General features: G+C 41.7%; 1 protein-coding gene across 4 annotated transcripts; it reads right to left on the bottom strand.

Annotated features, from left to right (window-relative positions):
* Window positions 1–211: 211 nt before the first annotated feature.
* On the bottom strand, window positions 212–40,249 carry LOC100566860 (organic cation/carnitine transporter 2). Of its 4 annotated transcripts, XR_010003852.1 has the most exons (12): window positions 39,515–40,249; window positions 14,898–15,001; window positions 12,409–12,563; window positions 10,045–10,216; window positions 7,816–7,942; window positions 6,163–6,263; window positions 4,726–4,940; window positions 3,960–4,142; window positions 3,508–3,643; window positions 2,650–2,707; window positions 1,751–1,869; window positions 432–565 (listed from the first exon to the last, which is right to left on the bottom strand). XR_010003852.1 is itself a non-coding variant. In XM_062973889.1 (11 exons), the coding sequence occupies exons 1-11, from the start codon at window positions 40,043–40,045 to the stop codon at window positions 1,864–1,866; spliced, it is 1,788 nt and encodes a 595-aa protein (XP_062829959.1). In that variant the 5' UTR covers window positions 40,046–40,249; the 3' UTR covers window positions 212–1,863. The 4 variants fall into 4 exon arrangements, 2 of the variants coding, with proteins under 2 accessions (XP_062829959.1, XP_008102938.1); XM_062973889.1 differs by having other exon boundaries at window positions 212–1,869; XM_008104731.3 differs by lacking the exon at window positions 1,751–1,869 and having other exon boundaries at window positions 212–565; window positions 39,515–40,248.
* Between the last annotated feature and the right edge of the window lie 18,647 nt (window positions 40,250–58,896).

Raw genomic sequence — 58,896 nt, 5'->3', positions numbered from 1 at the left:
GATTTGAATACTGGAGGGGTTTGGGAAGAGACAAACTTTAACCACTGATGGGGTTTCAGGGGATTAACCTGGCATAATGTGAGTTGTAGTTCACCCACAACCTTAAGCGTTTTGTAAAATAAAAAGATGACTTTTTCAATGCCGGGTACCCAAGCTAGTATTTTATAATTAACACATGAATCAAAATGATTTTCAAAGGACTACTACATGATTTGTTGAAGGAACAATTTTGTTTATTTCAGATATCATATTCCATTAATCTGAAAATATTTAATGGATATGCTCTTTCAAAATGAACAGTGAAAATTGAAACAGAAATCTTTGATGAGAATACAACTTTTCATAAACAAGTGCTATAAGTCCAATACTACTTCTAGGCACACAACATGACACATGTGTCCTAGAAGCGATATTCTTGTCCTTGTTTTCTCTTTTTCTCTCCTTTTTCAACCAGGCTGCAAGAGATCACACTGTGACCCTCTTTTGAAGCTCCTCTAACTTTCCTGGCTGTGATGTCCGCGAACCAACTGTTGTACGACCTTGTAGAAACCTTTTTTAAAAAAATCTGAAAAAGTGGGGGAAAGTGGAAAGTTTTTGTTAACAGTACAGTAGGCTGTATAGTGAGCAGTTTGAGCACTGGACTATGACTCCTGAGACTAGTATTCAAATCCCTGCTCAGCCATGGAAGCCCACTGGGTGTCTTTGAATAACTCATGCTCTTTCAACCTTAAAGGAAGGCAAAGGCTATCTTGCTAAGAAAAACTGATGGCTTCACCAAAAGTAAAAAAAACAACTTGAAGGCACATAAATACGTTAAGGCCGAAATCTTAGACATAATTCACTAAAATTATGTCCAAGAGAAGTTGCTGGCATTTATTGCTGAATTGACATGTATAGGACTGCACTGTAAGGCATTTGAAATACTGCAGATAAGTGCAGTATCTTTGAGTTGGTAAGCCACTATCCCCAGCCAAGGGGTCCCTTTCATATTAGACAAACTATCATGACCCCAAAACTGGGAAATCTGCAGTTATGCTCGTAACCCATCATTTCCTCTCCAAATATTTATACTATTGCTTTCTACTAAAGGTAGTAACCAAAGTATTTACTGCTCTGACACTCTTTATCATCAAGTGGACAGCTCTACAGTAAAAGTCAATGAAACCCGGAAATTTCAGCAATCAGCAAGAAGTTGGGAAGAAGCACCAGAGGAACATGGTGTTGATTTCCATGTTAAATGTTATGAATAATATGATGGATTTCACATTGAACAGCATGATTTTAGAGTGGCTAAAGACAGCACTGTCTGCAGGAATGTCTGCTCGCTAGCGATTCTTGCTATAAAAATATTTATGCATTTAGTCTTTGAAGATCCCCAAAGGCATTACACAAGTTATAAGAACAAAAATGCAAGTGCATGTTGCTTTATGTTTATTATTTTTTTTAAAAAATGTCTTTTTGTAGACCATAAAGAAACTATTTTAACTGCTATCAAGTGCAAATCAGAGTTTTAAAGGAAACAAATAGATGCAGTCAGGATGGCTGCCAAGTTCAGTGGACAAAGTCTCTTAGTAGATTTGATACAATTGTTTAGGCATAAGACTTGTTTTTATAGTTTCATAATACTCATTTAAAATAATGAACTCTTTGCTTAGTCAAAAGGCAACCATATGGACTTGGGACAAAAGGCACCAGATTAACTTTTGGTTGACAGAGTAAATTCCATATTAAATAGACCTTTATTACATACCTAGTAAGTTATTCAAAACATTTCAGGCAGCGAGTGAAGAGGACTGACGGACAGACAAACACACATGGATTAATTGCAGTGCCTTTTAGAGTTAGAGGCCACTCGGGTAAAATTCAACTCTTAGAATATTAAAAGGGAAAAAAGAATTATAAATGCAATCTATTCTTAATAATAAAAAATAAATATATGCCTAAATAAGGCAAAACATCATTCCCAGATGTGAATTGTACTCAATGATTATTATTTAAAACTACATCTGGAAAATGTAAAGTAGTTTGCAAACAAAAACTAGACAGCTAATGTTTTGCATACAGAAACACGCACTCATTTTCAAACCATTCAGCACTCATTTCTTCTGATTGCAAAAATTATCAGTGTTGTATTTAAGTCATGTCTTCCAAACCTATTGCTTCCGTTCATTTCAAGCCTCGATTATCTCAACAAGGAGAAGCAGCATTCGAACTTGGATAATAATGTGTGACAATATTTACATTCTGGAATATGTTTACCATTAGACAATGTGCACTGGACAGTGAAGCCAGTTGATCAATCTCGATGTTTACAATTTCTTTTTTTTCTTTTTTCTTTTTTTTACAAAAAATCAACCTCATACGAAGATCATTTGTCAAAAGTCTTAAAAGCAAATATATTACCCCCCCCCCCCCACCCAGATATTTTTCCATGTAATGTGTACAATTTCAGATCCCATATTGGGATATACAACAAAGTTACATTCACAAAAATGAATGTATATTTAATAAATAAGTTTGTCACTATAGGAAAAAAGTGATTTCAATTAGTTCTTTCTGGAAGCAAATTAAAGGAAATATTTGGGTATTATTCAGTTCAAAATGCAAATACAGTGTAGTTCATCAGAAAGATGTAGTTTTTAGAATTACTGTATTTTCTTCTTCCTTTGTTTTCTTTTGGCTTTTGGGAGTATTTCTGTATTTAATTCTGTAAACAAATGAAAAAGAAGCCATGAAAATACAATTCTCCAAATGCTGTAGTTTATTCCACATTCAAGGAAGTGGCCAATCATCAATTCAACAATCTGACTTCTGACCTAATTTCAAAATACTGTATATAACCAAATGCTGGTTCTTATTAAATTGAAGAGCTAACAGTACAACCTTTTCAGAAGTGTACTTAAACTAAACCAAACACATTTAATTCTAAAGAAAAAGCAGCCATATGAACCATCAATCTAATCTGAATATGGGCAAGATCCCATAACTCCTGCTGCAATCCAAACAAGAAGCAGCGCTTGTTGGAAAACTGGTCTGGAGCTCTAATTTGGAGTAGGAATGTAACACTGTGTATTTGGCTTTTCCTTGAATTAAAAAGAATGTATTGTTTGCCCCTAAGAAGCCACAACATAGACATGTAATGGAGTCTAGCTGGTAAGACAACTTTTGTTCCTCAAGATTTAAGCCCTCTGTATTCCCTCTCACAGTACCACCACATTATGCCTGTCAGGACAGTGGGGCCTACAGAAAGCCTTTCTCTAAGCTTAGGCAAGCTTATGCATGAAGGTATACAGTCTTTAGAAATTCTGGACCAAAGCAAAGGCACACAGAGTTTTATACCTTGTGATCTGACAATTCAACCTATTATGGCTTGCCCATGAACATGGGAGTGCCCCTCCTCACAACTTTTCAAGAGTCCTCTCCTAATTAGTCCACAGACATCTACTGCAATCCACCATCACTTTATGAAACATATTTTTAAAATGTAACAAATGAATTAAAACGTACCCTTTAATCCTTAGCATTTGATCTATGGTATCTGGGAGTGGTGTCCCAAAACTCTCTGGAAGAAACAGAGTGAGGATTCCTGTAAGTACTGTCAAGCTTCCCATTAAAATGTAGGGAAGAAACCTGTCATAGGCCCCTGTCAGAAAGCACAAGAGGAAAACAAGAGTGTTAGTGTTAAGGTGGATTATAGAGACCCTTCATTTACAAACTGTGTTTTGAGGATCCCAGTAGCTGCTTGGAAGCTAATCAAGAACTACTCAGTAGCAAATTAACGAAGGATAGATCAGCTTCCTCACTTCTGTTAATCTTCTTGTCCCATAAAACTGCTAGGATTTGTCAAGAGCAATGCACTAAGAAAGCGGTTTTGATAAAGGCAAGAGTTCACTGTAATGCTAGAAAACACAGTACTTTGGTGCTTTGCCAAGCAAAAAATAACAAAGATACTAACTTACCAAGATATACAAAGTAAGGTGATAGGATGCTTCCAATTCTGGAGGCCATGGAACTGGCACCAACTCCCATGTTCCTCACCACGGTTGGGTACAGTTCAGCCGTATACACATAAACCATTGAGAAGGCAGCCGTGATCCCAAACTTTCCAGTCATTACCAGAACAATGGATAGTATGCCGAGGTCTACAAACAAGAGCCAAACTTGATGATACTAAATCTATCACCAAGCCATTCATCAGCCTCCTGCTTCTATTGCTGTTTTCACTTTTATCTAACATTTAACACCTTTCTGTTGAAAATTCAGGAGGCTAGTTGTGATAGTCCACTTCAGAAAAAAACAAAACAAAGAATCAGAGATGGAAGGAACTATAAGGCCAGCTCATTTACAGATAACATCCTTCTTCATTGGATGCCTGTGCCATTCAATTATGAACTTTTCAGGTCATTTTATGTCTTTATTTATATTTCATCTTAAAATAAATTGATGGACATGTTGCATGTTTGGCTACTGCAGTGAAGTCAGGTTAGTATAATAAAGACAAATATAAAATGGACATAACATCAGATTTAGAGCACCGAGCTTCCTTTCTGTAGACATAAAGAATTTAAATAGATCAGGTTTTTGTTTTCATGTTATAAATGGCATACAGCTTCACTAGCTCCCTCTACTGCTTATTACTTTTTATTCACTGAGGGGTCAAGCTTGTTCTTGTAGGGTTACAGCTATCAAAGGAGGAAAGGTTTATGTTAAGCAAGATGTTCTTACATGTAGGCACCAACTGAACGAAGAGCAGGACACAGCCTCCTAAAAACAAGACTGCTGCCATTGAATATCGCCGGGGAAAATATTGAAGGAGCAGCCAAGAGATGATATAAGCTGGGACTTCGATTACTGCCGAAAGGAAGCAATTGAGATAGATGTCTCCATGCAAGTTAGGAGTGTCCAAAGAGAGGCCAAAGTATCCTATGGCAATGACCATCCTGAAAAATAGATCTGTATTATTATAAATTTGCTGGGACCGCCAAGGAGTTCTGCACTGGGCTAGAACAGTATTTCATTTACCATGTGGCAATACAGATAAGCTGCATGGGTTCCTAAGCACCATGAACATCAGCTAATTCTGCTGTTACTGTTTACATTATCATCTGATTATTTGCGAGCTTGCCACCAATAATTAATTAGGGATTTTTTCAACCTACCATGGCTCCAAAGCCTCCTTGCTATCCCCACATTCCTCTTGAAGAGGAAATCTGGGCTGGGGTTAGGGAGGTCTAGAGATATCCACACCTGTTATACTAACCCTTCTGTGCAAAGCATACACCTCAATTGTTATTTCAGATGTATGGTGGCTAAAGGTTCATGTCAGAACCACTATCCATCATGTCCTTCATAAAATCAGATTAGCTCTGTAATAAAGCATTTAGCTAAGATTGTTTCTAGAGGTCAGACACAGTGAATGGCATTGCATAGAATAGATAACTATATGTGGGGATCTGCAATAATTGTACTGTGCAACTCTTGTGTAGAGTGGTAATAACCAGCAATGGGAGAAGTACTACTGCAAATTTTAGTACAGGCAGATGAATGCACATTGGATGAAAATGCGCATTTGCACATCTAATTTCACTTGTTCCATTTTAAACTTCATACAGATGTTGTATCTTGTACAAAATTGGCTAATTGTATCTGTAAGGGAACCAACAGGATTCCATTCACAATCAGAAACTTCAGGTATTACTGGGGGGGGGGGGGGATAAATGTTTATTCACTACTAACCTTTCTGTACATTGAAAATTAGCACGCTGAGAAGACAATTCCTGTAATGTGTCCCTGGAATACTAGCTGGTATAATAAATGGCTTTTTTGTAACTCAACCATAAAAGCAGTATTGTTTGGCAACAGACAAACTGCCTTGGGTGCTGATCCAGTAGCATCAAATTGTGAGAGACAAAAATTAGTGTACACATGCACACACTTTTCCCACCACATATTTAAGTGTGAGTACATCTTAGAAATGAATTCCTCAAAGACAATGCTTGTCTAAATAGTGACTGTTTGTGATTTAGAATGGGGGTAGAGATATTTGCATATGATACTCTGTTAAGTATATTCACCTTTCTATAAGTAAATACAATATTATGGAGCATTAAGTCTGCAGGTTCCAGCCATTAGAGTGCATTTTAAGATGCTTTTTATGCTTACCATAAAATTACACACATAATAGTGATACAGCGGATATTCTGACTCTTCACCAGGTCCAAAATGCTGTATGTTTGTTGGTCCCGGGTTGTCAAGTCTTGTAACTATGAGCGACAAATTACACAACATGTGAAAACTTGTTGTCATCTTCCCAAAATCATGTGATTACAACATAATGTTCTAAAAGGAGCACTCTCCAGTAGGTTTCCAGGTTATTTGTACAGCTTAATTTGAGTCAGCACATGAAATAATAATGGAATCGTATCTGGAAAGGATTAACATTTTTTCATAAGCAAAGTTAGTGTTGTGTATTTGCTGAACCAAGGAAGATATCTATAGCATATACCACCCCAAGAACCAACATGTGCAGATCTGTTGTTCTTATAAACAGCTAAACTGGAAAGACCTTAACATTTTATAGCAGCTAAATATAAGGAATAATGTAGATCAGTGGTTCTCAACCTGGGGTCCCCAGATGTTTTTGGCCTACAATTCCCAGAAATCCCAGACAGGTTACCAGCTGTTAGGATTTCTGGGAGTTGAAGGCCAAAAACATCTGGGAACCCCAGATTGAGAACCACTGATATAGAGCATGCCGAGTTTAAGGAAGCTGGGAAACAAATGCTGGCTGCTGTCTAATCTCAAGATACAGCACAGGGTGCCTTCCATGCAGGTGTAACATAGTTAAGGATAGAAGTACAGTAGAACCCTTGTTATCCAAGTTAAACAGATAACTCGGATAACCAGGCCCTGGTGCCCGCCAAAGGACTTCTCCCTTCGGCAGGCGTTTGGGCCTTTAGAGAAGCTTCAAGCTTCTCTAAAGGCCCAAACGCCCGCCGAAAGGAGAAGTTTCCTCCCCCTTCAGCGGGTGCTTGGACCCAGGGAAGCGGCACGCTTCGCGCTTCCCTGGGTCCAAGCGCCCGCCGAAGGGAGAGGAAACTTCTCCCTTCTGCGGGTGTTTGGGCCACCCAGCGAGCGGGTGAAGGGGGAGGGCCGCAAAGGCCCTCCCGGTTCACCCGCCTGCCTGTGCCTCGGCTCCTTCGTCATGCCGGGGGCCAGCAGCACCGGCGCTCGGCGTGGCGAAGGAGCCAGCCAGTGAGCGGGTGAACGGGGAGGGCCGCAAAGGCCCTCCCCGTTCACCCGCTCGCTGGCTAAGTGCCCCGTGTATGTTGCTAGGTAGATAGCAAGCTACCTAGCAACACGTACGGGGCGCTCGCCCCTTAGGTGCCCCATGCGTGTTGCTAGGTAGCTTGCTATCTATCTAGCAACATGCACAGGGCACCTAACCAGCCAGCCAGCGAGCCACAAAGGCCCTCCCCATTCACCTGCCCGCCTGTGTCTTGGCTCCTTCGTCACACCAGGGGCTGGGAGCACCGGCGCCTCGCGTGGCGAAGGAGTCAGCCAGTGAGCCGGTGAACGGGGAGGGCCTTTGTGGCCCTCCCCGTTCACCCGCTCAGATGGCACGGAGGCTCGGATCGGCAGGGCTCGGATCAGCGGGGTTTTACTGTAATTTGATAACCAGCAGCTTTGTGTAATGGAATGAGACTTGGTAGCATTGATTAAATGGAGCAGAAAGTTTTAACAGATGCTACCATATCAAAATGCAGGAGTCTTAGGGGGAAACTCTTACCAGATACAATACACATGCAAGTTTACCTCAGAGGGATCAAATATTACTTCTGGAGCTGTAACACCATTCTTTTGGGCAGCCTTCCGAATAATGTTTTCTGCTTCCTCAAGCCTTCCTTGAGAGAGCAGCCATCGAGGGGATTCAGGGATGAACCTGCAGGTTTTAAATGGGTTATAAAATCTTACTACCATAAATAACACTGTGATCATAAAAGCATTTAATGATAAGGTTACAGTTTGTTGTCTGGCATATAAGAAAGGGATGCCTATCAAAAAGCCAGTAATCAGTTAAATATGGTATTAATAAGGTAGAGCATAACATAAGATATAAAAAGAGTAATGAATGAATATCATGAAAGAACGCTACTAAAAGATACCATGCCATAGTACAGTAGTCCTCAAACTTTTAAATCAGAAGGCCAGTTTACGGTGACTCAGACTGTTGGGGGAGGGGGTGGAGTGTAGTTTGAGGACTGGGCCAATGTAGATTAACTGGTTTGAGTGTTGGATCAGGTGACATGGTTGTGAGTTCCCACTCAGTCACTGAAACCTACTGAGTGACCTTGAGCAAGTCACACTCCCTCAGCCTCAGAAGGAGGCAATCTCAAACTGCCTCTGAACAAATTTCCCATGCTCTGTACCCCTTAGAGTTGCCATACGTCTCCCAAAATGAAATTCAAGGCAGCTTGTGATAATTTTAAAAAGATCAAATTGAAACATTAATTTATAAAAGTTAAAAATAATTAAATATCAATATTATTAAAAACATTATTAAAGACATCTTTTGTTTACTACTACTACTACTATTACTACTAATAAAAACTTTATTTATATACTGCTCCATCTCCTTGAGAGGACTCCGGGCAGTTTCCAACATGTGTGCAAAAACAGTCAATTGTCAGAAACATCATACACAGCTTGAACATAGCAAACATAATAAAACAACATCATAAGACAAACACTAAAAACAGTTCATTTAAAATGGACATAGTTACAGTTACAGAGCCAATCAATATATTCCATCAAGGAGTCAAATATCAGTAATCAACATAGTTTAAACTATGTTTTAAATAATTTCAATAAATGATTAGAAATTTACAGAAAATTGCTTTACACACAACTTCAGAAATAAGATTGAAAGGCCAGCCTAAATAAAAACGTCTTCACCTTAACAGACGGGTCTGAGAGAAAATCCATACAATACAAATGGGCCTGAGAGGAAGCTGAGTCTGAACTCTTATTAAAAACTAGCTGTGCCCAGCCACGCGTTGCTGTGGCGATGTCTGGTGGTGTTGGTGAGAAATTGTTGAGGTAGTGGTGGTATTGAATGTCTGTTGTATGGTAGTCTTTATGTTTAGTATGCAAACTGAAGTGGATTATATGGCAGTGTGGAGTCAAGATAATCCAGTTCAAAGCAGATAATATAAGATTCTAAATGGGTTATATAGCTGTGTGGAAGGGCCTTGAGTCTACACTGCCATATAATCCAGTTCAAATCTGATAATCTGTGGAAGAGGCCTAAGTGAAGCCTAACTGTGCCTGTCCCCTGGGCTGAGTAGGTTGCTAGGAGACAAAGTGGGCGGAGCTTAGCCTTCAAACTGGCAGCAATTGGATAAAAACAATTATTCCTCTCCCTCTAATTAGGACTTTATTTTTCTTTTCTTTTTGTTGTATCAACCTAGAGCCGTGAATGATGGGTTGTGTTGTTAAATTTCGAGGTTGGGGGGCCTGTAGTTTTGTTGTTTTGTCCGCTGCCCTGATGCCATCACTCTTTTATATATATAGATGGCTAAAGTGAGGTAATCATACTTTATTTATATTAGATGACATGACACACTGCCAATAATAATAATAATAATAACTCAATAAAAAGAAAGGAAAGAGGAATAACACATTGCAGATGAGCTGCTTCAAAGATGAAGCCTCAGCTCTGGGTGTGTAAGATTTGAACAAGACTGCTGATGACTAAAGAAGCACCTTCACTGCAAAATTAATGCAATTTGAAACCACGTTAAGTACCACGTCTCAATGTTTTCACATCATGGGAGCTGTAGTTTTACAAGGTATTTAATCTGTCAAGGAGTGCTGATGCCTCATCAAATTACAATCCCAGGACTCCACATCACGGAACCATGGTATCAAATTGCATTAATTCTACAGCGTAGATATACCCTAAGATTCTCTGAGATCTCTGCTTCACGGGGTCCCCATAAGCCAAAGGTGACTTGATAGCAAACAACAATGACAAATACATACCACCACAGAGGAATGTACAGCAGCCCCGGCAAGGTAAGGGCCAAGAGCAGCATCCGCCAATCTCGGAGGAAGTAAGCAGTCAGTGGCAGCAACATGTAGCCCAAGGCATAAAACAGACAAACACCTAAAGTGCAGTATATAATACGGATTGAGCTGCCGAGAATTTCTGTGCCTGTTAAAACAAATGAATATCAATTATCACTTTAACTTTTTAAGAACTTATTTTATTTTATGTACAAATTTTCTTGAGATTAGAAAACAGCTATGCCACATTTTTATGACTTCTTAGATATAAGGGATAGACTTTAATTTTTATTTCTGTATTAAGTAAAAGATTTAAGGTTTTACTGATACATGAGGTAATAAATACCAAGATAGTGGTATTTTGAGTGCTAAATAAACACTGTTCTTACTAAGAATATGTAATAATTTGGGAATGGAAACTGTGATATATCATAGTCTTCAATATGACAAATTGATGAAATCTGTAATGTCCACTTGCTATGGAATAAAACGATTAGTCAATTAACAAAGAACTCACAGTCCAGTAATAGTAGATATTTTAGGCTAAGGGTGGACAAAAGACAACATTCTGAATGTTGCTCAGCTGCAACTTTCATTGGCTCTAAACAGCCTAATCAATAGCTAGGAGTGCTGGGAATGTCAGTCCAATACCACTTGAAGGAGTACGATTTGATCACCTTTGTTATAAACTAATTTCGTAGTTTGAAACAAATTCGACATTATTAAGGCTATTTGAATGTATCTCTAATATCTTTTCAGGAAAATCTATAATAATAAAAACAGATGTGTGTCTGTCACAGCCATAGCTCCAAAGCATGAACATTAGATATAGTTTGAGCATCTTTTATCTAAAATACTTGAAAGCAAAAGTGTTTTGGGTTATTTTGGAAAATCTGAATTTGCCTATATATTCATAGTGATACCCTACAGATGGGATCAAAGTCTAAACATGAAATGTTTCATACATAGAATTATTGTGCATGAAGCTTGAAGGCAATTTGATACAATATTTAAAAAGCTTTTGTATGAAATGAAGTCTATGTACATGAAACTACCAGAAAACAAAAGTGTCACTATCTCCGTTACCCACTGGGACAATTTTGGAATGTGGGGTAATTTTGGATTTTGATATTCCAGTTATTGCTCAACATATACAGTAGAGTCTCACTTATCCAACACTCACTTATCCAACGTTTGTATTTGAAATACTACTGATGTGCACCTGAGCATTCCTTGATTTTTAAAACATATTAGCTTGAATCTCACTGATTACTCTCAACTAGAGCAGATGTACTGAATCAACTGCTCACTGTTGAATTAGTGCATACTAGCTAAATCTTAGTAACTGGATAGATCTACTCTAGCAGATCTATCACTAGGTGGCAGGATTCCCTCAAACTGTGCATACTTTTGAAGTGGGTGCTGTTCAAATTCAGGGAGGAGAGTCCAAAAGGAGCTATTCCTCCTTCTCTCTCCTGTTGTGGCAGGTATTCTCCATGACATGGAGATGGTAGAACACTCCCTTACAAGGCTGTAAGGATGCACCATGCCACTGGACTATCCTAAAGATGTCAGTGGTGAGAACATGACTTCACTCAAATAAAGCATGTAACACTGATAGCTGCATAACCCTAACCAAACTAAGTCCCCCCCCCCCCACAAAATTGCAAGAGTTGTTAGAGATGTATTCACACATCTCTATGTTCTATTTAGTTTCCCATTAAAGTGGGTTAACTTTCAATCAGTTTAATTGAATTTAAGCAATCTATTTGAAGCCCACAGCCATGGGGTTAGTATGCATAGCTTATGACAATAAATTTCTTGGGGTCAATAATACCCCTGAACTGAATGGAAGGTTGCTGCATACCTTCTTCATTCTAATCCAAAACTTGTTTTGAGCCTAGCTTAGTGTACATCACATAAACTCAGACCTTGAGTGCCTTACATTGAACAAAAGTAAAGAGCAAAATTAGTCTACTGGAGATGCAATGAGACAAGCGAGGAGAAACTGGACTTCTATTAGGTCCTGTGACAATCCTAGTATGGGTTGGTGCCTTTTTCATTGGGAACCGCATGGTGACCTTAGTCTGTAAAGTACCAGTGGCAAATCATGCTGGCATGTTGTGTGTAAAATCTGCATGTTGGATACAGATTTGAGAATGGAATGCAGTAAGATATTAATGATCCATTTTAATTGTTATCGTAATTTTTTTTAAAAAAACTATGTACTGCTCAGCAATGTTTGTAATCCTGCTCTGGGGAAGAGCAAAAAGATGCTGTTCTTTAAGAAAGTAAGCAATGATGCTGAGACAATTTTTTCTGCTTAAAAGGGTTGCATACCTAGTACAAATGCTGCCACATAATTAGAGATCTGCCCCATTCCAACAATGACAAAGAGGACTGAAAACATCTCCCAACTTGTTGAGAAGACCTGGATGATGCCAAAGCCAGTCTGGACTCCCATGGTTGCAAACAGAACATTCTTCCTACCAAATCTATAATCAGATTTTTCAAAAACAGACAGTTATTAAACAGAATTTATAGATGCATTACATTATAGAGGCTATTTAATGCATGCAAGCCAGCATGGTGTAGTGATTGGACTTAGGCTATGATTCTGGAGACTAGTTTGAATCCCATTTCAGCCATGGAAACCCACTGGGTGACCTTGAGCAAGATAAAATCTTCGGCTTCAGCGGAATGCAAAGGCAAACCCTTTCTGAAAAAACCTTGTCAAGAAAACCCTGTGACAGGTTTACCTTAGGGTTGCCATAAGTCAGAAATGATTTGAAAGCATAGAAAAATAACAACAATTAATGCATGTGTATCTCCCTCACAAACAGAGTCCCACTTTATATGCATGAAGAGAGAATGTAGTAAAGGATCCCCACTTCTTAAATATAGATTAAATTAGTGGCCCTCATCACAATTGAAACATGCACCATAATGAATAGAGAAAACAAGGTTGAGAGAGGAATATGCCTGAAACTGGACCAAGACACAAGAGGAGTCCTATGAAAATTCAGACATTTAACGTTTAAAATCTCTCCTCTCTTTTGTTTTGGTTAAGTCTCTAGCATATTTATCTTGTTTCTCTCTTTAGTATTTTTTATCACACAAATACATTAATAATACTAGTACTAATATATGCCTGTAAGGATCTTGAAAGGGGCTAAAATGGTGAAGCTGAACAAAGAAAGATACCATTTTGTTAGGTTTCTTGGCTCATGAATAAAGAACTTCCATGACAGTCAAATGCTCTTGGGGCAGAACACTACTTTTCCTCAGAATTTCCTCCACTACTCTCTCTATTCAGCCATTAAAGGTGCATGGCTGGGGAATTTTTGTCTCTCTGGCCACTGCTGAATACCTCTTCTAAGCAAGAAGTCATATTGGTTAACATGGCCCGCGTGGTCTCTTCCAACTCTATTATTCTATGAGACATGACAGAACAGTTCATCAACAGTTTGAGAACTGAACTTTTCCCAAACCAGACTTAGGCAATGACTATATCAGGTTTCATTTGCCCCTTTACAGTGATTTAGCTAGTAGCACGGTTTTACTGGTTACTGCCCCCGGTGACGCAGTGGATTAAAGCCTTGTGACTTGAAGGTTGGGTTGCTGACCTGAAGGCTGCCAGGTTCAAATCCAACCCGGGGAGAGCACGGATGAGCTCCCTCTATCAGCTCCAGCTCCTTGCAGGGACATGAGAGAAGCCTCCCACAAGGATGGTAAAAACGTCAAAAAAACATCCGGGCGTCCCCTGGGCAACATCCTTGCAGACGGCCAATTCTCTCACACCAGAAGCGACTTGTAGTTTCTCAACTGGTTAAAGCAAAAGGAAGAAAGGGACTGATGGTCTGGAAGTCAAACACTATGACCAGTGGCTTAGAAAGCTGGTTATGTTTAGCTTGGAGAAGAAAATGTTGAAATGTTTAAATATTTGAAAGGATATTGATGAGGGGACAGGTTTGTTTTCTTCTGTTCTGGAGACGAGGACATGGAGCAATGGATTCAAATTGCAGGAAAAAATATTCCATCTAAACATTAGGTAGAACTTGCTGGAGGTATGGGCTATTTGACAGTGGTATAGGCTGCCTGAGAGCATTATTGAGTCCTTCTCCAGAGACCTTTAAACAGAGGCCAGGTGACCACCTGTCAGGACTACTTTGATTGTATATTTTTATATGGCAGGTTGGATTTGGACTAGATGACCCTTGTGGTCTCCTCCAACTTTATGATTCTAAACAAGCTTTTTCTCCTTTGTTGAGTTGTCTGGAAGCTAGCAGCTGACCCATATTCAAAGGAGACATGATGACACCAGAGATTAGTAAGATAAAGAGTAGTGAGTAAACAGACACACTATATGAGACTCTCATGTTTATACATTCCTAAATGTAATGGACTGATTTGTGTAAGTCACTGTCTCTCAGAATATCCTTTCTTATATTTCCCCCCCTCTGGATCCAACCCTTTGCCCCACTCCTTTAATCTATTTGAAACTGTATTTTAAAAGGTTTGCAAATTAGAAACAATATCAGATTTAACTGTTGCTATTCAGGTTGCTCTTTGGCATTCCTGAAAATATTTTGCTATGTCAGTTTGTTATCGCTGTAATACATATATCATTGTAGCAAATTTTAAAAAAGGGAACAAAAGGACACAAAAGCAAGAGAAACTCAACTTCTTAGCAGATTTAAGAACTAGATACATTAGTATGTGTAAAGGATGTGTCACACTTACTACTACAGTTATTTATGTTAGAATTGATACATGCTTTTATCTTTGTGTATAAATACAGACACAGAGCTTTAATATATGCATTTTACCTGTCTGACATCTGTCCAGATACAAAGGATCCAAACAGTACACCCACAAAAAACAAAGAGGTAGTTAGAGGTGTTTTCCAGTCGTTCTCACAGACAAGATCCCACTGCAAGTAAAGGAGAATGTTGAACTTGCATGTTACAGAAATTGCCCATTTTGTCAAACCACCAGGAAATACTCTTTGATATCAAAAAAGGATGCACAGTTTTCCACAAATCCATACATCAATGTTTTGATCTAAAAACAATTTCCCTAAATTTATGCTTAATTTCCTTTGACATCTTACATATTTACAAAACAGAACTCTAGAGAATTTTATTCAGAGGGCTCAATCAGAGTCAAATACTTCAGCACATAATCCAGCTTCTGTATTTTTGATATAGAGAATAGAATAACTTTATTGTCATTGTACATCATACAATGAAATTAAGTGCCATTCCCAATACACATTATGTACGTAGAATTACAAAAACAAAACATCCATCCTTTCTAATCACTATTACACAACCCGTAATGCAACATCAATGTGAAACCACAGAGTTCAATATAGTCACAGCTCTGGAATAAAAGTTACCTCTTAGCCTATTTGTCCTTGTTTTTATCATCCTTTGACATCTTAGTCATTTAAAGAAAATATTGCCTTTACAGGTGGTGTGTGGATTCCTAGTAATACCTTCAAAATGCTTTAAACCAGCTGAACCATTTCTTTTAAAATTTGAAAACTTTATAAATTGACATACTAGGAAAAAACAAACAAAAAGGCTCTACAAATTTGGAGTATCAGCTCTCAAAAGGGAATGTCTGTTTTAATAATGGGAATGTGAATTAAACAGACAATCAGTAGACTAGACCAGATATACTTTAAGTAGTAGGAGAGGGTAGCTTCTGTCAAAAATGAGTGATGCTTGTCAAAAGAATTGAAGCACCCCCATTAACCAGACATATCGGGGTAGGACATCTGGAAAGGATCATGTGGCCCCTCCTGGAACTTGATAGTTGATGAATAAGCCACATGATCCAAATAGATCAGTTGGCATTGATCTCTAACTGCAGTGGGTCATGTGTGCCATTTTGAAAGTCACTCCACCACCTTCAATCAAGAGGAACCCCACCCCGCACAGAGCCATGTGGTCAAAACTGGCTGATGAGGGTAAATTTTCAATTTGTGCCCTAATTGGTCTCAGAAGAGTAATGCAACCCCTCCAGAACTGTGGTCCTGATTGGTTCTGCTGGACTTCTCAGTAGCTTTTGATACTATTGACCATGACATTCTCCTGAGTTGCCTCTCTGGGATGGGACTTGGATGTACTGGTCTACAGTGGCTCAGTTCTTTCCTGGTGAGATACACTTTGAAGGTGCTGCTGGGTCTTGACATTTTGGTCTTTGGCCTGTAGAGTCTCTTAGGGCTTAGTCTTGTTATTTAATATCTGTTGCGCATAAGCAGATATCAGTCAGGTCCAATGCAAAAGACACACAAACAAGAGGAAAAGGAACAAAAATCTTTACTCTTGTCAGCAGAGATACAAAATCAAATAGCTCAATAAACTTACATAGTCCTTGTAAGTTGCACAGAGTAAGGCTTCTTCATCCAAAAGAATAGAACATAAAACAAATAGCTATTCCATCATAGCAAAGAGCATTGCTGGTCAGTCATTGTTCATTCAGCAACACCACCACCATCACCAACTGCATTTTAAAAACTCATACAGTTATACCCCACCTGGTGTGGTCCAAGTTTGCTTGCTGACCTACATCAGCAGTTGCTCATAATAATTAACACCATAAGGTTTGCTTTAACACACACATATATACCTGATCCTGTTACTACTTACTGTAACAATATCTACATGAAACTACTGGGAGATGTTGTTTGGAGTTTCAGTATGCTAATGATGACCAGCTCTATTATTTCATTTCACCCAATTCCGAGGAGATTGGAATTAGCTTTGAGCATGGAGATACAGGCTTCAGAAGTGACCAGAAGTGCATTTGTGCAGTTGAAATAAGTGTGCTGACTGTGCCTATTTCTGGAGAAGTCGGATATGCATGGTTATATGGTTAAATATGTTGGGTATATTCCATTTGGATCATTATAGTAATGTGGCTTGCATGAGGCTATCTTTGAAACGTGGTCACAAACTTCTGGTGTAATTGCAGTCAGATTGCTAACTGGGGTTGGCCATAGGAAACAAACAACTCTCTTGTTGCAACAGGTGCCAGAGCATTCCTAGGCACAATTCAAAATGCTAGTTTTGACCTATAAAGCCATATACAACTTGTATCCAGGTTATCTGAAGAATCTTATCTCCTTATATGAGCCCATTAAAATTCTAAGACCTTCTGGAGAGATCCTTTTCTGTATCATAGCACCTTCTTTGGCCCATTTCATGGGAGTAAAGGAAAGGATCTTCTTGGTGGCTTCTCTAAGGACGACTTTGGAACGTCCTTCTTAGAGAGGCCAGGATGGCCATATCCTTGCTCTCGTTCCATCAGTGAATTTTAAAAAAGTGTATCAATCAACTTTCACAAACCGACTAGGGTTGAAATTTTAATGTTGTGTGATTTGTGCACAACTTTGAATGCATTTTAATATATTTAATATTTAAGAATAAAGTTATCAGACTATCAGATATGATGTACCAAAGGTAGTCGTTGGACTGAGGAATTATACATTGTAATGAGAGGATCTATAGAATTTCCTACAAAGGTAATAGAAAAAAATTCTTTTTTTAGAGAAAAAAGCCTTCCAGTAGAACAAAAGGAAGTTGTTATTGTTACCAACATAGCTCTCTACACTACAGCATGTAAGTCATATGCATATATCTATATTCCTTATCAATGTCAATATTTTTAGAAGTTTTCATATAAAGATAAACAATTCCAAAATGTATAAATATGTGTAATGTCTGTCTTTGTTAGCTTGGTACCTGCCATCTATATATATAAAAGAGTGATGGAATCAGGGCACCGGACAAAACAACAAAAGTACAGGCCCCCCAACCTCGAAATTTGACAACACAACCCATCATCCACGCCTCTAGGCTGATACAACAAAAAGAAAAGAAAAATAAAGTCCTAATTAGAGGGAGAGCAATAATTGTTTTTATCCAATTGTTGCCAGGGCTAATCTCTGCCCACTTGCTCTCCTAGCAACCAAGGGACAGCCAGGGTTCAGTTAGGGGGCAGGCAGATTTAGGCCTCACTTAGGCTTCTTCCACAGATTATCTAATTTGCACTGGATTATATGGCAGTGTAGACTCAAGGCCCTTCTACACAGCTATATAACCCATTTAGAATCTTATATTATCTGCTTTGCACTGGATTATCTTGAGGCAACACTGCCATATAATCCACTTCAGTGTGCATTTTATACAACTGTGAAGAAGGGGCCTCATATAATCCAGTTCTAAGCAGATAATATAAGATTATCAATATACAGTAGAGTCTCACTTATCCAGCATAAACAGGCCACCAGGATAAGTGAATATGTTGGATAATAAGAAGGGATTCAGGAAAAGCCGATTAAACATCAAATTAGGTAATGATTATACAAATTAAGCACCAAAACATCATATTATACAACAAATTTGACAGAAAAAGTAGTTCCATGCGCAGTAATGCTATGTAGTAATTACAGTAGAGTCTCACTTATCCAACACTTGCTTATCCAACATTCTGGATCATCCAACGCATTTTTGGAGTCAATGTTTTCAAATTTTTTTTCCCCAAGATGGCGGCGTAGTAACAGGCCCTATGATCAGCGCTGCTGGTGAAGAATTTAAAACCATTATATATTTTATTGTGGGCCCCCTGTTTGCTGCTATTGCCAGAGGGGAGAGATTTTTGACCTACTCTCGGGGTCCTGGATGGTATGTGAGGGCTGCAGGTGTTGCTGACGGGAGCCTCAGAGGATCGGGAGGGAGAAGAGGAGAAGAAGCCCGGCCACCATTTTATCTGCTCGGCCCGAGAGCCTCCGAGAGCCGAGAGCCTTCAAAACCCAGAATACCGATGGTGGTGTATGCTGGGCAAACCAGGTGACTACTTCCAACTTCTTGTCTGGGGAAATTGAGGCCACGCCGAACAGGGTGGGCTCTCTCGGTCTCCTATGCGATCGTGGAGGCCGCGCCGAACCGGGCAGCCTCCAGTGGGCGTCCTGGGCGACCCCTGAGACCTTCCTCCACTCCCGCCGCTGTCTTTGGGTGGCTGCGCCGAACCGGGCGGCCACCCTTAGCCTCTTCCTCAGCTTCTCTTTGATGATGAAGGCCGCGCCGAACCGGGCAGCCTCTCTCGACTCCTGTCGGCCCTCCCCCAACTCCTGGTAGGCCCTCATAAAGAGAACTAGGCCGCGCCGAACCGGGTGGCCTCCTCCCCCCCTTTTTTTCCTCAGCCTCCTCCTGGGCCTTTAAAGTTAACTCAAGCCCTTGGAAGCTGCACCGATTCAGGCAGCCTCCTTGAGCCTTACCATCGGCTTGTGTAAAGAGAAGATATCCGGGCCTATGGTGGTTTGTGTCATCCCGAGTGGCCCTCTGAATGTCCTCGCCGGCCTGAGCTCCTCCTGCTTCTGCCTCTGCCTTTGCTGCCTCCAGCTCCCCTCCCAGCCTTCCTCATCGTGAGAATTCGGCCTTGGAAGCCGCGCCGGACCGGGCGGCCCTCCCAAGCCTTTCCATCAACTCTCAAAGAGAAGACAGCTGGGCCTCTTCATCGGCTTCTGTGATCTGGGTGGACTTTACGAAGCAGCGGTGCCAGGATCCTCAATGCTCTACTTTATTCTACTTATTTTATTTTATTTTACTTGATTTTACTTTATTATATTTTTAATTGTGTGTGTGTGTGTTTTTTTTTTGTTTTTTTCCCTCACCTTTGAGTGTTTATGTGTGTATATTATAGATAGGAGTGAGAAAACTTGATGCAGGGAGACAGATCTGATTGTTGATAGGAAGTGGGCTTGTGTATTTGATACTTAGACATAGGAAGTGATCACATAGGATTTGTGAGTTCCTTGAGGTTAATTGACTGGTATATTGATGGTATTAGAATGTGAATGATGGTGTGTGCATGTTGGTTGGTATTTGCTTGAGTGGAAAGAGACAGTAGAAATGGTATGTTAACTTTGAAAGTTTTGAGTGGTTACTATAGGAAGGTGTTTGAGAAAGTATTAGAAATGAGTTGGCAGGAATCTCCGAGGAAAAATGAACTTCTTCACTTATGTGATTTGTTGGGGAAATCGTTCAGCACTGTTTTGTATCAACTGGAGACACTGAACAAGAAAATTGATCATCTATTCAAGGGAATTTCCCTGATTGCGAAAAATCCTTCCCCTATAGACACTATAACAACTGTACCAATCAGTTCTACTAACATTAATGAGGAATTAAAAGCTCAGGAAGGCCATGGAAGAATAAAGCTAGAGGAGCAGAAGGTAGTGAATAGGTCAGATTTGGAAGTGGCCAAGGATGGGGATGGGTTGTTTTCTGGGAAAGAGGGTCAGGGGAGGGTTGCCTGGAAGGAGACTAATAGAGTCTCTCAGAGGACAAACAACACGCTGCCCCCGGAACTGTTTGGACAATCTCGGGATACTTCCTGCAATCTGTTGCGAACCAACAAGGTGGCAGTAGAAGTTTCGGACTCTTTATTGAATAGAGGCAGATGGACATCTAAGCGAGCGGTCCAGATATCTATCTCACAAATTCTTTCTCGAAGCCGGTCGGAAGTGAAGATCGAGACCATTGACTGGCTTCGCAGAGACTATCAATCCTGGAACCGTTCCTTATGTCTTCTCATTGGGCTGGAAGATACAATGTTATTGGAAGAACTGCTTTTGTACGGACCCAAACTTCAACAGTGGGGCATCATTCTTAAGAGGGTATTGGTAGACCCATTGATTCGCCCTCTAGTCATCGGGCTGAATCGCGATATACAAGAGTCCCCAACTTCAAGCCATGTCTGTTCTACCCCCCAGCCCCGTCATCAGTCATCAGTTGTATCGAGTCCCCCTCCCACGTTAGATGATGTTATCATATTAGATGACTCCTCTTCCCTCATACCAGCAGAGATAAGCCTCACCTTTAAACAATCAAGCACACTTGGAGGCCTTTCATGTCAGGACAGTTGACTATCCCCCTTAAATGGCAATTTCAATCAGCCAATCTCTCAGGAGGAAGAGGGTTCTCATGGGTGGGGCCCCATTGAGGTGGTGTGGGGGAGAAGGAAGAGCGGTCACCAACGACCCAGGGAGAAGCGCAACAGAGTTATTGCGACCCTGGAGAGGAATAGGTGTGGTAGTCTTCAGGACAGACCCCCCAGCCTTAAGGTCTTGCTTTTGAACGCCAGATCTGTAAACGGTAAAACAGCTGTCATCCAGGATTTGATCCTGGATGAGGGAGCGGATCTGGCTTGCATCACCGAGACGTGGTTGGACGAGCTGGGTGGTGTGAATCTCACCCAGCTATGCCCACCAGGCTTCGGGGTGCATCAGCAGGCCAGGGTTGGGGGGCGGGGAGGAGGAGTCGCGGTGATCTTTCGGCAGTCCATCGCCCTGATCAGATGCGCCGTTCCGCAGTCTTCGAGGTTTGAATGTGTCTTCCTGAAGGTGGGAGCCCGAGACAGCTTGGGGATTCTGCTGGTGTACCGTCCACCCCGCAACCCAGCAGTCTCTCTGTCCGAGCTAGCAGAAGTGGTCTCCAATTCAGCCCTGGTCTCCCAACAACTTATAGTTTTGGGGGACTTTAACATTCATGCCGAGACCACTTTGACAGGTGCAGCTCAGGATTTCATGGTTGCCATGACGACCATGGGGCTGACTCAAGTTATATCTGGGCCCACACATCAGGCGGGACATACGTTGGACCTGGTTTTTATTGTGGATGGTGGGACAGTCAGAGTGGAAGAGCAAAATATTCTTCCATTGTCATGGTCTGACCATCATCTGATCTGTTTAAGTTTCGCCGTGGCTTCTAACCTCCGCAGGGGTGGGGGACCCATTAAGATGGTCCGCCCCAGGAGGCTGACGGATCCGGATGGACTCCTGAGGTCTCTTGGGGATCTTCCTGTTCTGGAGACTGGCGATCCTGTCGATGTCCTGGCTGATCGTTATAACAGCGAGTTGGCAAGGGCACTGGACACGATCGCTCCCGAACGTCCCCTTTCGCTGCGTAGAGTCACGTCGACTCCTTGGTTCACTGAGGAGCTGGCTGTGATGAAGCGTGCGAGGAGGGGACTAGAGTGCATCTGGAGGAAATCTCAGGATGTGTCTGACCAAGCACGGGCTAAAGCCGCTATTAAGGCTTACTCCGTGGCTCTGCGAGCAGCCAGGAAAGCTTTCACGACTACCCGCATAGCGTCTGCAGCCAACAGGCCATCGGAGTTGTTCCGAGTTGTTGGGGAGCTCCTGCGGCCTCCTGAGACCCAGGGGCTTCCTGATGACTTGGCAACTCGGTGCAGCGATTTCGCGCACCATTTTGCAGGCAAAGTTGCTCAGATACGTCGTGAGTTGGACTCCAGCTTAACTGTGGTCCCAGCGGAGGTAACCGAGGTACCTGTCTGTTCGATCTTATGGGATTCTTTCCGGCTTGTCCTTCCTGATGACGTGGAGGGGCCAAGGATGGGTTGTTGGAGTGGTTTGTGGCTATAATAAATGCCTCCTTGGGTCAGGGGTCATTTCCATCTTGTTTTAAGCAAGCGGTGGTAAAACCGCTACTAAAAAAGACCTCATTAGACCCATCGGTTTGTAACAACTACAGACCAATCTCCAACCTCCCATTTCTGGGCAAGGTTCTGGAGCGGGTGGTTGCCACGCAGCTCCAGGGGTTTCTCGATGACACCAATTTTCTGGACTGCTCGCAGTCTGGCTTCAGGCCTGGGCACAGTACTGAGACGGCTTTGGTCGCCTTGGTGGATGACCTCCGCAGGGAACTGGACAGGGGGAGTGTGACCCTGTTGGTTCTCCTGGATATCTCAGCGGCTTTCGATACCATCGACCATGGTATCCTTCTGGGACGACTCTCTGGGATGGGGCTCGGTGGCACGGTTCTGCAGTGGCTCCGGTCCTTCCTGGAGGGTCGTTCCCAGATGGTGAAGCTGGGGGATACCTGCTCGGACCCCTGGCCATTGACCTGTGGGGTTCCGCAGGGGTCTATCTTATCCCCCATGCTTTTTAACATCTACATGAAACCACTGGGAGAGGTCATCCGGAGTTTTGGAGGGCGTTGCCATCTCTACGCAGATGACACAACTCAAACTTGTGCGCCAACTGCGACCATACCTCGTGAAGTCTGACTTGATCACAGTGGTGCATGCCTTAGTTACCTCTAGACTGGACTACTGTAATGCGCTCTACGTGGGGCTTCCCTTGAAGACGGCCCGGAAATTACAATTGGTCCAACGCTCGGCTGCCAGATTAATAACGGGGGCAAGTTACAGGGAGAGATCCACTCCCTTGTTTAAGGAGCTCCACTGGCTGCCGTTCATCTTCCGGTCCCAATTCAAGGTGCAGACCATCATCTATAAAGCCCTAAACGGTTTGGGACCCACCTACCTCCGTGACCGTCTCTCCCTCCATAAACCTGCCCGATCTTTACGATCATCCGGGGAGGCCCTTTTATCACCACTGTCGTTATCCCAGGCCCGCCTTGTGAGTACAAGGGAGAGGGCCTTTTCTGCTGTGGCCCCCCGACTATGGAACTCACTGCCTACTGAAATCAGGCAAGCTCCCACTTTGTTAGCTTTTAGGAAAGACCTGAAAACATGGCTCTTCCGCTGTGCTTTTGGTGAGTAACTTCTGTTATATATTTCTGTGTTACTCCCCCCAAACATCTATCCACTAAACTGCCCCACTCTCATATGTCCCTGTACACATTGGAGTACCCCTCTGTCCTTCACACTCCGGGTTTTATCTTTGTGTTCATGCGGCCTGCTCTTGTTTGACTGTTTCTTGATTTCTTGATGTGATGTTTATTATTATGTATTGTATTATTTTTAATTATGTTATGATATGCTGTTTTATATTTTATTATATTGTATTGCTTTGGGCATGGCCCCATGTTAGCCGCCCCGAGTCCCCGCTGGGGAGATGGTGGCGGGGTATAAATAAAGTATTATTATTATTATTATTATTATTATTATTATTATTATTATTATAACACCTCCTAGAAAGGATTCTTCCAGAAAGGAAGCTGAGAAGGGAGTGAAGCACTGTGTATTACCAAAGTCATTATTATTACTATCATTATTATTATTATTGTGTTGCGGTCAACTGTGAAAATGAATACAATCTGGCTCCAAGTATTCAAAAACACTAAAATCAGAATATATAAAAATTAATGTGGTATAATAAAACAGAACAATACAATCTCTAAAATCAGAACACTAAATAAAGAACAACACTCTGAAAACAGGGGAATTCCACACAGGAAACAATCAGGGCCAGCTAACACCTCCCAACAAAGTATTCCCATCATCAAAGTCTGGCAAATCCTCTGTTTTCTCAGGGCCACAGACAGTAGAAGCACATAAAATATCGCAAAGAACACCACTCTGAAAACAAGGTTATTCCAGACAGGAAACAATCAGGGCCAGCTAACACCTCCCAACAAAACATTCACTCAGGGAGGAAACAGCCAGGCTTTAAAGCTGCAAGGCCATTACATCCTAATCATTTTTCCTAATTGCAGCATTCATACTTGCCTCCAACAGACAAAAAAAAACCAATCAGAAATATTGTATATTCACAACCTTTAAGAAATAATATCCCCTGATGGCGCAGCGTGTTAAAGCACTGAGCTGCTGAACCGAAAGGCCGCAGGTTTGAATTGGGGGAGCGGAGAGAGCTCCCACTGTTAGCCCCAGCTTCTGCCAACCCAGAAGTTCAAAAACATGCAAATGTGAGTGCATTAATAGGTACTGCTCCGGTGGGAAGGTAACGCCGCTCCATGCAGTCATCCCACATGACCTTGGAGGAGTCTACGGACAACGCCGGCTCTTCGTCTTAGAAATGGAGATGAGCACCAATGAGTCAGACACGACTGGACTTAATGTCAGGGGAAAACCTTTACCCTTTACCTTAACTACCACCAATTCCTCAATACTTTATTTCCCATACCACCAGACTTCGCCACAGCAACGCGTGGCCAGGCACAGCTAGTATTTACTAAAGCGATTATGCTGCTGCTGCTGCTCAGTCGTTTAGTCGTCTCCGACTCTTCGTGACCTCATGGACCAGTCCACGCAAGAGCTCCCTGTCGGCCGTCACCGCCCCCAGTTCCTTCAAGGTCAAGCCAGTCACTTCAAGGATACCGTCTATCCATCTCGCCCTTGGTCGGCCTCTCTTCCTTTTTCCTTCCATTTTTCCCAGCATCGTAATCTTTTCCAAGCTTTCCTGTCTCCTCATGATGTGGCCAGCTTTTCCTCTAATATCCTTCCCTCCAGTGAGCAGCCGGGCATTATTTCCTGGAGGATGAACTGGTTGGATCTTCTTGCAGTCCAAGGCACTCTCAGGATTTTCCTCCAGCACCAGAGTTCAAAAGCGTCTATCTTCCTTCGCTCAGCCTTCCTTATGGTCCAGCTCTCGCATCCATAGGTTACTATGGCGAATACCATTGCTTTCACTATGCGGACCTTTGTTGCCAGTGTGATGTCTCTGCTCTTCACTATTTTGTCAAGGTTGGCCATTGCTCTCCTCCCAAGAAGTAAACGTCTTCTGACTTCCTGGCTATAGTCTGCATCTGCAGTGATCTTCGCGCCTAGAAATATAAAGTCTGTCACTGCCTTCACGTTTTCTCCCTCTATTTGCCAGTTATCAATAGGTGTAGTTGCCATGATCTTGGTTTTCTTGACATTTAACTGCAACCCAGCTTTTGCACTTTCTTGTTTCACCTTGGTGATAAGGCTCCTCAGCTCTTCCTCACTTTCGGCCATCAGAGTGGTATCATCTGCATACCTAAGGTTGTTAATGTTTCTTCCAGCAATTATAACTCCGGCCTTGGATTCCTCAAGCCCCGCATGTCGCATGATGTGTTCTGCATACAAGTTGAATAGGGAGGGTGAAAGTATGCAGCCCTGCCGCACTCCTTTCCCAATCTTGAACCAGTCTGTTGTTCCATGATCTGTTCTTACTGTGGCTACTTGGTCTTTATACAGATTTCCCAGGAGACAGACAAGGTGACTTGGTATCCCCATACCACCAAGAACATGCCATGGTTTATTATGATCCACACAGTTGAAGGCTTTAGAATAGTCAATAAAGCAGAAGTAGATGTTTTTCTGAAACTCCCTGGCTTCCTTCATTATCCAGCGGATATTGGCAATTTGGTCTCTGGTTCCTCTGCCTTTTCTAAACCCAACTTGGACATCTGGCAACTCTCGCTCCATGTATTGCTGGAGCCTGCCTTGTAGGATCTTGAGCATTACGTTACTGGCATGGGAAATAAGTACCACTGTACGGAAGTTTGAGCATTCTTTAGCGTTTCCCTTTTTTGGTATGGGGATATAAATTGAATTTTTCCAATCTGATGGCCAATCTTGTGTTTTCCATATTTGCTGGCATATGGCATGCATCACTTTGACAGCATCACCTTCCAAGATTTTAAACAGCTCAGCTGGGATCCCGTCGTCTCCTGCGATTATAAGGATCCATAACAAATGGTGCACTTCTGTGTACAAATATTCATATGCAAGTCCCACTGAATTAAAGAAGGCTTACTTTCAGAATAATGGGTATATGACTACAGTTTAAAATATGTATATGGTCTGCATAGCTGTTAGTATTCAAGTTGGCCATTGGTTGATCTTCCAATACCTAATCAGACTATGCTTTTTAAAAAGATAGCAAAATGGTGAAAAAGCCAAAATGTTTTTTCATGTATATAATCTTCATTTTTAGGGCTACTACCATTATTTCCTGTGTGAAAATCATCTCTGGAAAACCATGAGTTGTGAAACTAATTGAGATTCAACTTATAAACCAACTTCCTTTTAATATACATTGAATATCTAGAACATTTCTGTTAATTCATGTACAGCTTGTCATTTTTTAGTTAGACAGCCACAACTTTTCCCAGAGGCTATGTTCAAAATTATCTCCTGTATAAAATAACAGAGCTGCATGTGCTGTGTTTGGACTGGAAAATTACAAGAGCAATATGTCATATCAAAGGTCTAACCTACAGGGATTCTCATGGAGAAGACCTGTTTCTCATATTACAGAGCTGGCAAGTTCGGCATAAGATAACATGGTTTTGATGTCAACAATCTTGTCAAGGCTACACAAAGACAAATTTGTGCAAGTACCAAGGAAAGGTTGCCTCGGAGTTGGGGATCTCTGTCATATGTCTTTTTGTTGTTGTTGCCATGGGGTTTCCAAAAACCTTGCAATGGCCAAAAGGCACTTCTGTCTTTCAAAAGAAATGCAGGTTAAAAAAATACTTAGTACAGGGAAACCTTTAAAAACTTTTTAAAAAATGTAGATTGTTTCTGGAAGCTTTAAAAAAGGGCAAGTCGTTTTTATTTTGGTCAGAAGAGGGCCACTACCAGGAGTCTAGATGGGTGGAAGGCCAAAACAAAACCAAACAACTTGGGAGTCTTTGGACTGGCTAGTCAGAATCCACCTCAGAATTCACCTTCTAAGCAGTACAATCCTCATAACTATAGGGAATACATTACCAGACTTCACATGGATATGCAAAAATGTGAATAACAAATAACAAATGCTATTGAAAGGAAGGACTTCTGGCCCAAGAAAACCATACAGCAGGCTTGCACAACCTGCGGCTCTCCAGGTTTTGGGACTCCAACTCCCAAAAGCCCCAGCCAGTCTGTTTAATGGTCAGGAATTCTGGGAGCTGAAGTCTGGCAGGACATAGGTTATGCAGGTCTGCCATTGAGTCATGCCAGAGTACCTAGAAATGCCTAGATAATATATTTTATCAGATGTATCTAAATGAAACTGTGGACACTGGTACAGTACTTCAAATATGGCAGTGGTACTGAACTCACAATTTAAACTTTTAAAAATCATTCCAACCCAGTGGCACTCAATAAATATCTGCAAATAAACCACATGTGTTCTATGTTTCATGCTGAAGATGGTGGTTTCATCCTCATAATTTGGTCCAGTCTAGCTCTAAATGGCATCAAAGCAAGGCCCTGTGGTACAGTCATGGTAGGTCAAAAAAAAGTATACATTCAAGGAGAACTACTCAGATACTGGAGTTAGAAAACAGCCAGAAGCAATGTGAATGGCTACTACTTAGAGGCATAATGCGAATTACCACTGGTGATATTGGAGCACTAGATAACATGGCAAGATAAGGCTGGGGTAGCTAACATTCAGTTGTATGACTGATTCAATCTTGTTTCCCCTTAAACATATTTCTGTAGGCAAACCTGATGAAACATACTCTTCCCCCATTTTATTAAGTGTACAAACCCTTTTCCTAATTAAATATTGACTGTAGTGTAACTTTTTATTTGTTTCATTTGTTTTCTTGAGTAATTGAACAAGAAGGAATTGTGTTTGTTTATATCAGAAAGATCAGATAGGACCATATAACATTGCAGAGTATTGTGGACTATGGACTACAATGCGAAGAGTTGCTCAACTCCTCCCAGGAGTCTTTAGTAGCATAAGCCCTTTTGTACTCACAGAGAAATGTAGCCTGAGCCCTGACTCCTTTTCATTCAGTGCAACTACTCTCAGGAAAGAAGGCACAGAAATACAGTTTGTATATTTCAATATTCCCCCTGGCAGAGTAAAGGAGGGGGATTAATGATTCTGGATAATGGAAATGAATGTGTTTCAAAGCCAAACATTTTTTTCCCCTTAGAGATCACATGAGACTCAATTTCAGACAAAGGTCACCCTGACTGACTGGCAGAAGAAAGCAAGGTAGGCAGCCAAGCAGGCGACAAATTGGCACAACTGAGTCAAGAGATTATAGAGAGTTGAGCAAGGTATAAATTGAAAGTAGGTGAAAGGTTACAAATGTTATTCAACTGCAAAAGGTAAAAATACCACAATTAAAAGCTAAGAGATGCCAATTACATTGAGAGTGGAGGGAAATCAGCCACCCTGCTAAACTTGTCGTGTCTTTAACATAATGGGTTCTTAGGATTAAAAAATCATTGCATTTTCAATATAAGCTAGAATTGTAATGACTTTTGCTCAAGTCAGTGGGAAGGGACATACTGGATGGGTGAGGATGGACAGTTCTCCTTCCCTTTGTTCCACTTTCAGGCTCTCTAGTGCTTCTTTTAGAGAGGAAAATACTGTACATAAAGCAAGGTGAGGGCTACCCTCTGGCTCTTCTCCTATACTACATTGTATTAGTTAGCACTCTGAAATAAATTTGTATGTCTGCAGTGCTGTCCCTTAATTTTAGGTGTATGTAAATTAGTTAGCAGTGGGGGAAAGACTGATGTTTTCATCACATGCAAAGGCTTTCAACTTTCATCATATAACACTGTTTTGTTAGAAGTGAAAATAGATACTGGAACAAAGCTTTGCTGAAACCATGCATGAATTAAGATACAACTGCAGTATTCCCTCACTACTTCGCGTTTCACTTTTCGCGGATTTGTTGTTTTGCGGTTTTTCAATAAACTCGAAAAGATTATTATAAATCATAAAAAATTACAATATACAGCCTAAGGAAGGAGAAGCCAAAGGGAGAGAAAAGGAGCCCAAGTGGCAACGGGAGGAGAAGGAGGCGATTTATCAACACAGGATTTTGGTTGATTTATTTATTTCGTGTCAAAAGCATTGCATAATAAATAAATTTAAAAGTGATGAAGTAAAGGAAATCACAAGCAGCTAAATAGTTTTAGACCAAAAGTGGGCAACAGCAACCGCATTGTCCGTAGCTTTAAGCAACTCCTCCTCCACACATAAGGCAGGACTTTGTGGGCAAGCATACATATGCGGAGTTGTTTGTTCTGCTCCACAGTCACAAAAGGTGGAGAATTCCTCCAGGTATTGTCACCTTTCCAAGTTGTCTTTTGATCTGCCCACTCCACTTCTGAGTCTGTTTAGGGACTTCCAAGTTGCCCATTCTTGGTTTGCCCCTGGAGGAAGACCCTCATGGGGGGGGGGGGGCATCCAGTTAGAATTGCCTGGTTTAGCTGCCCAGAGAGACACTCGTGCTGTTGCTGGAGGAACATCAAGAGGAATGGTGGTTCTCATGAAGCCCTTTCTTGATTTCAGTCTGGTGAGAGGAGGCTGACAGTCATGCAGTGGGTGACTCTCACAATGTTCGACCTTATTTCTCTCACAGTTAGCAGCAACTTCCCGTCACACGTCAGGAGGGGCAATGCCAGCTAACTTGTAGAGTTTATCAACAGGTGTAGGTTTAAGGCATCCTGTGATTATTCTGCATGTTTCGTTCAGTGCTATGTCCGCCTGCTTCGCATGGGCAGACTTGTGCCAGACAGGACAGGCGTACTCAGCAGTTGAATAAGACAAGGCCAGGGCTGATGTCCTTATTAATTGTGGGTCTGCACCCCATGCACTGCCAGTAAAAAAGAGCCTCCTCAAAGACTGAGTGAATCAAGTTGGGCGTCCCGCAGGCAACGTTTCTTGTAAACAGCTAATCTTTCCAACTCAAAAGCATTGCTTTTAAACTTTTTTAGGATTGGTTGATAAAGACTTAAAATAGTGTACAACTACTAAAATAATGTATAAATATTAAAATAATTATAGCGTCCCTACTTTGCGGATTTTCACTTATTGCGGGTGGTCCTGGAACCTCACCCCAGTGATAAGTGAGGAAACACTGTATTTGTGATTGTCAGCCTCTTTCAAATGAGGGCTCTGTGCAGCTTGCTGAAACTACTTCTGTAGAAAAAGCATTTAACTCATAATGTTATTCAGTAGCAGCACCCATTTTGTTTTAATAGCACTTAGTTGCTGATAAGGCTGTACTGTATAGGATTTCAGATTTAGATATGCTGCCTGCCCTTATGAAAGCAATTGTTTTAGGCTCTGATCCTGTGAATACTTAGCAGGGACTAAATTTCACTAACCAGAATGGAATTTAGTTCTGATGAAACAGGCATAGGCTTCATCTGTTTACATTCCTTTAAGGTCTTACTTTAGTACTGCTTTAGATGTACAGATGTTCTTCTATGAATTCTTAGAGTAACTTACAAGATTAGGATTTAGATGCTGCCATTTTATCAAATATACCGTAATAGCTGTAAATATGAAGTGCTCAAAGGAGAAATTACACTGAATGCTGTTTAAAGATATGGGTGTCAGTTACCTTTAACACACTAGCGTTATCTTTATAAAGAACTGCCTCACCTGGTATACAGTTTGCCTTGAAGCGGTTTGCCCTTTATCCCAGTTTTTCAACAGTTTATTTTACAATTTAATTTCAAATGAAATGATAGTAATACAAGAAGTGACAAAATACAGTAAGATAGAAAAAACTCACTTTACAAAAACTGAGTTAATATAGATTAAAGGTAAAAAAAATAGCATTACAGTATATCAGCTTCTAAAAAGACATGTTAGGTAGAGCTGTATTTCATGAAAAGGTGATGAAGGCTCAAAGATTTTCAGAGATGACTGCTAGTGTTTTGCTTTGTTGGCTGCTTTGTTATGCCGCTTTCATGGGGCATCACCAACTTGTTCATATATCAAAATTTAATTACTTTATAACATAGCTTTATGTAATTAAAAAAATGTCAGGAATAGAATTCAAAATAACCTTAACAGATTAGAGCTTGGCCAAAATTAACAAAATGAATGTCAACAGGGAGAAATTTAAGGTACTAGGCAATAAAGAAATAAAAACGAAAACAAAAAAATGAAGAGCAGAGAAATAGGATGGGTAACACTTGGCTTGACAGCAGTACATATGAAAGGGATCTAGGAATCTTGGTAGACTAAAAGCTGAACATGAGTCACAGTGTGATGCGGCAGCTAAAAAAGCTAATGTGATTTTATGATGCATCAACAGGAGTATTGTGTCTAGACTTGAGGGAAGAAACAGTAGCACTCTCTTCTGCTTTGGCCAAATGCCACCTAGAATATTGTGTCCAGTTCTGAGCACCACAATATGAGAAGGACATTGACATGCGAAAACATGTCTAAGAAGAGTAGCCAAATTGATCAAAGACCTGGAAACCATGCCCTATGAGGCATACCTTATGAAAATGGGTATGTTTAGCTTGGAGAAGAGAAGGTTAAAAGGTGAAATGGTGGCCAGGTTTAAATATCTGAAAAAGACAATGTATTAAAGGCATTTGTTTTCTGCAGCTTTGGAGACTAAGACATGGACAAATGGATTCAAACTACAAGAAAGGGGGTTCCATTAAACATTATGGAAAACTTCCTGCTGGTAAGAGTTTTTCAACAGTGGAATATGCTGTCTCAGAGTGTGGTGGAGTACTCCAAACTACTTCTTTGTTCATTGAGCTTAGTAGATAAATCATTCAGGTATCTCAAAGAAATAGTTTCTGGGATTGGCCATTCAACTAAGAATGGAACCACCATAATGTAGTATTTTCAGGACCTATGCCAGACAGCTATACAAAAAACAACAACATTATTATTGATGGAATCAAGCATTTGCAAAAGTTCAGAAAAAATCAAAGGGCCATGCCCTTCTGGCATTGGTGATCAACCATATTTTCTTCAGTGACGAAACTGTTTTGAAATGTATAGAGTTAATTTAAGAAGGCCATATGGTACTCACGCCTTCAATCAATTGGCTCAAGAAGAGAATATCTGTGGCAAGTGAACAAATACTGTCTTCACGGGCAACCTCATAATCTGATCTTCAAAGTCCTGTGGCTACTCACTTTTCCAAGGAGGCATTTGATTTTTGTGGACTAGGTCGCTCACTCCCTTCTTGCATAATGTTATGAATATAAAGAACAAGCAAACAAGTCACACTCCCTCAGTTTCTAGCAACTATAAAAAGGTACAAACAGGATGGTGTTTGATAACATGGGTTTGATATTTCATATTGTATTTAGCAATTGGGTCCTCATCCTGAAAAGGCCAAGGACTACAGTACTGTTAAATAGTTCAAGCTGGAATTCTTCAGAATTATATTTATAAAGCTGTAAATATTAGTGCTAAATAACTGATGTTTTCAGTTTGATTTACTTAAGAGATTATACAACTTAAAAATGTTTAAAGAACATGCTATGTTAGATTCTTGCGGCATATAGCATCTGAAGTATATCCAAGAAATCTCAGGCAAAAATAAAAACTATTTAGTATTAAAAATGCTGCTATATTCCTCCTCCCTTCCTATTTTTTAAAACAATATTTAGTAAACTTTTAAAAACACCCATGCTGACTTTGGATCAGAATTGTTTAGTTTGGATTTCATCTCATTAAAATTCTTAAGTATGAACTGTCCACATGACAGTGAATTACCAGAAAGTTTAGTTCACAAACATAAAAGATTCCAGCCAGGCAATTTTAGAACTTGCTATGCTCAGCATGACTATTGAACATACTTGCCTGAAACCGGAGGAGCAGGGGGATAGCAAGGTTCAGGGTTTTGACTATGTTGTTTATTTTTTTAAAAAACTTGCACACAATTCATAGATCACAGGCAGCAAAATAGGCTCCAAGAACCCTCAAGATTGTGAAGGCATCTCCACGGGACAGATGCACAGCAACATATCTTCCCCAAGAAATCAAACTTTTGGAATCTGAATTAATGCTGTTAATAAACAATAAACAGGTGGAAGTGGGAATAAAGAGATGAAAGAATCATGAATGGCAGGAAGTAGATTTTAAAGTGAAAACAGGATATGAAAAATGTCCAGCATAGGCCTCAACAATAAAAAAAAGTTCAAAGGAGTTTTTAGAGTAGGATATTGCATTTTAAGGAAAAGAAGGCTTCAAAAGGCAAAGCAGACTTCTTAAACAGATGAGTTTTAAATTATATTTGGGGGATTCTGGTTATCTTCTCGAAGGCCAATTTAGCAGGTTATGAAACTGATAAATGATAGTGTACTGTATTCCCAATGTTCCAGCAAATCTACATTAGTATGCTCAGGTTCATATACTCTTTTCTTGGCCTTTTGAAACACAATAATTATATATACAGTACCTATAGCCAGTCTATAACATGTAGCCTCAGTGTTCCTGCCAGCACTATATTCAAATCTCATTGTCCTTCCTCTCTTTATTATTACACATTTATTTATCCTATCATATGAAAAAATGATATACCTTCATGACGGGCTTTAACTCTCATTTGAATATTGTCCTGATTTGAATCTTCTCATTACTGTTCCCCATTCCCAACACTCACTTCAAGTAGCCCAGCAGTTACAAGGCTACTATGACCAAGTATCTGCCAAACAGAAAACGACTAATTATTTAAAACAGGGGTCCCCAAACTAAGGCCCGGGTGCCAGATGCGGCCCTCCAAGGCCATTTACCTGGCCCCCGCCCTCAGTTTTAGACTTAGGCTCGCTCAAAGTCTGAAATGACTTGAAGGCACACAATAACAACAATCCTACTTGATTATCTCAATGGCCAGAAGCAGGCCCACACTTCCCACTGAAATCTTGATAAGTTTACAATATGTTGGTTAAAATTATTTTTATTTTAAAATATTGTATCGTTCTTTCATTTACCAATATTGTAAATGAAATATTGTAAATGAATTATATGGTAATAATATAATATATTGTGTATACATATAATATTGATAATATTTTAATGTAATACAATATAATATTTATTTATTTATTTATTTGTTACAGCATTTCTACCCCGCCCTTCTCACCCAATACAGGACACAGGGCGTCTAATAATAATAATAATAATAATAATAATAATAATAATAATAACAACAACAACAACAACAATAATACAATATAATAATATTGTATAATATAATAATATTAATTATATATTAAATGTAATATTACTAATAATACAGTATAATGGTATAGTACAATATAGTAATATATAGTGCTAATATTGTGCTATGCTAATAATATAATATATTGTATACTAGCTGTGCCCGGCCACGCGTTGCTGTGACGAAGTATGGGCTTATGGGAAATAAAGTATTGAGGAATTGGTGGTAGTTAAGGTAAAGGGTAAAGGTTTTCCCCTGACATTAAGTCCAGTCGTGTCCGACTCTGGGGGTTGGTGCTCATCTCCATTTCTAAGACGAAGAGCCGGCGTTGTCCGTAGACTCCTCCAAGGTCATGTGGAATGACTGCATGGAGCGGTGTTACCTTCCTGCCGGAGCAGTACCTATTGATGCACTCACATTTGTATGTTTTCGAACTTCTGGGTTGGCAGAAGCTGGGGCTAACAGTGGGGGCTCTCTCCGCTCCCCCAATTCAAACTTGCGGCCTTTCGGTTCAGAAGTTCAGTAGCTCAGCGCTTTAACATGCTGCGCCATCAGGGGATATTATTTCCTAAAGGTTGTGAATATACAATATTTCTGATTGGTTTTTTTTTGTCTGTTGGAGGCAAGTATGAATGCTGCAATTAGGAAAAATGATTAGGATGTAATGGCCTTGCAGCTTTAAAGCCTGGCTGTTTCCTCCCCGAGTAAATTTTTTGTTGGGAGGTGTTAGCTGGCCCTGATTGTTTCCTGTCTGGAATAACCTTGTTTTCAGAGTGGTGTTCTTTGCGATATTTTTTGTGCTTCTACTGTCTGTGGCCCTGAGGAAACAGAGGATTTGCCAGACTTTGATGATGGGAATATTTTGTTGGGAGGTGTTAGCTGGCCCTGATTGTTTCCTGTCTGGAATTCCCCTGTTTTCAGAGTGTTGTTCTTTATTTAGTGTTCTGATTTTAGAGATTGTATTGTTCTGTTTTATTATACCACATTAATTTTTATATATTCTGATTTTAGTGTTATTGAATACTTGGAACCAGATTGTATTCATTTTCATGGTTGACTGCAACACAATAATAATAATAATAATAATAATAATAATAATAATAATAATAATGACTTTGGTAATACTCAGTGCTTCACTCCCTTCTCAGCTTCCTTTCTGGAAGAATCCTTTCTTGGGAGGTGTTAGCTGGCCCTGATTGTTTCCTTTGTGGAATTTCCAATTTTCCTGCTTTCAGACTGTTGGTCTTTGTTTACTGTCCTGGTTTTAGAGATTATATTGTTCTCCATTATTCTATCCCAGTAATTATTTTATATTAAAGTAGAATCTCACTTATCCAACATTCGCTTATACAATGTTCTGGATTATCCAACGCAGTCTGCCTTTTCATAATCAATGTTTTTGTAGTCAGTGTTTTAAATTCATTGTGATATTTTAGTGGTAAATTTGTAAATACGGTACAGTAGAGTCTCACTTATCCAACATAAATGGGCCGGCAGAATGTTGGATAAGCGAATATGTTGGATAATAAGGAGGCATTAAGGAAAAGCCTATTAAACATCAAATTAGGTTATGATTTTACAAATGAAGCACCAAAACATCATGTTAGACAACACATTTGGCAGAAAAAGTAGTTCAATACGCAGTAATGCTATGTAGTAATTACTGTATTTATGAATTTAGCACCAAAATATCACGATATATTGAAAACATTGACTACAAAAATGCGTTGGATAATCCAGAACATTGGATAAGCGAGTGTTGGATAAGTGAGACTCTACTGTAATTCCAACATAGCATTACTGCGCTTGGAACTACTTTTTCTGTCAAATTTGTTGTATAATATGATGTTTTGGTGCTTAATTTGTATAATCATTACCTAATTTTATGTTTAATCGGCTTTTCCTGAATCCCTTCTTATTATCCAACATATTCACTTATCCTGCCGGCCTGTTTATGTTGGATAAGTGAGACTCTACTGCATATTGATAATCTTATATTATCTGCTTAGAACTGGATTATATAAGGCCCCTTCTTCACAGCTGTATAAAATGCACACTGAAGTGGATTATATAGCAGTGTGGAGTTAAGATAATCCAGTGCAAAGCAGATAATATATAAATGGGTTATATAGCTGTGTGGAAGGGCCTTGAGTCTACACTGCCATATAATCCAGTGCAAATTAGATAATCTGTGGAAGAAGCGTAAGTGAGGCCTAAGTCTGCCTGTCCCCTAACTGAACCCTGACTGTCCCTTGGCTGAATTGGTTGCTAGGAGACGAAGTGGGCAGAGATTAGCCCTCTAAACTGGCAGTAATTATTGCTCTCCCTCTAATTAGGACTTTATTTTTCTTTTCTTTTTGTTGTATCTTACTGGAGCCGTGGATGATGGGTTGTGTTGTCAAATTTCGAGGTTGGGCGGCCTGTAGTTTTGTTGTTTTGTGGGTTGCCCTGATGCCATCACTCTTTTATATACATAGATACATACAACTTGAGTCCCCTTCGGGGTGAGAGAGGGTGGGGTATAAATGTAGCAAATAAATAAATAAATAATTGTTGTTGTTTTTTGGGGGGGTGCATTATAAATAAGACATGTGCAGTGTGCATAGGAATTTGTTTTTTCTTTTTTTTTCTTTTTCCAAATGATAATTCAGCCCCTCAACAATCTGAGGGACCATGAACCACTTAAAAAGTTTGAGGCCCCCTGATTTAAAACATGAATTAAGTTCAATTATGCCGTTCTTCATTAATGAAACTCAGGAGCACTTAGGAAACAGAGAATTAGGAGTAACATCACTAGGAGAGTCATATGTAAATCAAGAAGCAATTGTTAAGTGTATAAGTAATTACAATTTTGACAATTACTTGCTAATTTAGACATGCCAAACATGCAAACTCAATTACAAAGCTATAGACTCTAAAAACTTAGTAAAGTTCTGGATTATTTGGGCTTCTTGAAAATTGATTGGATAGGCTGTTCCAGGAGGGCTTTTCTCATATGAAATGTCCCATGTCTCTTTGCCAGACATAAAGAAATGTAAAGCATTATATGTAAAAATTTCACAGTCTAAATTGCAATATATGTAATTTTAAATAAGACAGTAATCTACGGACGCTGTCACATAGAGATATAATGTGGCCAAACTATCTACTATGATGCTTATTTTCCTTTCTTTCTGAAATCCCCCAAATCCATCCAATAATACCCTTGTCTCCCAGGACTGAGAAGGTTAAAGGAAAGAAAGTAAGTGCCTAAGGAATGTCACCTTAAAACAGGGCTGAACTCTAAGACTTTTTCAGTCTGCCCCCTGTAAGGTTCCTTAACTTTTGCTTCCTTGTTACTGAATGCACAAAGTACTATAGAACAAGAGTTCTCCCCATAAAGTGTTCCCTCACTACTTTGCAGTTCACTTTTTGCGGATTTGCTGTTTCGCGGTTTTTCAATAAACTCTAAAAGACTATTATAAATCATTAAAAAATTACAATTTACAGCCTGAGGAAGGAGAAGCCAAAGGGAGAGAAAAGGAGCCCAAGCAACAACGGGAGAAGGAGGCAATTTATCAATACACGATTGGTTGATAAAGACTTAAAATAGTGTATAACTACTAAAACAATGTATAAATATTAAAATAAATATAGCGCCCCTACTTCACTGATTTTCACTTATTGCGGGTGGTCCTGGAACCTAACCCCTGCGATAAGTGAGGGAACACTGTACACAGTTACCCATATTTCGCATCATGGGAATGGATATTGAGGCTGCACTAGTTTGCCTCGTAGAAGCACTAGGGAAAGTGCTGAAGAGGAAGTCTGGAGATGGGTTGGGAGTTCTGTGAATGATGATGGAGGGGGAATATCTCATGAACTATCACGTTCTCTGAAAAATGAGGTGGTGTTGGGGACAGCTCAACCTAGAAGGAAAAATGGCAGGAAATGCACCAAACACAGTTAGAGCTGTAGTTGACAGTGGAGCAGAGCAGGGGGAAGTGTTTCTTACAGTGTGCAGACACTCCTCTGGCAAGCTCTGTCTGTGGTCTGGATTCAGTGGGTGTCACTGGGCCTGGTGCCCCCCAGGCTAGCAAGGTATGATGCCACTTCCCCCAATAACAACCCACACAGAATCCTTAATAGTGTTTTTTTGTACTAACTTGTAAATCATTATAGTCTCTGTATATCACTGAATGTAATAACAAAACCATGTATGTTATCATGACAGCACAGAAAACAAGAGTGTGTGCTTGTAGACCAAACCATGTGCTTTGAAGTGGCATAGTAGTTGGTTAATAATGACAGCTCTGTCGAAGGCTTTCATGGCTGAAATCACTGGGTTGCTGTGAGTTTTCCAGGCTGTATGGCCATGTTCCAGAGGCATTCTCTCCTGACGTTTCGCCTGCACCTATGGCAGGCATCCTCAGTTTGTGAGGTCTCTGAAGATGCCTGCCATAGGTTCAGACAAAACATCAGGAGAGAATGCTTCTCGAACAATGGCCACAAAGTCCAGAAAACTCACAGCAACCCAATGACAGCTCTGACTGGAACGCTTTGAGATCCTGAAAGGAAACCAGTCTAAAGCAGGCATGGGCAAACTTCGGCCCTCCAGGTGTTTTGGATTTCAACTCCCACAATTACTAACAGCTGTTAAAGCTGGAGTCCAAAACACCTGGAGAGAGGGTTGAAATGTGCCCATGCCCGCTTGAGAACCTACCGGCTGTTAGGAATTGTGGGAGTTGAAGTCCAAAACCCACCCACCTTCCTCCCTCCCTCCCTCCCTTCGAGGAAGGGATCCCGCTCACCTGGCTGACGATGGTGGAAAGGTAGGGCTCGGTGCTGTAGTCCCAGCCGTCGAGGCAGGGCTCCTGCTCGAGGGCGGCCAGGTCCACGTCTCCCGGGAGCAGCCCCTGGGCGGAGAGGTTGCTGAGGGCGCGGAGGCTGTAGCGCCGGCACCGCTGGGCCACCACCTTCCCGCCACGCTCCTCCAGCGGGACGCTCGCGTTGAGCCACGCCGCGCTCAGGTTGGCCCCCGCCGGGATGTGGCAGCGGTGCTCGGGGATGCCGGCCAGGAAGACGGCGGAGAGGCCGTTGAAGCCGTTGGGGATGATGCTGGCGCTGAGCAGGAAGAAGACCAGCCGCTGGAAGGGGCCCCACTCGCCCAGGAAGGCCACCATGTCGTCGTAGTCCCGCATGGCGAGCGCGGCCGAGGGGCCCAGCGGCACGAAACACCGTTGGCGGAGGCGCAGGGAGCACACTCCCGCCGCCGAGCGCGCCTGGAAGAGCCACAGCGGCCACCGACTCCCCGCCCCTGTGCTGCCGCAGGGCTCGGCCATGCCTCCGAGGCGGGCCTCCTGGGCCAAGCGCCGCCTTCGCCGCGCACGCCTCGGAGGGAGGAGGGGAAGGGAGGCGGGGCCGGCCTCTAGGGGGCGCTAAGGACCGGCCCCGGCGAGCGAGTGGGTGAGCCAGGAAGGAAGGAAGGCCTCCCTCTGGGCTGAAGCCCTCTCCAATTCAAGCCAGCCTGCCTCTGTCAGGAAACACTCAGAGATACCGGAAGCCCCACGAGCCACAGCTACTAGGCCTCAGAGACACCGGAAGTACCACGAGCCACAACAGTTGGGCCTAGCTGCGCTCGCCACTCAGGTCGCAGTTGGCGGAGATCTCTGAGGTTCTCGGGGAATACTAAGTTCTCAGGCCGAGAGGAGACATGATAGCCAAGTATGAATATTAGGAGGGTGACTAAAATGAGGAGGGGCTTAAAGAGCTGGACATGTTGAGCTTGCAGAAGAGAAGGCTGAGAGGAGACATGATAGCCATGTATAAATATGTGAGGGGAAGTCATAGGGAGGAGGGAGCAAGCTTGTTTTCTGCTGTCCTGGAGACTAGGATGCGGAACAAGGCTTCAAACTACAGGAAAGGAGATCCCACCTGAACATCAGGAAGAACTTCCTCACTGTGAGAGCTGTTCGGCACAGGAACTCTCTGCCCCGGACTGTGGTGGAGGCTACTTCTTGGAGGATTTTAAGCAAAGGCTTGATGGCCATCTGTCGGGGGTGATTTGAATGTGTTTTTCCTGTTTCTTAGCAGGGAGTTGTACTGGATGGCCCACGAGGTTTCTTCCAACTAATATGATTTTATGATTCCAAGAAATACTGTCACAGGTTGGATTCTCCGCCTGCCCCTCAGACTGGATCTACAATCCAGTTTCCGATCCCAGATTATCTGCTTTGAGCTAGTCTACACTGCCATAATGAGGGGCAGTTCTTTTAATCGTATGTCTAAATGCTTGGGTACCTATTGAAACTGCATCCCAGATGTTATAAACCTGGACACAGCATATTATTTGAGAACACAGAAATGCTGGACCACGCTAACAGCCACAATGTCAGACTACACAGAGAAGCCGTGGACAACTTCAGCAGAAAGGAGGAAACAATGAAAATGAACAAAATCTGACTACCAGTATTTTAAAACTCTAAAATCAGGACAGTAAATAAAGAACAACACTCTGAAAACAGGGGAATTCCAGACAGGAAACAATCAGGGCCAGCTAACACCTCCCAACAAAGGATTCCCCCTGGCAGGAATCAGCCAGGCCTGGAAGCTGCAAAGCTTTTCAATGCTAAGGTGATTAATTGCAACATTCACACCTGCCTCCAACAGAGAAGAGTTCTTTCTCCCACCCTGGACCATCCACAGATATATAAATCTCCCTTGCCTAGTTTCCAATATACTTCGCAACTTCTGAAGATGTCTGCCATAGATGTGGGCGAAACATCAAGAGAGAATGCTTCTGGAACATGGCCATACAGGCCAGAAAACTCACAGCAACCCTGTTATAAACTCTTTTTAAAATAAAAATTAACATGGGATGTCTATGAACTGGAGCTGCAGTTTCATACAGTATTTAGCCTTCCTTATCATGGGGAAAGTTTATTTAAAAAGACAGGAAAAGGTTTTGTTTTTCAATCTGGAGTCATATACTTTAAAAACAATATTTAAAGTTTCAACATTTATCCCTGTAATGTATACATGTTTACATTTTTAACTGAATTTTTAAAATATCAATGATATTTAATTCTGTTTTAATGTTTCTATATTTGTAGATTTTAAATTGTACTGAAATGCAAAGATCAAGTGGGCTCCTACATATACATGTGGTGGAGCTGTAAAAAAATTGAAAAGTTTTGGAAAATAGTACATCTAGAATGTAACAAGATTCTTAAATTAAACATGATTTTTAAACCAGAACTTCTATTGTTAGGGTTGTACGATCCTGTAATTAAAATGGAGACAAATAAAGACAAACTTTTTACTTATTTTATAATGGCAGCGAGGATAACTTTGGCGAAAAATTGGAAATCAGAAGAACCCCCCACTAAAGACCAATGGTTAAATAAAATTATACAAATAAGAGATATGGACAACTTAACTTTTTGGATGAAGAGTAATTCTGGCAAAGCCATGAAAAAAACAAACTGGGCAGATTTTGATGAGTACCTTAAAAAAGAACATGAATGAAGAGAGAAGAAACCATATTGGAAGAGAAGAACGGAAGTCAACCAACCGACCCCCATACTTTAGGCAACATTCTTTCCTTGGCCTTCCCACCCTTCCCTTTCCAATCTATCCCTACCCTTTTTCCCTTACCCCCCTTATTTGCTCCCCACATACCTTCCCACCCCCCCCCCCTCCCTTAACCTAACCCCACGATTTTTCCCTTTCCCTTTAGTCTCCCTCCCCTGGATCACTGTTATGTACAAGTAAAATTTCAATAAAATTATTTTTAAAAAAATTGTACTGAAATGCTTTTACTGTAAGCCGCTTTGAGTCTTCTTGTGGAGAGAAAAAGCAGGTATAAATAAACATAACAAACATAACAACATATAACCCAGTTCAAAGTAGATAATCTTGGATCAGAAATTGGATTCTATGGCAGTGTAAATCCAGCCTGAGAGAGAAACGTGAAAAATAGTTCCTTTGGTTCTGAGGGTGTTTTGGCCAATGCTTTGCAAAATGGGTCATAAACACAATAGCAGTTCAGTATGAAAGACTGCATTTGAAAGCCATTGGGGTGCTCATGGTTTGAGTGCTGGACTAGGAAATAGAGAGACCAGACTTCAAATCCCTGCTCGGTCGTGGAAACCCAGTGGGTGACCTTGGGTGAATCACACTCTCTCGGGCTCTCTGAGCAAACCCTGCCAAGAAATCCTCATGTTGATTTGCATCAGCCCTGTGAATTTCACAGTGTTCTAAGGCAAGGAATACTCAGAGGTGTTTTTGCCATTTGCTTTGTTTGAAATGTGGCCTGCAGCACCTGGTGTTCATTGGCAGTCTCCCATCTAAGTGCTGACTGGAACTGACTCTCCTTGGCTTCCAGGATCAGGTGGGATCTGGCATCTTTAGAATATTTCTACATAAATAGGATAATTTTCCATGTACAGCAAGAATGGAGAAGTGCAGCCAAGCAGCATATCACTTCTGTGAGCCACCCAGAGGCCAAACTTTTTTTTGCAAGTTTTAACTTTATTTATTTATTTATTTATTTGCTCTAGAAAGCCAAACCCACTCTCTTTTGGCCCGCCAAGGAGACATAAGAAGCAAGCCTCTAAAAAGGGCATTGTAGGGCTTATTTATTGAAATTCCTAACAAGCTGCATTGGCCAGCTCTCTGAATATGCAAAATAGGATTAGACTCAGGCCCCGTCTACACTGCCAGATAATCTGTTTTATCAAAGCAGAAAATCCACATTATTTGATTTGAACTGGATTATCTTAGTCTACACTGCTATATAATCCAGTTCAAACCAGAAAATGTGGATTTTATACAGCTGTGTAGAAGGGGGCTCAGTGGAAAGAGATATGAAAATTGGAGATATGTAGGTGACATACTATTAGAAGAAAATAGTAAAGACGTGGAAGTCTCTCCCCAGGCTTGCAATCTAAAATGTACAACACAAAAGAAAAGAGAGGAAAGAGAAAACAAACTGGTGAACCAGTTATTCTAACAATAGATTTTTCCTAATGACTAACAAGGATAGTAACTGTTCAAAGGTCTCCCAGGGATCCACAGGAAATATTGTGTGTGTGTGTGTAGGGGGATAGTAATAGATACAATGTTAACATTCCTTCTGTATCTGAGCATGTTTGTGTTTTTGGCTTAAAATACCTTTACATAATACTAGATGCCTACACAGAGTGACAGAAACCATTTCGGATTTGAAAGCATTATGCACAGGTTTCATATAAGCATAATGAACAACAAATTCCCTAAGAATAGAGGAGGAAAGACAGAAGCAGAAACACACAACACAACAAAATGATCTTAAGAATATCACATTAGATGTGACAATGTCCTCATTGCAACATGGACAAAAATGTGTCTGAAGAGCCCAGCGCCCTACCATCTATATATATAAAAGAGTGATGGCATCACGGCAATTCACAAAACAACAAAAGTACAGGCCCCCCAACCTCAAAATTTGACAACACAACCCATCATCCACGCCTCTAGGTTGATACAACAAAAAGAAAAGAAAAATAAAGTCCTAATTAGAGGGAGAGCAATAATTTTTTTTTATCCAATTGCTGCCAGTTTAGAGGGCTAATCTCTGCCCACTTGGTTGCCTAGCAACCAAGGGACAGCCAGGGTTCAGTTAGGGGACAGGCAGATTTAGGCCTCACTTAGGCTTCTTCCACAGATTATCTAATTTGCACTGGATTATATGGCAGTGTAGACTCAAGGCCCTTCTACACAGCTATATAACCCATTTATAATCTTATATTATCTGCTTTGCACTGGATTATCTTGACTCCACACTGCCATATAATCCACTTCAGTGTGCATTTTATACAGCTGTGAAGAAGGGGCCTCATATAATCCAGTTCTAAGCAGATAATATAAGATTAGAAATATACAGTAGAGTCTCACTTATCCAACGTAAACAGGCTGGCAGGATAAGTGAATATGTTGGATAATAAGAAGGGATTCAGGAAAAGTCAATTAAACATCAAATTAGGTAATCGTTATACAAATTAAGCACCAAAACATCATATTATACAACAAATTTGACAGAAAAAGTAGTTCCATGCGCAGTAATGCTATGTAGTATTTACAGTAGAGTCTCACTTATCCAACACTCGCTTATCCAACATTCTGGATTATCCAACACATTTTTGTAGTCAATGCTTTCAATATATCGTGATATTTTGGTGCTAAATTCATAAATACAGTAATTTCTATATAGCATTACTGTGTACTGAACTACCTTTTCTGACAAATTTGTTGTCTAACATGATGTTTTGGTGCTTAATTTGTAAAATCATAACTTAATTTGATGTTTAATAGGGTTATTCTTAATTCCTCATTATCCAACATATTCGCTTATCCAACGTTCTGCCGGCCCGTTTATGTTGGATAAGTGAGACTCTACTGTACTGTATTTACAAATTTACCACTAAAATATCACAATGAATTTAAAACACTGACTACAAAAACATTGATTATGAAAAGGCAGACTGCGTTGGATAATCCAGAACATTGTATAAGCGAATGTTGGATAAGTGAGATTCTTCTTTAATATGAAATAATTACTGGGATAGAATAATGCAGAACAATATAATCTCTAAAACCAGGACAGTAAATAAACAGGGGAATTCCACACAGGAAACAATCAGGGCCAGCTAACACCTCCCAACAAAGTATTCCCATCATCAAAGTCTGGAAAATCCTCTGATTTCTCAGGGCCACAGACAGTAGAAGCACATAAAATATCGCAAACAACACCACTCTGAAAACAAGGGAATTCCAGACAAGAAACAATCAGGGCCAGCTAACACCTCCCAACAAAAAATTCACTCAGGGAGGAAACAGCCAGGCTTTAAAGCTGCAAGGCCATTACATCCTAATCATTTTTCCTAATTGCAGCATTCATACTTGCCTCCAACAAACAAAAAAAAACAATCAGAAATATTGTATATTCACAACCTTTAGGAAATAATATCCCCTGATGGCGCAGCGTGTTAAAGCGCTGAGCTGCTGAACTTCTGGACCGAAAGGCCACAGGTTTGAACCTTTACCCTTGACCTTAACTACCACCAATTCCTTAATACTTTATTTCCCATACCACCAGACTTCGCCACAGCAACACGTGGCCGGGCACAGCTAGTTCTAGTATAATTTTATTCCTCTTTGAAATTGGTGTCAAGAACTGCCATGCAGTCTGCAGGGAAATCAGAGTGGGGAGCAGTGCAATGGCCTGGCTGGATCAGGGCTTATGGTTCTGTTGGAGACTGGACAACAGCAACAGCAGTTAAGATTCATACTTTATGTTTTTGAAGTTCCCCTCAATCACAAGTTGTGTGACCTTTCTCTAAAGCCCAGCCAAGTCAGCAGGGATTGAGATTCCAGATGAGTTCTTAATCAATAGTACTCCAGATTCAAAAGCACTGTGTGTGGTTAATATAATCAAGCACTAGGAACAAACTGTGCAAGAGCATGGAGTGCAGGGGCTGCATTTTATTATTATAAGAAAAAAGGATGAGAGAATTAGTCCACAGCTCTAGACACAACTAGCGTAGCTACAAAATCAGAGAGAATTGAATTTCTGAATAGATCAGTGGTTCTCAACCTGGGGTCCCCAGATGTTTTTGGCCTTCAACTCCCAGAAATCCTAACGGCTGGTAAACGGGCTGGGATTTCTGGAAGTTGTAGACCAAAAACATCTGAGGACCCCAGGCTGAGAACCACTGGAATAGATAGTTGTGTAACATCAATTTATTTGAATTAGATCTTAAAACTTTGTAAGATCTTAAGATGTGTCAGGATTGTTACTAGCTGTGCCCGGCCACGCGTTGCTGTGGCGAAGTATGGTGGTATGGGAAATAAAGTATTGAGGAATTGGTGGTAGTTAAGGTAAAGGGTAAACGTTTTCCCCTGACTCTGGAGGTTGGTGCTCATCTCCATTTCTAAGTCGAAGAGCCGGTGTGGTCCATAGACTCCTCCAAGGTCATGTGGGATGACTGCATGGAGCGGGGTTACCTTCCCACCGGAGCAGTACCTATTGATGCACTCACATTTGTATTTTTTTGAACTTCTGGGTTGGCAGAAGCTGGGGCTAACAGTGGGGGCTCTCTCCACTCCCGAATTCAAACCTTTCAGTCCAGAAGTTCAGCAGGTCAGCGCTTTAACACGCTGTGCCATCAGGGGATATTATTTCCTAAAGGTTGTGAATATACAATATTTCTGATTGGTTTTTTTGTCTGTTGGAGGCAAGTATGAATGCTGCAATTAGGAAAAACATTAGGATGTAATGGCCTTGCAACTTTAAAGCCTGGCTGTTTCCTCCCTGAGTGAATTTTTTGTTGGGAGGTGTTAGCTGGCCCTGATTGTTTCCTTTGTGGAATTTCCAATTTCCCTGCTTTTCCCTTTTCCCTGTTGGTCTTTGTTTACTGTCCTGGTTTTGGAGATTATATTGTTCTCCATTATTCTATCCCAGTAATTATTTCATATTAAAGTAGAATCTCACTTATCCAACATTTGCTTATACAATGTTCTGGATTATCCAATGCAGTCTGTCTTTTCATAATCAATGTTTTTGTAGTCAGTGTTTTAAATTCATTGTGATATTTTAGTGGTAAATTTGTAAATACAGTACAGTAGAGTCTCACTTTTCCAACATAAACGGGTCGGCAGAATGTTGGATAAGCGAATATGTTGGATAATAAGGAGGCATTAAGGAAAAGCCTATTAAACATCAAATTAGGTTATGATTTTACAAATTAAGCACCAAAACATCATGTTAGACAACACATTTGGCAGAAAAAGTAGTTCAATACACAGTAATGCTATGTAGTAATTACTGTATTTATGAATTTAGCACCAAAATATCACAATATGTTGAAAACATTGACTACAAAAATGTGTTGGATAATCCAGAATGTTAGATAAGCGAGACTCTACTGTAATTACTGCATAGCATTACTGCGCATGGAACTACTTTTTCTGTCAAATTTGTTGTATAATATGATGTTTTGGTGCTTAATTTGTATAATCATTACCTAATTTGATGTTTAATATGCTTTTCCTGAATCCCTTCTTATTATCCAACATATTCACTTATCCTGCCGGCCTGTTTATGCTGGATAAGTGAGACTCTGCTGTATATTGATAATCTTATATTATCTGCTTAGAACTGGATTATATGTGGCCCCTTCTTTGCAGCTGTATAAAATGCACACTGAAGTGGATTATATGGTAGTGTGGAGTCAAGATAATCCAGTGCAAAGCAGATAATATAAGATTATAAATGGGTTATATAGCTGTGTGGAAGGGCCTTGAGTATACACTGCCATACAATCCAGTGCAAATTAGATAATCTGTGAAAGAGGCCTAAGTGAGGCCTAAGTCTGCCTGTCCCCTAACTGAACCCTGGCTATCCCTTGGCTGAGTTGGTTGCTAGGAGACCAAATGGGGAGAGATTAGCCCTCTAAACTGGCAGCAATTGGATAAAAACAATTATTGCCCTCCCTCTAATTAGGACTTTATTTTTCTTTTCTTTTTGTTGTATCAACTAGAGCAGTGGATGATGGGTTGTGTTGTCAAATTTCGCGGTTGGGGGGCCTGTAGTTTTGTTGTTTTGTCCGGTGCCCTGATTCCATCACTCTTTTATATATATAGATTGTATGACACACCAAACAAGATAGATATGCTGGATTTTGTATCACAAAATCACAAGTCGAACACTTCCCAAGTCTCTAGGACTGTATGATGTATTTTCGGATGTGTTCCAGAACCTTGTCAGTCTGGATTTGGAAGTCCCACAGTATCTTTGTGTGCCCATTTTCCAATACTTTTGCAAGTTTGTGATCCCACCAGTTCTTTCCTGCTGGGAGGTGGTACTTGAGGCATAAGTTCCAATGAATCATTTGGGCCACATAGTTGTGCCTCTGTTTGTAGTCTGTCTGTGCGATTTTCTTACAGCAGCTGAGGATATGATCAATGGTTTCGTCGGTTTCCTTACACAGTCTGCATTTTGGGTCATCAGCTGATTTGTCGATCTTGGCCTTAATTGCATTTGTTCTGATGGCTTGCTCCTGGGCTGCAAGGATCAGTCCTTCTGTCTCCTTCTTCAGGGTCCCATTCGTGAGCCATAGCCAGGTCTTCTCCTGAACAGCTTTTCCTTCAATTTTGTCAAGGAACTTTCCATGCAATGTTTTGTTGTGCCAGCTGTCAGCTCTAGTTTGTAGTGTGGTTTTCTTGAACTGGGTTTTTGTCTGCTGTGCTTTGAGGAGTTTCTGATTTTTGACTTCAATCAAAGCAGGTTCTTCACTTTGCTTTACATATTCTGCCAGGGCATGTCCTTCTTCTTTGACTGCTTGTTTTACTTGTAAGAGTCCTCTGCCACCGGATCTTCTAGGCAGATATAGCCAGTCAACATCACTGCGAGGGTGTAGTGAATCATGAATGGTCATGAGTTTTCTTGTTTTTCTGTCCAAATTGTCCAGTTCCATCTGTGTCCAGTTTATGATGCCAGCAGTATATCTTATGACAGGTATGGCCCAGGTGTTTATGGCTTTGATGGTGTTGCCTCCATTGAGCTTGCTTTTGAGAATTTTTCTGACTTTTTGTGTGTATTCTTTACTGACCACAGTCTTCACATGTTTATGCTTGATGTTGTCTTGCTGTAATATGCCCGGATATTTATAGGCCTCTGGCTGGTGACACTTTATCGTTTGGCCATTAGGCATATTTACGCCCTCACTTTCAGTGATTTTTCCCTTCTTCAATGCCACTGTCGAACATTTGTCCAAGCCAAACTCCATGCTGATATCAGTGCTAAAAATTCGGACAGTGTTAGTCAGAGACTGGATTTCAGTTTCCGTTTTCCCATACAGCTTCAGGTCATCCATGTACATCAGATGTGAAATTTTGTGAGATTTCTTAGATGTTTGATAGCCGAGATTCTTTTTTTGTAAGATTGTTGACAGAGGGATCATGGCAATAATGAAAAGCAGAGGGGACAATGAGTCTCCCTGGAAAATTCCTCTTCTGATGTTGACAAGTCCATAGCTTTCATTTCCAACAAACAGTTCAGTTTTCCAGTGCTCCATCATGTTTTCAATAAAGGTGCCAACGTTTTTACTAATCCCGATGGCGTCCAGGCACTTGATGATCCAGCTGTGTGGGAGTGAGTCAAAGGCCTTTTTGTAGTCAATCCACGTCATGTGAAGATTAGCTTTTCGGCTTTTACAGTTCTCCAGAATCATTTTGTCAATTAATAACTGGTCTTTTGTGCCCCTGCTTTTCCGTTTGTTGCCTTTGTGTTCATCTGGCAAGATGTTTTTTTCTTCAAGATAGTCTTGAATTCTGTCAGCTATGATGCCAGTCAGTAGTTTAAACATAGTGGGCAGACACGCTATTGGCCTGTAGTTTCCTGGTGCTGCTCCTTTTGCTGGATCCTTTTGTATCAGGTAAGTTCTTCTAGTTGTTAGCCATTCAGATACTTCCTTTCTGCAGCATCTCATTGAATTGTTGGGCCATTTTTCCATGTAAACTAATCAGATGTTTGAGCCAAAATCCATGAAGTTGATCACTACCAGGCGATGTCCCGTTCTTGACTTTTTGCACTCGTTTGCTGATCATTTCAGTTGTTATTTCCATCTGTTCCATTTTGTTCTGTGAGAATTTTCCTTCAAACTCCTTTATCCACACAATGTTTTTGTTGTAGTTCTTATTATTTTCCCAAAGCTCTTTCCAGAACTTTGTTGTTGCAGTTTTCTCTGGCTTTATGGTTACTGTGTCTGTTGTTTGGTTCAGACTCTGGTAGAACCGTCTTTGGTCTGATTGAAACAGTTGATTTTGTCTGTACTGGATGATTCTGGCTTCATATCTTTCAATTTTTCTGGCTGTTGCTGTAATTTGTTCTTTCACAATTTCCAAAGCTTCTTCAATTTTTCTGGTATTCAGCCAGTACTTTCTGATCAGGTATTGCTTGATTTTGTCATTCTTCAGTTTCTCCTCTTTTATATTTTTCAGGTTACTTGCATCTGATCTAAAGTTTGTTGATTTTCAACTCTAGCCTGACCTTCCACTTTGGTTTTCCAGTCGATTTTCTTTGGGGCTGCCTTGGTTGTAGGAGCCCAAGCTCTTCTGTTACTATCACTGCTGCACTGTATGCATACTGGTTTGTTTGTTCAATTGATGTTATTTGGACAGTGGAGAGTACTGCATTCACATCTTTCATGAGAGGCGCCAGGTGTCTCTTGGGCACTGTTTTTAGAGTTGGGAGCTGCTTTCTTATTGCATTTGCTGCAGCATGAGCCATGATCTTATCCTTGAGCTTTTGTTGTCTTGCTGTCAAGGTTCCTGGTGGTTCAACAGGTGTTTCAAGTGCTGGTTCATCAAATTCTTGCAAAAGCTCCACACTTTCTTCTGGTTCAATCTGTTCCACATTATTATTATTATTATTATTATTATTATTATTATTATTATTATTATTAGTGTTGAGAGGCTGGGTGGCCATTTGTTGGGAGTGCTTGGATTGTGTCCTGCATGGCAGAATTGGGTTATTGGGTTGGACTGGCCTTTAGGCTCCTAACTGTCTGATGCTATGATTCGATGTGTATTATTATTGTGAAGATATTGGATGGGCATCTGTCAGGAGTGGTTGGATTGTGTCGTCCTGCATGGTAGAAGGAAGTTGAATTGGATGATCCTTAGGGGTCTCTCCTAACCTTAGGATTATATGATATTCTTCTTCTTATTATTATTATTGAGAGGCTGGCTGGCCATCTGTTGGGAGTGCTTGGATTGTATTGTCCAATGGCAGAATTGGGTTGGATTGGATTACCACAGTAATTATTTAATATTAAAGTAGAATCTCACTTATCCAACATTCGGTTATCCAATGTTCTGGATTATCCAACGCAGTCTGCCTTTTAGTAGTCAATGTTTTTGTAGTCAATGTTTTAAATTCATTGTGATAGTTTGGTGGTAAATTTGTAAATACAGTAATTACTACATAGCATTACTGCGCATGAAACTACTTTTCTGTCAAATTTGTTGTATAACATGATGTTTTGGTGCTTAATTTGTATAATGATTACCTAATTTGATGTTTAATTGGCTTTTCCTGAATCCCTTCTTATTATCCAACATATTCACTTATCCAACATTCTGCCGGCCTGCTTATGTTGGATAAGTGAGACTCTACTGTATATTTATAATCTTATATTATCTGCTTAGAACTGGATTATATGAGGCCCCTTTTACACAGCTGGATAAAATGCACAGTGAAGTGGATTATATGGCAGTGTGGAGTCAAGATAATCCAGTTCAAAGCAGATAATATAAGATTATAAATAGGTTATATAGCTGTGTGGAAGGGCCTTGAGTCTACACTGCCATATAATCCAGTTCAAATCAGATAATCTGTATTTTATAGGCAGTGAGGAAAAGCCTAAGTGAGGCCTAACTCTGCCTGTCCCCTGGGCTGAGTGGGTTGCTAAGAGATCAAGTGGGCGGAGCTTAGCCTTCTAACTGGCAGCAATTGGATAAAAATAATTATTCCTCCCCCTCTAATTAGGACTTTATTTTTCTTTTCTTTTCTTTTTGTTGTATTAACCTAGAGGCTTGGATGGTATGCCGGGGAAGATGGCGCCGAGGCAGGCTGAGTCTCCGTGGGGCTCTGTGAGTTTGTTTTAAAAGCTCTTAAATCACTGCTTTTTTGTCACCCTCTCTGAACTATAAACTGGGCTTGAAAACCTCAGGGAGGCAGAGGTCACCAGAGGGGAGTCCTAAAGCTATAGAGGGTCGTAAAAGTGAGAAGCGAACAACTAAGAGTGAGAAACAAACAGGAACAAACGGAAGCCTGGTGTGGGAGAGAAGAAGTCATTATCTGCCATTAAAAACTGGCGTTTTACAATCGTTTTACAACCGTTATATCTGATTACCAGACTGCCTCTAAAGACTACACAACCTGTCCCCATTCCAACATACCTCTGGGAGATCACTCTGGGGTTAAACTTACTGTTTTATTGACTTATAATCGTGGCCTCTATCTGAGCTTGGTCAGAAGTTTCACCGCCAGCAGCCGGCTAGCTTTGATACTGCTGGGCTCGGGGCTGTTGCTCCTCCTTGTTGCCTACTATTCTGAGGAGCCTCGCTGACTGCCAGCTCACCCTGGTGTGGTTGGAGCCCGGAGTTATCGCTCCTGCTGTTGGCCATCTTAGGAGAGTCTTGCTGCCGGCTACCGGCCTGCCCCAGCATTGTGAGACCTTAGAGCCGCTGCCCCTTCTTCTCCCGTTCTTGGGGAGCCTGTCACCAGCTGCTGGCTCACCCTAGCGCCTTGGCACTTTTGGGGCTCGGAGCTACTGTCCTCCCTGCGATTGGCTCGTCTCAGGAAGTTGTGGCTACCTATTGGACCTCTCTACTAAGTCTCAACAAGGTGCTTGTGACAACTGCTACAGTGGCAACACCGTGCCTGCAGTGGCGACACTGCACCTGAGGCCAAAGTGTAAAAGAACTTTTTTAGTTGCCATCACAGGCGTGGGTACATGTTGGAGGGCCCACGCTGCTATCCTTACTGTGTCGGAGAACTTTCAAAGAGGCCGCCTTGACAGACATCACCATCTTGATTAGCACAGTAGAGGACCTGAGAAGACCTCGCTAGTCTCAAAGGCAACGGGAGAAGCATTTGGGTCCTGGTTTTGCATCTTCGCCACAACAGAAGGGAACTAAATTTCCATCGGTTGAGCCCTGATTGCCATTGTGATTATTCCTGCTTTAGTTCCTGGGAGGCTCTCCTATCTGCTGTTGCCATACCTCCTTGGATAGACTTAGCCCAAGATCAGGGATAAAAAGAGCTATTATTGTCTTCGGGGATCATATTTAATTCTTAGATTTTATTTTTTCATCTTAGTTTAATTTTGGTTTGATCTTATCGGATTTTATTTTAGTGGTTAGAGACTAGGGACTGTTCAGGCCCAGAGAATTACAGTATAGTCATCTAATACCCAGGCTTCGAGTATATTACCTTGGTTGTTTTTTGTTTGGCACAGTCTCTCTGAATGGCTCTGTTGCGTTAGAGTGCTGCGTGTGCATATCCCACGGGCCTTCCCTCGTATCGGGACCGTTGCGGGATTTTCTGTGCCTACTCCATCACCGAAGAGGCCTACGGAGTGGATTCATACTTGGATTGATGGATTACTATCCACCTCACTTGAACACTATGCTCTCAAATATGTGTGACCTATTAGGTCAATCCATGAGTCTTCTTTTCTATCATTTGAAAATATTGAATGAAAAACTAGATTATTTAGTTGAGGGTATAGCCCGAAACACAATTGTGTTATCTGATAAATTTTGCCATCAGGAGGATAGGGTGGAGGAATTTTTGGACCAGATACCCTCCTGGCATGGGGGGAGGGAAAATGAGACTTTAACTGATTTTGGAGGGAGAGCGGGTGTGGAAACTGATAGCTACACCGGGGACTGGGAAAAGGGGAAATCATATGGTAAAAATATAGCCCAAAATTGTAGGGATACATTAAACAGGCTGAACTTCACAGATAAGCCCTGCAAAGAGGAGATTCAGAATCTTAATAGCCAACAAAGGCAGATGCACCACCAAGATAGGAAGCCACATTACAGAGTCTTCCAATCTAATAAACTAGCCTTTGATGTATTGGACATACAATTAAATAGAGATAGGTGGAAAACACCTAACCAGGTCAAACGGTCCATTGCACAGATTCTCTCCCTGTATCCCTCTGAAATTAAAATCAGTTCCATCACCTGGCTATCTAAAAATAATAACAACAATGCTTGGCGGTTGCTGATTACATTCGATGATGCTATTATATCTAAAAGCATATATGCACTCAAGCCCAGGTTATGTAAATGGGGTATTTCAGTAAGAAGAGTTTTTCAAGATATTGTCATCCACCCACTACTACCTGGACTGAGAGGAACTGCCCAAAGAAATAGCTGTCAAAAAAATCAATTGAGGCCCTCAATCCCAGTATCTCAGGCTCACGAAAGCAAGCTAACTTGTAAATGGAGACTCCCCACATTGCTGAAAATTCAGAAAGAGCCCCATATGGCAACTCCAGTCTGCCCTCCTCCCTCAGCCTGCATCTCTTCTGGAGATGAATTCATCCCACAAAGCTCCGCCCAAGGAGGACTCTCCCCTCCTCCTCCAGCACCAGCTATACATTGACTATCATCTCCTCCAAGTTTAGATGAGACCATCCAGGGACATATTGTTTTCCAGAGCCGGGGATCCACCATTGAGACTGTACTGGGGAGGCGGAGATGTGATCGAACACACCAACTCAGGGAGAAGCGCAACAGAGTTCTTGCGACCCTGAAGCGAGATAGGTTAGAGAGCCAGCATGACAGCCCCCCTGGGTTTAAGGTCCTGCTGTTAAATGCTAGGTCTGTGAATGGTAAAACAGCTGCCATTCAGGATTTAATCCTGGATGAAGTAGCAGACCTAGCATGCATTACTGAGACCTGGTTGGATGAGCTGGGGGGGGGGGTAAACCTTACCCAGCTCTGTCCACCAGGCTTCAGAGTGCATCAGCAGGCCAGACCTGGGGGGCGGGGAGGTGGGGTTGCGGTGGTCTATCGTGATTCCATCATCCTGACCAGGTGCCCTGTTCCGCAATTTCTAGGATTCGAATGTGTCCATCTGAAAGTGGGTAACCGGGACAGTCTGGGGCTTCTACTTGTGTACCGACCACCCCGTGACACAGTAGTCTCCCTGCCAGAGCTTGCGAGGGTGATCTCCGACGTGGTGTTGGAGTCTCAGCGGCTTGTTGTGCTGGGAGACTTCAACGTCCACGCGGAGGCCGCCCTGTCTGGCGCAGATCTGGACTTCATGGCCGCCATGACGACCATGGGATTGTCCCAAGTGATATCAGGGCCCACCCATGTAGCTGGCCACACTTTGGACCTAGTCTTTGTTGCGGACGAGGGAAATGTCGGTGTGGAAGAGCAAAAAATTCTTCCATTGTCATGGACCGATCATCACCTGATCAGCTTTAGACTTACTGTAACCTCTAACCTCCGCAGGGGTGGTGGGCCCATTAAGCTGGTCCGCCCCAGGAGACTTATGGACCCGGATAGATTCCTGACGTCTCTTGGGGATTTTCCTGCCATGCTGGCTGACGATCCTGTTGATGTCCTGGTAGATCTCTATAACACGGAGGTCTCTAGGGCAATAGACACGATCGCCCCTGAGCGTCCCCTCTTGTCGCATCGGTCCAAACCAGCCCCCTGGTTCACTGGGGAGCTGGCAGTGATGAAGCGTACGAGGCGGGGGCTAGAGAGCCGTTGGCGGAGAACTCGAAGTGTATCCGACCGAACACGGGCTAAAGCCTCTCTTAGGGCATACTCCGTGGCAATGCGCGCAGCCAGAAAGACTTTCTCGACTGCGCGCATTGCGTCTGCAACTAATAGACCAAGAGAGTTGTTTCAGGTGGTTAGGGAGCTCCTCCATCCCCCTGAGGAGGAGGGGCCTTCTGATCACCTGACAACCCGATGTGGCGAGTTTGCACATCATTTTGCAGACAAAGTCACTCGAATTCGCTCCGACTTGGATGCTGACATTAGTGCAGAACCAGGGGATGTAACCGAGGCACCTGTCTGTCAGATTTTATTGGATTCGTTTCAACTTGTTCAGCCTGATGACGTTGACAAGGTTCTTGGAGCGGTGAGGGCGACCACTTGCATCCTAGATCCTTGCCCATCCTGGCTTATCAAACTCGCCGGTGGGGGGCTGGCTGATTGGTTTTCGGGTATCATCAATGCCTCTTTGCAGCAAGGGCATGTTCCATCTTGCCTTAAAAAGGCAATTGTGAGGCCCATTTTAAAGAAGGCGACTTTAGATTCATTATTATTGAACAACTACCGGCCAATCTCCAACCTCCCATTTTTGGGCAAGGTCCTGGAGAGAGTGGTTGCTTCTCAGCTCCAGGAATTCTTGGTTGAGACCGATTATCTGGATTCGTCACAGTCTGGCTTCAGGCCTGGTCATGGGACTGAAACGGCTTTGGTCGCCGTGGTGGATGACCTCCGCAGAGAACTAGACAGGGGGAGTGCATCCCTTCTGGTTCTCTTGGACATGTCAGCGGCTTTCGATACCATCGACCATGGGATCCTTCTGGGGCGGCTCTCGGGAATGGGTCTTGGGGGCATTGCTTTGCAGTGGCTCCACTCCTTCCTGGAGGGTCGTTCCCAGATGGTGAAGCTGGGGGACACCTGCTCGGACCCCTGGCCTTTGACCTGTGGGGTCCCGCAAGGTTCCATTCTCTCCCCCATGCTTTTTCAACATCTACATGAAACCGCTGGGAGAGGTCATCCGGGGTTTTGGAGTTCGGTGCCATCTCTACGCAGATGACACTCAACTCTACTACTCTTTTCCACCAAACTCCAAGGAAGCCGCTCAGACCCTAAACCGGTGCCTGGCAGCTGTGTCGAACTGGATGAGGGCTAACAAGTTGAAGCTTAATCCAGACAAGACAGAGGCCCTCCTGGTCAGTCGTGGGACCAATCGGGGTATTGGGTGGCAACCTGTGCTCGACGGGGTTGCACTCCCCCTGAAGGCGCAGGTCCGCAGTCTGGGGGTCCTCCTGGATTCATCTCTGGCGCTTGATGCCCAGGTGTCAGCGGTGGCTGGGAGGGCCTTTGCACATTTAAAACTTGTGCGCCAGCTGCGACCATACCTCGAGAAGTCTGATTTGGCCACGGTGGTCCATGCCTTAGTTGCATCCAGACTGGATTACTGCAATGCTCTCTACGTGGGGCTGCCCCTGAAGACGGCCCGGAAACTCCAACTGGTTCAAAGATTGGCAGCCAGATTTCTAACGGGAGCCGGCTATAGGGAGCACACAATGCCCCTATTAAAGCAGCTCCACTGGCTGCCGATAAACTGCCGGGCCCAATTCAAGGTGCAGGTTTTGACCTATAAAGCCCTACACGGCTTGGGCCCTACCTATCTCTGTGATCGCATCTCCTCCTATGAGCCAGTGCGGACCTTGAGATCTTCCGGGGAGGCTCTTCTCGCGCTCCCACCACCGTCTCAAGTGCGGCTGGTGGGGACGAGGGAACGAGCCTTCTCGGCAGTGGCCCCCCGGCTCTGGAATGCATTGCCAAAAGAGATCAGGCAATCCCCTACATTATCCAATTTCCGTAAGGAACTGAAGACCTGGTGGTGTCGGCAGGTTTTTGAGTAATTATATTGGACTACCGCCGACTTCTGAGCCTGAATATATTGCATAAGATTTCCCTTTATGGTTCCCGTCCCCTTGATCTGGTCATGTAAGTGTGATTTATTGTTATAATTGTATTATTTTACTTTGTTTAATAATGTGTATTATGTTGTTATGTAATGTTTGTGTTGCTTTTATGACTGTAAACCGCCCTGAGTCCCATCCGGGAGATAGGGTGGTATATAAATAAAGTTTTATTATTATTATATTATGAGGGTTGTGCTGTCAATTTTCGAGGTTGTGGGTTGTTTAGTTTTGTTGTTTTGTCGGTCACCGGGATTCCATCACTCTTTTATATATATAGATAAATGGGTTATATAGCTGTGTGGAAGGGCCTTGAATTTTCACTGCCATATAATCCAGTTCAAATCAGATAATCTGTATTTTATAGGAGGTGGAAGAGGCCTAAGTGAGGCCTAACTCTGCCTGTCCCCTGGGCTGAGTGGGTTGCTAGGAGACCAAGTGGGCGGAGATTAGCCTTCTAATTGGCAGCAATTGGATAAAAACAATTATTCCTGTCCCTCTAATTAGGACTTTATTTTTCTTTTCTTTTTGTTGTATGAACATAGAGGCATGGATGAGGGGTTGTGCTGCCAAGTTTAGTGTTTCTGGGATGTGTAGTTTTGTTGTTTTGTCCTAGGCCAAAATTTCATTACCCTTTTATATATATATAGATGGCAATGAATTTTGTATATTCTTTGTTACAGATAAATGTGTAAGTCAGAAATATTTTCTTTAATACCAAATAAAGCAAAGCATAAATTATTCATTATATTCAAGCAAATAACTTGAATAGTTAATTTCCATTGCCTTTCTCCTGGATTTTGATCAAGTTTTATTAGTACACCTTTTAGATTTGAACTATCAGTCAAGCACTGCTACAATAATGGAAAAATTCATAGTTTCTGGAATCA

This window comes from Anolis carolinensis, chromosome 2, assembly GCF_035594765.1.
Source record: "Anolis carolinensis isolate JA03-04 chromosome 2, rAnoCar3.1.pri, whole genome shotgun sequence".
NCBI classification, from domain to species: Eukaryota; Metazoa; Chordata; class Lepidosauria; order Squamata; family Dactyloidae; genus Anolis; species Anolis carolinensis.
Note: the sequence above shows the minus strand (reverse complement) of the source record. Positions and strands in the feature narration are given on the sequence as shown.

Bases quoted from the DNA above. Each gene is read 5' to 3' on its own strand.
- LOC100566860 (XM_008104731.3), bottom strand. From the start codon at position 40,045: ATGGCCGAGCCCTGCGGCAGCACAGGGGCGGGGAGTCGGTGGCCGCTG. The intron at 6,264-7,815 runs GTAAACTTGCAT...TGTCGCTCATAG, and splicing joins TAATATTTGATCCCTCTGAG to TTACAAGACTTGACAACCCG. The intron at 4,941-6,162 runs GTAAGCATAAAA...TCTATTTTTCAG, and splicing joins ATTATGTGTGTAATTTTATG to GATGGTCATTGCCATAGGAT.